Here is a 63,121-nt window from a genome sequence, read left to right as displayed (position 1 = left end):
TAAATACAGTGGTCAGTGGATAAACTAACTATGAGTTGAACATATTTGTCTGAAAGAGAACTAGTCACCAGTTATTGTTGCCCATGGTGTTGTCATGTCTAACCAGCAGTGGTGGAAAAAGTACTCTATTGTCATACTTGAGTAAAAGTAAAGATACCATAATAGAAAATGACTAAAGTAAAAGTGAAAGTCACCCAGTAAAATACTACTTGAGTAAAATTCTAAAAGTATGTGGTTTTTAATATACTTAAGTATCAAAAGTAAATGTAATTGCTAATATATACTTAAGTATTAAAGGTAAAAGTAAAAGTATAAATCATTTCAAATTCCTTATATAAAGCAAACACAATTGTCTTATAAAAAAAAACATTTACAGATAGCCAGGGGCACACTCCAACACTCAGACATAATTTACAAATTAAGGATCTGTGTTTAGTGATTCCACTGGATCAGAGTCTGTAGGGATGTACTCTTGATAAGTGCACAAATTGGACCCTTTTGATGTCCTGCTAAGCATTAAAATCTAACAAGTACTTTTGGGTGTCAGGGAAAATGTATGTAGTAAAAAGTACATTATTTTCTTTAGGAATGTAGTGAAGTAAAAGTTGTCAAAAATATAAATAGTAAAGTAAAGTACAGATACCCCCCCAAAATACTTGAGTAGTACTTTAAAGTATTTTTACTTAAGTACTTTACACCACTGCTAACCAGTTAGTTATTGTAGTCCTTGTGCCAATGAGCTCCCGAGTCTAGCTAGTGACGTCGTTTGGCGTCCACAATTAGCTAATTGTTAGCTAACTACTTGGCTACTGCATGGCCAGTGTGTGCCCAGTGCAATCCCTCCTCTGCGACAATGTTATTGGGGTGCGGGAATATTAGATACAGTTGAAGTCGGAAGTTTACATACACCTTCGCCAAATACATTTAAACTCAGTTTTTTTTTTACAATTCCTGACATTTAATCCTAGTAAAAATTCCCTGTCTTAGGTCAGTTAGGATCACCACTTTATTTTAAGAATGTGAAATGTCAGAATAATAGTAGAGAATTATTTCTTTCAGCTTTTATTTCTTTCATCACATTCCCAGTGGGTCAGAAGTTTACATACACTCAATTAGTATTTGGTAGCATTGCCTTTAAATTGTTTAACTTGGGTCAAAAGTTTCGGGTAGCCTTCCACAAGCTTCCCACAATAAGTTGGGTGAATTTTGGCCCATTCCTCCTGACAGAGCTGGTGTAACTGACTCAGGTTTGTAGGCCTCCTTGCTCGCACACGCTTTTTCAGTTGTGCCCACAAATGTTCTATAGTATTGAGGTCAGGGCTTTGTGATGGCCACTCCAATACCTTGACTTTGTTGTCCTTAAGCCATTGCCACAACTTTGGAAGTATGCTTGGGGTCATTGTCCATTTGGAAGACCCATTTGCGACCAAGCTTTAACTTCCTGACTGATGTCTTGAGATGTTGCTTCAATATATCCACATAATTTTCCTTCCTTGTGATGCCATCTATTTTGTGAAGTGTACCAGTCCCTCCTGCAGCAAAGCACCCCCACAGCACGATGCTGCCACCCCCGTGCTTCACGGTTGGGATGGTGTTCTTCGGCTTGCAAGCCACCCCCTTTTTCCTCCAAACATAACGATGGTCATTATGGCCAAACAGTTCTATTTTTGTTTCATCAGACCAGAGGACATTTCTCCAAAAAGTAAGATCTTTGTCCCCATGTGCAGTTGCAAACCATAGTCTGTCTTTTTTTATGGCGGTTTTGGAGCAGTGGCTTCTTCCTTGCTGAGCGGCCTTTCAGGTTATGTCGATATAGGACTTGTTTTACTGTGGATATAGATACTTTTGTACCTGTTTCCTCCAGCATCTTCACAAGGTCCTTTGCTATTGTTCTGGGATTGATTTGCACTTTTTGCACCAAAGTATGTTCATCTCTAGGAGACAGAATGCGTCTCCTTCCTGAGCGGTATGACGGCTGCGTGGTCCCATGGTGTTTATACTTGCATACTATTGTTTGTACAGATGAACGTGGTACCTTCAGGCGTTTGGAAATTGCTCCCAAGGATGAACCAGACTTGTGGAGGTCTACAATATTTTTTCTGAGGTCATGGCTGATTTCTTTTGATTTTCCCATGATGTCAAGCAAAGAGGCACTGAGTTTGAAGGTAGGCCTTGAAATACATCCACAGGTACACCTCCAATTGACTCAAATGATGTACATTAGCCTTTCAGAAGCTTCTAAAGCCATGACATCATTTTCTGGAATTTTCCAAGCTGTTTAAAGGCACAGTCAACTTAGTGTATGTAAACTTCTGACTCACTGGAATTGTGATACAGTGAATTATAAGTGAAATAATCTGTATGTAAACAATTGTTGGAAAAATTACTTGTGTCATGCACAAAGTAGATGTCCTAACCGACTTGCCAAAACTATAGTTTGTTAACAAGACATTTGTGGTTGAAATACGAGTTTTAATGACTCCAACCTAAGTGTATGTAAACTTCCGACTTCAACTGTATGTCTTTTAATTTTAAGATAACTGTCATTGAAGTTGGTGACTACTACTGGTTTTAAATCTGAGGCGAGAGAAATTGTCCGCCATGTTTTGTGTTTTGGTAACGGCTCGGAGTGATGTCACGCACCCAAGAAAGCTCAACCAATCACCGACAGATAATTATGGCCGCATTCCTCTGCCCAGGCATTGCTGACACATGCCCGATCTTACAACGTCTGGATAGGTATTTTATGTATCAGCTAATGCTGCGTTCAAAACAACTGGGAACTCTGAAAAATAGTCAAATCATGACGTCAGTGATCTTCAGGTCAGAAAGTTGGAGCTCTAGAAAGAGGCCCGAGTTGGAATTCCGAGTTGGATGACCGTTCAAATCGATTTTTCCGAGTTCCCAGTTGTTTTGAATGCGGCATAACTGCAACATATCAGTCGATGACATGGCACGCAACCATTGGTTGATGCATGCAACGTCTGAGCAGGGGAATATGACCAATAACTTTGCCTATGGCTTTACTAGGAAAGGACATTTTGCCAACAGTACACAAACCACAACCTCGTTTCGGCTGGATTAACCCAATCCTTGCCAGAACAAGTTTGCACTCGCTCAAAAATGTTTCTAATGCAACTTTAATTGGCAACTGAGTGTAAAGAGAAGATGATGAATGTAGCATTAATCATAATGTTTCTCTTTATATAAACAAAAAGATATGGGTCTGCAATTGTATTATCTTCAAGTAGCCTAGGCTTTAAAGGCCTAATAATGAAATAATAAATCAAAGACTAGAATTTTAATAGGCAAACAATTTTCTGACTTACTCCCTATTTAAACAAAACAAGTCATTGTTTATTCAACAATGCAAACATGGATATCATGCAGTCACTTTTTCCTACTGTCAAACACCATCCATTCTCTCATGTCTGCCTTCTCCACCCACCCACACACTCCCTGTTGTATTGCATTCTCTAGCCTATTTCTGCCCATTCCGGATGCTGTATTAAAGTATGTTCCTCAAGGAGTGTCCGTGTGTGTGTGTGTGTGTGTGTGTGTGTGTGAGAGAGTGTGTACTTGTGTGTGTGCAAGTAGTCTGTGTGGGCGGCTGCGAGATCAACCAGGGCTTTCCGCTGCAGAAGGGGGAGGTCTGGGGGAGGGAGAGGGAGGAAAGGGGGGCTCAAAACCGGCAGCGGGCATAGCTCACTCTCCAAGGGATTTGTGTCAATCAGTGACAGGCAGGGGATGGATGGATATAAAGGAGGTGGGATTGACTGAACACACTGTGGGTGTCCTCTGCCTCAGAAGACCAAGAAGTAGAAGAAGACCTCTCGAATCACCTTTATTTGCAAATACATTTACATGTATGACGAATTTGAAGATAGTCAATCTGATATTTTAAGAGGGCAATCATTATTTCGTATTCAAAACAAAATCTGAATTCTCTTGTCCAACTAACAGGCCTACTATTATTTGAATGTTAGGAAAGTGTAGGCCTAATAGAAAAAGTGTAGCCTATAGCTTAGTTTTCATTTAAATCTCTAGACTTTCATTTCACACACACATCTTTTGATATCTAGAAAAAAGTATTGCTCATTAGGCAGGATTAGGCGGCCGCCGATGGCGGCAGATTGACGAGGGCGGCATTTTCTGAGCTAAACTGGCCAAGACGCACCTCCAACAACAACACATAAAACCTCACCTCACTTCTGCCCAAAATCAATGACAATTTCTCTCAACCAGTGGCATATGAGCTTTTTAGGTGAGCGCTGATGCGCCATTTGATAAGCAGTGCCCACTTTGTCAAAGGCAAGGGTGCAAAATATTTTGTTTGTCCATTCCCAGCGCGCCTCTCCAGGGTGCTGTTGGAGAAAAGCATCTCTGCAGCACTCCACCAACATTCTGTCAAAAAAAATAAACTAACATTAATCATGTAGCAGATATAGGATATGGTAGACAGTATGTGGCCTTTTCTGTAGCCTACAGACTGGAGATAAAATGTATGACAATGTAATGAGACGAACATCATGCAGGTTTCTTCGATCAAATAGCCTAACGTAAATGGCACTCAATCAAATAAAAAATTAACTGTCATGTTAACAAACAACATATCCTAAAAACAGGACAGGTCAAAGTAAAATGGACAATATGGAATTGACAATCACAACTGTTGTCCATGAGTTTCTCACCATTGTCATGATCAGTGGTTTCAAGTTTGTATCTGTACATTTTTGACAAACTGATCATAGCGAAAAAGAAAATACTTCTGCATTTCCTGCTGTGTAAACACATTGGAAATAGGCTCATGATAACTCCTGATAAAGTTGGGTAGCTGATATTCAGAGCTTAAATAGCCAAATTGATTAGTCACAGGAATCAGGACTAATAAAGCCAATGCAATGACCTGTTTTACAAATGGTGGGCCTACCACATGGATGGGCATTCATAAAATTCCATTGCAGGTCAACATGGTAGTCTACACCCCAGTAAGCATGAGCCGACGTCTTTTGGACGTCTTTTTTTGGTCCTGTCCGGACATAGTTTTTTGGGTGTTTTACAAATGGTAGGCTTGCCACATAGATGGGCATTCATAAAATTCAATTTCAGACAACACTGTAGGCTACACCTCAATAAGCACGGACCGACGCCAACGTCTTTTGGGTGTCTTTTTTTGGTACAGTTCCGGTCCGGCATTGATTTCCACATCCATGGACATTGGTCTTTGGTCCGGTCTGGATAAAATCTGAACCAATCATAGATGTCTATGTTTGGTTCAGATTTTGTCCAGTATGGACAGCCTTGATTTGGCCCAAACATAGATGTCTATAAATTACTGATTTTCAACTTTCATTCAGAACCAAAAATGAGCCTGATTTCTGGGAAATACATGATTAAAAAATGTATATATATTTTTATATGTACTTTTTACCCCTTTTGCTCCCCAATTGGTAGTTACAGTCTTGCCCCATCGCTGCAACTCCCGTACGGACTCGGGAGAGGCGAAAGTCGAGAGCCATGCATCCTCCGAAACACGACCCCGCCAAGCTGCACTGCTTCTTGACACACTGCTCGCTTAACCCGGAAGCCAGCCGCACCAATGTGTCGGAGGAAACACTGTACAGCTGGCGACCAAAGTCAGCGTGCATGCGCCCGGCCCACCACAAGGAGTCGCTAGAGCGCAATGGGACAAGAACATCCTGGCCGGCCAAACCCTCCCCTAACCCGGACGACGCTGGGCCAATTGTGCGCCGCCTCATGGGTCTACCGGTCACGATACAGCCTGGGATTGAACCCGGGTCTGTAGTGACGCCTCTAGCACTGCAATGCAGTGCCTTAGATAGCTGCACCACTCGGGAGGCCGAAAATACATATTTTCAACGTCTGTAAAATATGTATTTTCAGCATCAGGAAAATAAGTATTTTCAACTTTCATTCAGAACTGAAAATGAACCTTATTTCAACGTCCGGAAAATATGTATTTTTCAAAGTCCGGAAAAGATGCCTTTTCATTGTCCTGAAAAATATGTATTTTAAACATATGGAAAATACCTTTTCACATTTCATTCAGAACCTAAATTGAACCTAACTTCAACATCTGGAAAATGTGTATTTTAAACGTCATTTTGCTTTTTTGGTCTCACCTATGGTGGCAGAACGGCAAGGACCGGCCCTGCTTATTTGGCTGACAGGGCACAGATAGAATGTGTGTCAGCATGCTTCAACGCCTACATGTTGACCCGAAGGAAGGCCATGATAGAGACAATGGGACTTTGTGCAAAGTCACAGCTGTGGTGAACATATACTCAACATAAACCATTTAACCAATTTGTCCCCAAGTTAAACCAATCAAAACAATCATGGCCAGTCATGTTGGAGCCTAAATGCCATTTATTACACAAAATGAAATGCAGATTGTGTTCAAATAATTTAAAGGGGGAATCTGCAGTTGCTACATCATTTTTTGGACTTTAATATGTACCCATTGATTCTTGAATAATATAATTTCATGAACGCCTCATGAGCTTAGTTCAACTATTGCTCCTCATCAGAACCAAAATTATAGGCCTAAGTTTGCCTTACTCAAATGTTTGTAAACAAAGTAAATGTAAACAAACAAACTAGAATTTTGATATCATTGATCGTCAGTCCTTGCATCCATAGGCCAGGGTGGGGATGACGCTTTATTATTGTTTCAACTGCCGATTGCCCCTTTCAGTTAGCCTATTTATAAAAACTGCAATGTTGTAGACCTACTGTAAAGCAAATTCACATTGATGCCTGTTGCGTCATCAGGGAAACCCCTATCTCATGCGTCACGCAGAGAATCTACCCAAACGATCGGAAACAGTCCTTCACCATTTGCCACCCACTTGATGATTCTGCCGCACCATTAGGCTATTACTGTATGTCCATGTTGTTTACGACTGTGCTGTAGATCAATAATATTTATTTGTGAAACAGCACCCAAATAACTTTTCTAGTACAATAAAGGGAGATTAATTAAATTGAAGGTTAGGCTAACAGCATAGGATATAGAAGCATACAGCTCACCTCACAAATTTCTGTGACTGACCAGGCAGAATGGTAGGCTATGTGGTCCTCAGTTTGTGTTGAATATGCTCATTTTAGAAAGATGCATCTTACTGCAAAGTGGGCAAATAAAAACAGAAAATGAAAGGGTTAATAAGCAAACCTCAGTCTTTCAAGCCCCCGCCTCCCACATCTCCAATTTGAAAGCCGCCTCTCTACTGGGAGAGGAAAGCTATTTTTCGGTCAGATGGCGTGCTGTAGTCCGCCCCCAGGTTTCTCTCACCCACACAACCAGCAAAAAGGCAGCCAGCAACCAATACGGTTCGCCGGGGGAGGATATCTGCCAACGAATTCAGACGAGTTATGATACGCTCAGGGATTTAGCTGGTGACAACAGCACTCAGAAGTGAGAAAGAAAACGATTGTACAGGGAAATAAAGCGATTATATAAATACATTTAAGACATTTACAACAGGCTGTGTACAATAGCTCTGTTGATCACGTTTTCGTAAAAAATTTAAAGTATTTATCTCACCTCTTACATTGATGGCAACTTAGTTAACGGGACTGGATGGGACTTAAACCAACAAAAAAATAGTCGTCGAAGGATGATACTTTCGATCAGGTAAAAAGTGAGATAACTGCTCATAGACCTTTATTTGAGATAATCTAGCCTATTACGAGGTTCAACAGATTGCGCGAAAACTGGATTCGGGTCAGTGCGCGCAGGTCCCCTCTGCCAATTCAGCCATCCGACGAGGTGAGAGTCGTTTACATTTTTTATGCTGAAGTATTACATTTCACATGCGTGTTTAGTTCCGTAGAAAGATGGATAGTCTGGTATTGCCTTGCGCTATGAATGTGCGCTTAATACTATTGTCATTGTTTTTTTTATTATTGTTTTCGTAACCGTCGATTTGTGCATTATATTAACTCACAAATTATGTCCTCATAAGAATAGACAAACTATTTTTAATTATCAGAGCTTGAAATAAACAAACAAAGTGCATTTCTAAACTGTACATTTTTCCAATGACAATGCCATGCGTAATTGGAGAACACATCCTGCATATTTGAGGTATAGAGGATTGGGCACCCACACGTGAAGTGTTGTCAAAAATGATCACCAATAATAATATACTATCAGGAAAAGTAGGCTCTTGTAGGCTAGTATAAGTCTCTCATTTGTAATTTTGGTAAAAAAATTGGTATGACTTAGTGTGTTATACAAGACATTTGATTGATATGGACTTTATTTGTTCTTATATGAGACATGCTGCAACATAACAGATAGGTGTCAAAAGATTTGACACATTTCTCAATAAATTGATTGCATTCAATGCGAACAGATATGCGTCTTGACGCACGTAGTACTGTGTATGTTTCAGAAATGGATAAAGACATGCATCAAGATGGTTGAGCATTAGTTAATATATTGCATTCAAGGCAAAACATTTGGTGATATAGCTGCAATGGGTAAATTGGTGAAAGACAGACAGACATATAGTGCCTTCAGAAAAGTATTCAAACCCCTTGACCTTTTCCACATTTTGTTGTGTTACAGTCTGAATTTAAAATGGATTACATTGAGATTGTGTGTCACTGATCTACACACAATACCCCATAATGTCAAAGTGGAATATGTTTTTAGAAATGTTAACGAATTAATTAAAAATGAAAAGCTGAAATGTCTTGAGTCAATAAAGCCCAGTTTCCATTGGCACTTTGAAGTCAACCCAAGTAGGGCTGGCCTTGGTGGCTAGCTCAAATTGCGTTTCCACTGCGTTTCCACAGACCCAACTCGAATTTGAGAATTCCATTCAAGACAGCTCGAATTTGGCCCTCATTTTAAGTGCAAGTGGAAACGGGGCTTAAGTATTCAACCCCTTTGTTATGGAAAGCCCCAAAAAATATTTGCTTAACAAGTCACATAATAAATTGCATGGTGCAATAATAGCAAAGACCTTTCCTGCAATGACCAAATCGCCCTCTAGTGGCCTCATGGGTGGAATGTTATTAATATTTTCCATAATTTCATAATTAATACAATTTTTTTAACGCCGGAAATGTCAAACGGTTTTGTTATATTTCAGTCTTCTGTGATGTATATAAAGTGTAATATTGGGATGCAAACTCGAAATGTAATACATTTCAACTCTATATCTGACATGGTACAGATGTCTTCTTTTTTTTAAGCCCATAACCATGTGTGTGAGATGTATACTTTTGTTTCAAAGTAGATTCATTTAAGACTACCAAGAAACACAGATTTTCAAGTCAATCCACATTTTTTTGACTGTCATTCTCTTCAGAATTCATTCTAAGAAGACTCTTAGTTTCTCGAACTGCAAGACCATTGTGTCCAATGGAGGTCAAAAATGCTTTTGGGTCGATTGACTTCAAATTTCATATACCGGGTCATGGCGGTCCCCCAGTGATAAATATGTAACATTTGGGAAGATTCAACATTTTTAACCCCTCGAAACCGCCCCTATGACCCCCAATGAAATTCAATGCACGGCCTCCTGTGGACAATCTTTAACAATGCTCCAAGTTTCAAGTCTTTATGTTAAAAATTGATCGTTCTACAGAGGATGGAAGACAGTGTTTTTGTGTAACTACAGTGAGAGAATGAAGGACCATGATGAGGATGAGTTAAGCCACTTCCTGTTGCCATAGAAAGCTGAACCGCAACACAGGGAATCCATATAAGGTCACGATGGGTTGTGTTGAAGGACGGTTAGCTAGCTCAGTTGCTGTCCACTGGGGCGTCATGGTTATTTAAGGGCTGTAGGTAATGCTTTTCTATGGAAGAAAGGCCTTGTTCAAATCAAATCAAATCAAATGTTATTTGCCACATGCGCCGAATACAACAGGTGTAGACATTACCGTGAAATGCTTACTTACAGCCCTTAACCGACAATGCATTTCTTTTTTAATAAAAAAATACAACAAGAACAACAAAAAAGTGTTGAGAAAAAAAGAGCAGAAGTTAAATAAAATAACAGTAGGGAGGCTATATACAGGGGGGTACCGGTGCAGAGTCAATGTGCGGGGGCACCGGCTAGTTGAGGTAATATGTATAAAAATATTTTTTTACCTTTATTTAACCAGGTAAGCCAGTTGAGAACAAGTTCTCATTTACAACTGCGACCTGGCCAAGATAAAGCAAAGCAGTGCAGAAAAAACAGCAACAACACAGAGTTACATATGGAATAAACAAAACGTACAGTCAATAACACAAAAGAAAATCTATATACAGTGTGTGCAAATGTAGAAAGTTATGGAGGTAAGGCAATAAATAGGCCATAGTGCAAAATAATTACAATTATAATTTAGTATTAACACTGGAGTGAAAGATGTGCAGAAGATGATGTGCAAATAGAGATACTGGGGTGCAAATTAGCAAAATAAATAAGAATGTAAATAACAATATCGGGATGAGCTAGTTGGGTGGGCTAATTACAGATGGGCTGTGTACAGGTGCAGTGATCGGTAAGCTGCTCTGACAACTGATGCTTAAAGATAGTGAGGGAGATAAGTGTCTCCAGCTTCAGAGATTTTTGCAGTTCGTTCCAGTCATTTGCAGCAGAGAACTGGAAGGAATGGCGACCAAAGGAGGTGTTGGCTTTGGGGATGACCAGTGAGATATACCTTCTGGAACGCATACTACGGATGGGTGTTGCTATGGTGACCAATGAGCTAAGATAAGGCGGGGATTTGCCTAGAAGGGATTTATAGATGACCTGGAGCCAGTGGGTTTGGCGTCGAATATGTAGTGAGGGCCAGCCAACGAGAGCGTACAGGTCACAATGGTGAGTAGTATATGGGCCTTTGGTGACAAAACGGATGGCACTGTGATAGACTACATCCAATTTGCTGAGTAGAGTGTTGGAAGCTATTTTGTAAATGACATCGCCGAAGTCAAGGATCGGTAGGATAGTCAGTTTTACGAGGGCATGTTTAGCAGCATGAGTGAAGGAGGCTTTGTTGCGAAATAGGAAGCCGATTCTAGATTTAACTTTGGATTGGAGATGCTTAATGTGAGTCTGGAAGGAGAGTTTACAATCTAACCAGACACCTAGGTATTTGTAGTTGTCCACATATTCTAAGTCAGAGCCGCAAGAGTAGTGATTCTAGTCGGGCAGGCGGGTGCAAGCATCGTTCGATTGAAGAGTATGCATTTAGTTTTACTAGCGTTTAAGAGCAGTTGGAGGCCACGGAAGGAGTGTTGTATGGCATTGAAGCTCGTTTGGAGGTTTGTTAACACAGTGTCCAATGAAGGACCAGATGTATACAAAATGGTGTTGTCTGCGTAGAGGTGGATCTGAGAGTCACCAGCAGCAAGAGCGACATCATTGATATACATAGAGAATAGAGTCGGCCTGAGAATTGAACCCTGTGGCACCCCCATAGAGACTGCCAGAGGTCCAGACATCAGGCCCTCCGATTTGACACACTGAACTCTATCTGAGAAGTAGTTGGTGAACCAGGCGAGGCAGTCATTTGAGAAACCAAGGCTATTTAGTCTGCTAATAAGAATGCGGTGATTGACAGAGTCAAAAGCCTTGGCCAGGTCAATGAAGACGGCTGCACAGTACTGTCTTTTATCGATCGCGGTTATTATATCGTTTAGGACCTTGAGCGTGGCTAGGTATACCCATGACCAGCTCGGAAACCAGATTGCATAACGGAGAAGGTACGGTGGGATTATAAATGGTCGGTGATCTGTTTGTTAACTTGGCTTTCAAATACTTTCGAAAAGCAGGGCAGGATGGATATAGGTCTGTAACAGTTTGGATCTAGAGTGTCACCCCCTTTGAAGAGGGGGATGACCGTGGCAGCTTTCCAATCTCTGGGGATCTCAGACGATACGAAAGACAGGTTGAACAGGCTGGTGATAGGGGTTGTGACAATTTCGGCGGCAAATTTTAGAAAGAAAGGGTCCAGATTGTCTAGCCCAGCTGATTTGTGGGGGTCCAGATTTTGCAGCTCTTTCAGAACATCAGCTATCTGAATTTGGGTGAAGGAGAAGCGGGGGGGCATGGGCAAGTTGCAGTGGAGGGTGCAGGGCTGGTGGCTGGGGTAGGGGTAGCCAGGTGGAAAGCATGGCCAGCCGTAGCAAAATGCTTGTTGAAATGTTCGATTATCGTAGATTTATCGGTAGTGACAGTGTACATTGTAGAATAATAGTGAAGACATCCAAACTATGAAATAACACATATGGAATCATGTAGTAACCAAAAATGTGTTAAACGAATCAAAATATATATATATATATATATATATATATATATATATATATATATATATATATATACAGTGGGGAGAACAAGTATTTGATACACTGCCGATTTTGCAGGTTTTCCTACTTACAAAGCATGTAGACATCTGTAATTTTTATCATAGGTACACTTCAACTGTGAGAGATGGAATCTAAAACAAAAATCCTGAAAATCACATTGCATGATTTTTAAGTAATTAATTTGCATTTTATTGCATGACATAAGTATTTGATACATCAGAAAAGCAGAACTTAATATTTGGTACAGAAACCTTTGTTTGCAATTACAGAGATCATACGTTTCCTGTAGGTCTTGACCAGGTTTGCACACACTGCAGCAGGGATTTTGGCCCACTCCTCCATACAGACCTTCTCCAGATCCTTCAGGTTTCGGGGCTGTCGCTGGGCAATACGGACTTTCAGCTCCCTCCAAAGATTTTCTATTGGGTTCAGGTCTGGAGACTGGCTAGCCCACTCCAGGACCTTGAGATGCTTCTTATGGAGCCACTCATTAGTTGCCCTGGCTGTGTGTTTCGGATCGTTGTCACGCTGGAAGACCCAGCCACGACCCATCTTCAATGCTCTTACTCAGGGAAGGAGGTTGTTGGCCAAGATCTCGCGATACATGGCCCCATCCATCCTCCCCTCAAAACGGTGCAGTCGTCCTGTCCCCTTTGCAGAAAAGCATCCCCAAAGAATGATGTTTCCACCTCCATGCTTCACGGTTGGGATGGTGTTCTTGGGGTTGTACTCATCCTTCTTCTTCCTCCAAACACGGCGAGTGGAGTTTAGACCAAAAAGCTCTATTTTTGTTTCATCAGACCACATGACCTTCTCCCATTCCTCCTCTGGATCATCCAGATGGTCATTGGCAAACTTCAGACGGGCCTGGACATGCGCTGGCTTGAGCAGGGGGACCTTGCGTGCGCTGCAGGATTTTAATCAATGACGGCGTAGTGTGTTACTAATGGTTTTCTTTGAGACTGTGGTCCCAGCTCTCTTCAGGTCATTGACCAGGTCCTGCCGTGTAGTTCTGGGCTGATCCCTCACCTTCCTCATGATCATTGATGCCCCACGAGGTGAGATCTTGCATGGAGCCCCAGACCGAGGGTGATTGACCGTCATCTTGAACTTCTTCCATTTTCTAATAATTGCGCCAACAGTTGTTGCCTTCTCACCAAGCTGCTTGCCTATTGTCCTGTAGCCCATCTCAGCCTTGTGCAGGTTTACCATTTTATCCCTGATGTCCTTACACAGCTCTCTGGTCTTGGCCATTGTGGAGAGGTTGGAGTCTGTTTGATTGAGTGTGTGGACAGGTGTCTTTTATACAGGTAACGAGTTCAAACAGGTGCAGTTAATACAGGTAATGAGTGGAGAACAGGAGGGCTTCTTATAGAAAAACTAACAGGTCTGTGAGAGCCGGAATTCTTACTGGTTGGTAGGTGATCAAATACTTATGTCATGCAATAAAATGCAAATTACTTAAAAATCATACAATGTGATTTTCTGGATTTTTGTTTTAGATTCCGTCTCTCACAGTTGAAGTGTACCTATGATAAAAATTACAGACGTCTACATGCTTTGTAAGTAGGAAAACCTGCAAAATTGGCAGTGTATCAAATACTTGTTCTCCCCACTGTATGGATATATATATATACTCCAATTTAGGTGAACTCCTTTTCTCTCTAAACCTTACATATTTTATTGCTAGGCAGGAAGTTAAGTGATGTGAGCAATAAACTGGTCCTCTGTAGCTCAGCTGGTAGAGCACGGCGCTTGTAACGCCAAGGTAGTGGGTTCGATCCCCGGGACCACCCATACACAAAAATGTATGCACGCATGACTGTAAGTCGCTTTGGATAAAAGCGTCTGCTAAATGGCATATTATTATTATATTATAAGTAGGAAAACCTGCAAAATCGGCAGTGTATCAAATATTTGTTCTCCCCACTGTATATGAGATTCTTCAAAATAGCCACCCTTTGCCTTGATGAAAGCTTTGCACACTCTTGGCATTCTCTCAATCAGCTTCATGAGGTAGTCACCAGCAATGCATTTCAATTAACAGGTGTGCCTTGTTAAAAGTTAATTTGTGGAGTTTCTTTCCTTCTTAATGTGTTTGAGCCAATCAGTTGTGTTGTGACAAGGTAGGGGTGGTATACAGAAGATAGCCCTATTTGGTAAAAGACCAAGTCCATATTATGTCAAGAACAGCTCAAATAAGCAAAGAGAAATGACAGTCCATCATTACTTTAAGACATGAAGGTCAGTCAATCCGGAAAATGTCAAGAACTCGCAAAAACCATCAAGCGCTATGATGAAACTGGCTCTCATGAGGACCGCCACAGGAAAGGAAGACCCAGAGTTACCTCTGCTGCAGAGGATAAGTTCATTAGAGTTACCAGCCTCAGAAATTGCAGCCCAAATAAATGCAGAGTTCAAGTAACAGACACATCTCAACATTAACTGTTCAGAGGAGACTGCGTGAATCAGGCCTTCATGGTCGAATTGCTGCAAAGAAACCACTACTAAAGGACACCAATAAGAAGAAGAGACTTGCTTGGGCCAAGAAACACATGCAATGAACAATAGAGTGGTGGAAATCTGTCCTTTGTTCTGATGAGTCCAAATGTGAGATTTCTGGTTCCAACCACCATGTCTATGTGAGACGCAGAGTACAGTGGCTTGCGAAAGTATTCACCCCCTTGGCATTTTTCCTATTTTGGTGCCTTACAACCTGGAATTAAATTGATTTTTGGCGGATTTGTATCATTTGATTTACACAACATTCCTACCACTTTGAAGATGCAAAATATTTTTTGGGGTGAAACAAAAAAGAAATAAGACAAAAAAACAGAACTTGAGCGTGCATAACTATTCAGAGTGAAGGAAAAGCAGTCAACAAGTCCTCAGCATATGTGGGAACTCCTTCAAGACTGTTGGAAAAGCATTCCTCATGAAGATGGTTGAGAGAATGCCAAGAGTGTGCAAAGCTGTCATCTAGGCAAAGGGTGGCTACTTGAAGAATCTCAAATATCAAATATTTTGATTTGTTTAACACTTTTTTGGTTACTACATGATTCCATATGTGTTATTTCATAGTTTTGATGTCTTCACTATTATTATACAATGTAGAAAATAGTAAAAATAAAGAAAAACCCTTGTGTGTCCAAACTTTTGACTGGTATTGTATGCTTCAATATCATGTCTGTGGTGGAAGAGAGGAGAAAGAGGTGGAGATGGGAAAGAGAAAGACAGATGAGAGTGGAGAGGAGAGAGGGAGATGGTGTTGGAGGGAGGGGAGAGAGAGTGAGGAGGGAGAGATGGATGAGAGGGAGTTAGGGAGGGAAACAAGCAGGGAGAGAGAGGAAGGAGGAAGGATTATCCCATATAGCTAACAAATGAATAAAGCATTCTGTACACACAACACTATACATCTGAACTATTTTCTCCTTCCATTGATTGATGAGACATTTATTAAACTTAAGTGGAGTCTTGAGTAACTCTCCTCCGGTCTGTTCCTTCTTTCCTGTCTCCAGTCCTACGCCATGTCTCTGCCGCGTATGCTGGGCGAGCTGCAGCTGTACCGTGTGCTGCAGAGGGCCAACCTGCTGGCCTACTACGACACCTTCATCCAGCAGGGTGGCGACGACTTGCAGCAGCTCTGTGAGGCTGCAGAGGACGAGTTCCTGGAGATCATGGCGCTGGTCGGCATGGCAACCAAGCCACTGCACGTGCGCCGTCTGCAGAAGGCCCTCCGCGACTGGGCAGCCAACCCGGCCCTCTTCAACCAGCCCCTGGCCAACGTGCCGCTGGGCGGCATCCCGCTGTTCAAGGTGGACGGGATTGGTGCCAGCGGGACCGCCGCCGGAGGACCCAGGAAGTCCCTGAGCAACGGGCAGCCGGGGTCGCCGTTCGACAGGGAATGCCTCACCCCTATGCACAGCGGGAGCCCCAGAAGCCCCTGCTCCCAGGCCTCACCACAGCGCCCGGACACTCACTACAGGGACAAGCTGTCCCCAATGAACCCCCACTGGCTCAGCCCAGAGCCGGACGGGAACAGTGCCTCGGCCTCAGCCTCAGGGATGGACGAGGAGCAGCCCAGCCCACCTCTGCTCCCCCCTCGTACACAAGGTCCCTCCACGCCCCCGGCCTCCTCCTCCCTCTCCCTGGTGGTCCTCTCAGCCTGGCCTGGGGGCCAGCTGGATGGGGAGACAGCACGGGCAGTGGGGGAGAGCGTTGACAGGCTCCTGAGGACCCTGCCCAGGTCGGACCCCAGAGAGGTGAAGACACTGCTTAGGATGAACAAGAAGATGGCCAAGACGGTGGGCCACATCTTCAAGATGGCACCCCAGGAGATGGTCAAGGAGGAGGAGATCCGCAAGTACAGCATCATCTACGGCCGCTTCGACTCCAAGAGGAGGGAGGGCAAGCAGCTCACACATCACGAGGTGAGGGCATCAGTGTTTACACTACTAGAGTTACAGTGAGGGAAAAAAGTATTTGATCCCCTGCTGATTTTGTACGTTTGCCCACTGACAAAGAAATGATCAGTCTATAATTTTAATGGTAGGTTTATTTGAACAGTGAGAGACAGAATAACAACAAAAAAATCCAGAAAAACACATTTCAAAAATGTTATAAATTGATTTAAATGTTAATGAGGGAAATAAGTATTTGACCCCCTCTCAATCAGAAAGATTTCTGGCACCCAGGTGTCTTTTATACAGGTAACGAGCTGAGATTAGGAGCACACTTTTAAAGGGAGTGCTCCTAATCTCAGCTTGTTACCTGTATAAAATACACCTGTCCACAGAAGCAATCAATCAATCAGATTCCAAACTCTCAACCATGGCCAAGACCAAAGAGCTCTCCAAGGATGTTAGGGACAAGATTGTAGACCTACACAGGGCTAGAATGGGCTACAAGACCATCGCCAAGCAGCTTGGTGAGAAGGTGACAACAGTTGGTGCGAGTATTTGCAAATGGAAGAAACACAAAAGAACTGTCAATCTCCCTCGGCCTGGGGCTCCATGCAAGATCTCACCTCGGGGAGTTGCAATGATCATGAGAACGGTGAGGAATCAGCCCAGAACTACACGGGAGGATCTTGTCAATGATCTCAAGGCAGCTGGGACCATAGTCACCAAGAAAACAATTGGTAACACACTACGCTGTGAAGGACTGAAATCCTGCAGCGCCCGCAAGGTCCCCCTGCTCAAGAAAGCACATATACAGGGCCGTCTGAAGATTGCCAATAAACATCTGAATGATTCAGAGGAGACCTGGGTGAAAGTGTTGTGGTCAGATGAGACCAAAATCGAGCTCTTTGGCATCAACTCAACTCGCCGTGTTTGGAGGAGGAGGAATGCTGCCTATGACCCCAAGAACACCATCCCCACCGTCAAACATGGAGGTGGAAACATTATGCTTTGGGGGTGTTTTTCTGCTAAGGGGACAGGACAACTTCACTGCATCAAAGAGACGATGGATGGGGCCATGTACCGTCAAATCTTGGGTGAAAACCTCCTTCCCTCAGTCAGGGCATTGAAAATGGGTTGTGGATGGGTATTCCAGCATGACAATGACCCAAAACACACAGCCAAGGCAACAAAGGAGTAGCTCAAGAAGAAGCACATTAAGGTCCTGGAGTGGCCTAGCCGGTCTCCAGACCTTAATCCCATAGAAAATCTGTGGAGGGAGCTGAAGGTTCGAGTTGCCAAACGTCAGCCTCGAAACCTTAATGACTTGGAGAAGATCTGCAAAGAGGAGTGGAACAAAATCCCTCCTGAGATGTGTGCAAACCTGGTGGCCAACTACAAGAAACGTCTGACCTCTGTGATTGCCAACAAGGGTTTTGCCACCAAGTACTAAGTCATGTTTTGCAGAGGGGTCAAATACTTATTTCCCTCATTAAAATGCAAATCAATGTATAACATTTCTGAAATGCGTTTTTCTGGATTTTTTTGTTGTTATTCTGTCTCTCACTGTTCAAATAAACCTACCATTAAAATTATAGACTGATCATGTCTTTGTCAGTGGGCAAACGTACAAAATCAGCAGGGGATCAAATACTTTTTTCCCTCACTGTATCTGTGGACTAGTATATGTGTGAGGCTTGAGCCTTCCCACTGGGCACATATGTTAGTTCAACGTCTAGTTTTGATTTGTGAAGTAACCTGAATTCAACGTGAAATCAAAAAAAAAAGTCACGTCATTGGATTTAGGTTAAAAGTTGGGTGAAAAAAACACGAAATTCCCTTACTTTGATGACTTTTTTCAAACCCAATCAGTTTTCCACTTTGCTTCAACGTCATCACATTGAATTGTTTTGTTCAAATGACCTGGAAACAACGTGGATTCAACCAGTTTTTGCCCAGTGGGTTGTCTTTTTTAAAATCATAGTGTTCATATCATTCTAATGTACACTCTTTCCCCTCTCACCTTATTTGATGTGCTCCTCATGTTCAGCTGATCATCAACGAAGCGGCCGCCCAGTTCTGTATGCGTGACAACGCTCTGCTTCTGCGACGGGTAGAGCTCTTCTCATTGGCTAGACAGGTGGCGAGAGAATGCGCCTACACCTCCACACTCAAGCATGCCAGGTAAGGGCACGAGCTTCCATAGTTTAGGGGCTTCCCCACCCCCGTCTGATGACCTTCCCACCCTCTCACCTTCTGTCTCTTCCGCCCTGGTCAAAAGTAGTGCACTACATACAGATGTAGGATCTTAATCTGATCACTCTTTTGTTGCTGAGAATTTTCCCGCACAGCAGAAAAAGTAAACTTTTAGTTTATTTGAGTTTTAAAAAGGCTTCTAAAGTTAGTAATTTCCAATTTCTGACTTGATCTGCCCCAATGAAAAATGAATCAACCCCTACATTTACATTTACATTTTTGTCATTTAGCAGACGCGCTTATCCAGAGCGACTTACAGTTAGTGAGTGCATACATTTTTCATACTGGCCCCCTGTGGGAATCGAACCCACAACCCTGGCGTTGCAAGCGCCATGCTCTACCAACTGAGCTACATTCATTAAAATCCACATAATAATTCACATTTCCTGTTGCTGCAGGATTATTTTTCTGCTGAAGCAAACTGTCTCAAATTAAGATCCTACATCTATAGGGAATAGGGTGCCATTTGGGACACAGACAAGGAAACCCAAATATAGAGAGACTTATGATATGAGAAATGAAAATATTTTATGTTCTGCTTTGCCTTGAAAATATATTATGTCCTGTTCTCAACCAGATATGAGCATAGAGAAACTACTATGTGGTTGCAGGCAGCATAGGGGCGAAGAGAGATGGATGTCTAGAACAGAGGGAAAGCTGGGAACTCCCACAGCACACATAGCTAAGCCTGTTTTTTCTGGATTTTTGTTGTTGTTATTCTGTCTCTCACTGTTCAAATAAACCTACCATTAAAATTATAGACTGATCATGTCTTTGTCAGTTGGCAAACATACAAAATCAGCAGGGGATCAAATACTTTTTTCCCTCACTGTAAGCTTTTTGTGCGTATGGAACATTTTTGGGATATTTTATTTCGGCTCATGATACATGTGACCAACACTTTACATGTTGCGTTTATATTTTTATTCAGTATATTTTAATTGGATATAGTGAGCTACTACTCGCTAATGAACAAACAGACAGTAGGACCAACTGAATCCTGGAGTTTGCACAAGAGGATTGCTCTTCTTTCACTTTCTTATTATCTATTTATCTTATTACAGAACAAATGCAGGAGACTGCAGCTTACCACCCCAAAAGAGAGTGAAACATGATGTGAGTGGGCAAAAATCTCTAAACCCCTAACAAGAAAGATTAAAACTATACCAAACTCTCTCTCACTCTGTTTAAATTAGTTAGTGAGTGTACAAAAGCTGTTTTGTCAATGTAATATTGGTACCATATTGAACCATACAGCATTGGTAGACAATGAATAAGCTGTAATTAGAATAAATCAATGAAATTGCAATAATTCATATACTGTAATTTATACCATGGCTACATTTTAATCAGTCCTATACTATATATAAATTTGTACCATTAGTACTTTTCAGTAGTAATTGCATTGTAACACACACAATATGACATTTTGGTGTGTGTTTCAGGTGATAGTGTCAGAGTGTGTGTCCTCCCTCCATGGTGTGGAGGGGTCAGAGGGCGTGTCCCAGAGGGCTGATGAGGACAGCTTATCAGGAGAGAGTCTGGACAGCTTAACACAAGGTACTACATACAGTGTCCAGATCCAAATATATTTTCTTTAACACTAGCATGTACAGTACCAGTCAAAAGTTTGGACACACCTACTCAAGGGTGTTTCTTAATTTTTACTATTTTCTACATTGTAGAATAATAGTGAAGACATCAAAACTATGAAATAACACATATGGAATCATGTAGTAACCCAAAAAGTGATTATTCAAAGTAGCCACCTTTTGCCTTGATGACAGCTTTGCACACTCTTGGCATTCTCTCAACCAGCATCATGAGGTAGTCACCTGGAATGCATTTCAATTAACAGGTGTGCCTTGTTAAAAGTTAATTTGTGGAATTTCTTTCCTTCTTAATGCGTTTGAGCCAATCAGTTGTGTTGTGACAAGGTAGCGGTGGTATACAGAATATAGCCCTATTTGGTAAAATACCAAGTCCATATTATGGCAAGAACATCTAAAATAATCAAAGAGAAATGATAGTCCATCATTACTTTAAGACATTAAGGTCAGTCAATCCGGAAAATTTCAAGAACTTTTAAAGTTTCTTCAAGTGCAGTCGCAAAAAACATCAATCGCTATGATGAAATTGTCTCTCATGAGGACCGCCACAGGAAAGGAAGACCCAGAGTTACCTCTGCTGCAGATGATAAATTCATTAGAGTTAACTGCACCTCAGATTGCAGCCCAAATAAATGCTTCACAGAGTTCAAGTAACAGACACATCTCAACATCAACTGTTCAGAGGAGACTGCGTGAATCAGGCCCTCATGGTCGAATTGCTGCAAAGAAACCACTACTAAAGGACACCAATAAGAAGAAGAGACTTGGTTGGGCCAAGAAACACGAGCAATGGACATTAGACCGGTGGAAATCTGTCCTTTGGTCTGATGAGTCCAAATTTGAGATTTGTGTTTAACACTTTTTTGGTTACTACATAACTCCATATGTGTTATTTCATAGTTTTGATGTCTTCACTATTATTCTACAATGTAGAAAATAGTAAAAATAAAGAAAAACCCTTGAATGAGTAGGTGTGTCTAAACTTTTGACTGGTACTGTATATACAGTAATTGTTGAACACATTTAGTGCTGATCTTGTACAGTAAGTGTCACTTAATCATATTTCATTCCCAGACATTCTTTATGTGTTTCTGTAAATGTCACAGAGCCCCACTGACTCCAAAGCACCATTGATAATGAAGCCCAAATAGTTTCTGTAGTGTCAGGTTATGTCCCAAATGGTACCCTATTCCCTATTACATCAGGAATAGGGTGCCATTCTTGACGCAGCCTCAATCTTGTCAAGACTGTCTTGTCATTCACACCTAACCCTGTCTGTCCTAATAGACGTAGGCTCACAGTGCAACCAATCTCCATCCCCCCGCCCCCCCACCGACACCGCCATCCCTGCCAACTGGAGTCGCCATCTCATGCAACAAACGCTCATGGATGAGGGGCTGCGATTGGCTACGATGGTGTCACATGACCGCGCTGGCAAGATCAGCCTTAGGTCTGAGGGGACATATACCACAGGTGACTTTCTGAACAATGGCTTACAAACATTCTCATTCTCATCTTTTTCAGGCCTAAAAAGTGGTGTTATGTTGAGACGAGTCCGTCCCACAACATTTGTTGTGTAGATTTGGCTACATGTCTCAATCTCAAATGAATAGGAAAGATAGGCATTGTCTCATTTCATCATTTTTAAACGGTGCCTATCATTCCCATTCATTTGAATTTGAGACATACAGCAGAATCGAGCTAAATCAACGCAACAAATGTTGTGGGACATTGACTTCTCCTGATATTAAACCACTTTCAAGGTCTGAAAACATTGGACAAACTTAGATTTTGAAGTGAATTATCACTTTAACATACTGTCCCTGTAGCCAGTATTGTTGTCTAGGGTGATGCCTCCCACTATCCAGAGCTGTTTCACTAGTTGGGACTGGAGAAGAGAGAAAGGAGAAAAATTAGTTGGGGGATAGAGAGGGGAGGCTGAGGAGGAACCTTTCAGCTACAATTTAGATTAGAAAACCATACTGAAAGTTGACATGGATGTCAGTACAGTCAAATTGCCATGAGGTCTTGTAGCATACGTTAATAATAGTGACACTTAAAATGATTGTACTTAACCCTTTCCCCTGTCACATCTTATCATGCATCATTACAATGTAAAGGTGAAGCCATTCAGATGTTAATAAAGCTACTGTGCCGTAGCACTGGGCTGTCACAGTAGGCAGGGTGGAGAAGATACAGGGAGATAGAGAGAGAGTGGGAGAGAAAGAGTGGGAGATAGAAAGAGAGAGAATAATGGTGGGGGGGGGGGGCAGAGGAAGGGCTGTGGAGGCGGTAGAAACGGAACCCCCCCTCACCAGCTGACGTCACATTGTGTTAGGCGTGTGGGCTGAAGGGCGGGATGGATTGAGAAAGGGGGCTAACGAGTGGGCGGTAATTGGAGTGGCGTTGCATTGACTCACCAGGCGACAGAGAACAAAAATAAAAACCTGTGGGCAGGGAAATGGCACAGGCTTTTTTTTTCTACCTCTTCCTCGACTTCTTAAGTAAAGGGGATAAACAACCAAAATGACATGTTTCATCTCTCTATGACGTCGGTCTCCCTCTCGCTTCCCCTCCGTCGTCCATTGTTCTTCTCACTCACCCTGGTTTCCTTCTCCTTTTCTGTCACACTCACTCAACGCAACACGACTTGTCTTCTCTGACTGTACTGACTCCATCTACAGTATTATCCTATTAGCCTATAAGTGGGTTCACATTCTGTCAGACAAAACCAATCTACTATACATTAATTGGTGTACAGTTGACTATATCAATCACTCAAAGGTTCAGGGGGAGTAATAATGTATTGTCATCATATTGTCTCAGTCGGCCATATAGGCTAACAGCCCTTATCGTTCCTCTTCCAGACTTTGAGGTCAAGGTGGAGAGGAGGAGCTCAGTAGCAGTGTGCAGCAGCAGCAGCCCTGGCAGCACCAAAGATGACTCGGACCGCAGGGGAAAGTAGTGAAACCAACCACTCATCATCCTGAGAACCCATCAACAACCCTGCCTCTCAGCTTCACTCAGATCCTGGAGGGTACAACTCAGCAGGCTTTCCATCCGTACTTAAACCATTGACACTTGGCAGTACTGGGGAGGGGAGGTGGAATTAATCATTCCAATCTAAATCAATTTTGCATCCCAGATGACCCTCAATTCACTACATAGTGCACTACATTTGATCAGAACCCTGGTAAAAAGCAGTGCATTATATAGGGAATATGGTGCTATTTGGGCTGAATCGGGTGGTTCAGGGAGAGGGAAAGCATCATAAACCTGCTAAATCTACGGCCCTCCAGTACTGAAATGGAGGGACAGGCACTCTACAACTTTACCTCTGTTTATAGTGTGCCCAAAACCTCCAAACAGCCCTGCGAGGCCATTAGCCACATGCATCCACAGGGCTACGGTAACACTTACACAACTGTAGGAGGTTTGTCACACACTGATGTGACAATGTCTCAGTTTGCCCACTTTGAACATAATCCCAATAATACCCTCATCCCCCACCCCGCCCCAGGACAATGGATGCAAAATGTTGATATCATGACTAACTTTTGGTGCTATTTTCGTTCTGTTGATACAAGGTTGTCACTGAGAAAGGACTTGTGATTAGGATAAGTATCTGTTATGACACTGTCGTTAAAGATTGGTTTTACAAAGTGTCACTAATTTGAGTGTTGACCGTTTGATAGTTAGATGATAAAGGGAAAATGTGTACAGAGAAGATAATCAGGTTCAAAGGCCTTTTTCTCCCAATACTGCAGCAACTGTCACTGACACCCACTGAGATGTTAATTTATAGGGGTGGGTTTGGATGTTAATATGTTAACACTATTGAGCCTTTATATTTGTTGGTGAACTCAACATTCTTTGATTTAACTTAATAAGGCTTAAACAAGCAACAATAATTTACAAGCACCAATAACAATTTGCATAACTCGAGGCAAGTTAACAATTGCAAGAATGGTCTTCTCCCAATGTTATTTTTTTAATACAGTATGTATGTCGTATCAAACACTAAATTCTTTAACTATGGAGTTTTTTTGGTAAGAATACATCGTCAGATGTTACTGGGTATGAATGTTTAAAAGAAAGGTGTTTGGATAGTTAGGAAATCAGGGAGAATCCAGGACATTACATTTTCTGCATCCGAAAAAGCCCCCTATTTCCTATATAATGCACTACTTTTGAACAAGGCCCACCTCTGGTCAAAGGTGGTGCACTATATAGGAAATAGGGTGCAATTTGGGATGGACACATTATTTCCATGAAGTACCTAAACTGTAACCTCCTGCCTCACAAGCATTAAACAACCTCCTCAATTTGTTATGATGAACAGCAGATTATTTATTTTGTTAAATCTCAATAAATGTTATTTTATTGTTGAAAAATTGTTGTGGCCCCATCTGTTGCACTCCTTGTGAGGAAATCCATCCACTCCATCTGTTGCACTCCTTGTGAGGAGCATAAGTGTCAAATGTACGATAAGGCTGAAGAATCCTGCGTCATTCGAATGCTCCAGTAATTCTAGAACGAATAGAAAAGCACTAGGTCCAAACAGTCATATTCCCACTATCCCCGCACTATCACCACCACCATCATCACCGCCCCTGCTCCGTCAAGTTGTTTGTTCCTTCCCGTTCAAAGCTAACATGACTGTATTTGTGATGTCACCTGCCTCAAATCCATGTGAGTCTGCCCCCCCCCCGCCCCCCGCCCCAAGCATCATAATGAGAGAGCAGACGAAATATAGCGAGATATAGCTGCCAACTTGGTGGCTCGTTGAGGAGTTCTGCTGTGTACTTTTGCATCGCTGCTCTGAATGTGAAAGACCCAGGTTGTATCCCTAATAGCACCCTACTACTTTTGACCAGGGCCCATTTGGGTAGTGCACTATATCAGATATATAATGCCATTTGACACATCCCAAACACAAATGACTGATCACTGTGACAACTATGGCAACATAATAAGCTTCATGTTCCAAAAAAGAAATACATCATCTTTTCAAACTATAAAAACTACATAAATACACGAAGAGACAATATCAAATGTATTATTTGAAGTTAATTGGCCAAATGTATTAATAAATTCAGCTCTACATTCAACAGAGAATCATGACAGACATTTTACCTACATAGCGTCCGTGTCGGATGAAAACCTCTTATCTCCAAAACAATAAACAGCCATACTTTACCATTAACGAACATACAATTAAGAAACTTCAGAAGCTATTTTGATAACATTTTCTTGGCTCTAGAGTCGTGAAATGTTCAGAGTACATTGAGGGGAGATACTGCTTTCAATGCATGCAAAATAAGAAAATTGGCAAAAATTGGCAAAAATTGAATATTTATTTATATACACTGCCTTTGGAAAGTATTCAGACCCCTTGACTTTTTCCACATTTTGTTACGTTACAGCCTTATTCTAAAATTGAGTAAATTGTTTCCCCCCCCTCATCAATCTACACACAATACCCCATCATTTTCTGCTAATTTATTTAAAATAAAAAACGGAAATATCACAGAGCGACTTACAAAAAACAGTACTAGTAATAACGAGATAACTGAGACAAATCCCATGATGTAGCCTACCGTATGTTGTTACTGCCCTCTAGTGCTATAAGAAAACAGTGGTACTTCATAAGCGGTATATGTAAATTCCTCAGTTTCATAGAAAACCGACTGTATAATCAATACATATACCGATCAATAACACATTTCTTGGGAAAACTGAAGCAAATCTCATAAATGGTCTAGGTGATGTGTTTTAACAACGTTATGGGGGAAACCACTACTCTAGGTGATGCAGAAACAATGTTATGGGGAATAGGGTTTTAGATTATGTGTGTGGAGATGTTATGGGGGAACCAGTGTTGTAGACGATGTGTATGTGTGGAGGTGGTGCAGGGAAGCAGTGTTCTACGTCAGTGGTTCCCAATCTTTTTCGGTTACTGTAACGCCAACAGTGTTTTGCTCTGCCCGGAGTACCCCTCATGTGCATTTTACCAGTAAGCCTATGGTCTCATGGGTCTTCTCAAGTACCCCCTGTGGATAGGTCAAGTATCCCCAGGGGTCCTAGTACCACTGGTTGGGAACTAATGTTCTAGGTGATGTGTGTGTGGAGGTGGCACATGAAGTCCCCCCTGGTGGTGGTGTGGCCGGGGAACACAGCATTGCAGAAGTCACACACCTGAGACTGCAGCGCCACCTCTGACATCAGCATCATCCCCCCGGTCTGGCTCAGAAACTCACTGTCCAGGAAGGAGCCACACGCCGAGGGCATCTGAGCAGCAGGGGGAGTGGAGAGAGGTTTGAGGGGAGGCACAGGGACGGGGGGAGGGAGAGGACAAACAGATGCTTAATGACATGACTAGTAAAAAATTTAAAAAATACAATTAATTCAAGGGGAGAAACCTACCCTGAACATTTGTCGGGTCTTATCATCACCCCGAAATCGACCTGCTTGCTTCGAGTCCCCAGAGACACTGGAGGGTGCCATCTCTACATTACCCCCAGGTAGGTCCAGAGGCCCGAGGGGGGTGGCTTTGAGGACCTCCTTCCTTTCTGTCCCTGGATGAGCGAAGTCCAGCCGTAGTCTGCCCAAATCCCCTGCCAGGAGATTAGCGAGTGACCCCACGGCCCCAGATGGGCCTATAATGTCATGGGGTGCAGCAGGGTTGTGTGTTGGGACCATTGATGCCTGGGTGCACTGGACTGGGATTGATGCCATTACGCTGGGGTCTCCGTCAGGAACAGGGGCTCCTCCTAAGGAAGGAACCAGCATTTATAAGTCTGTCAAACATCTTGAATGTCTTGTAAGTCGCTCTGGATAAGAGCGTCTGCTAAATGACTAAAATGTAAATGTAGCCTACTAGATTAATTGATATTGTATACAGTACCAGTCAAAAGTTTGGACACACCCACTCATTCAAGGATTTTTCTTTATTTTTACTATTTTCTGCATTGTAGAATAATAGTGAAGACATCAAAACTATGAAATAACACATATGGAATCAGGTAGTAACCAAAAACAGTGTTAAACAAATCAAAATATATTTTATATTTGAGATTCTTCAAATAGCCACCCTTTGCCTTGATGACAGCTTTGCACACTCTTGGCATTCTCTCAACCAGCTTCATGGAATGCATTTCAATTAACAGGTGTACCTTGTTAAAAGTTAATTTGTGGAATTTATTTCCTTCTTAATGTGTTTGAGCCAAATCAGTTATGTTGTGACAAGGTAGGGTTGGTATACAGAAGATAGCCCTGTTTAGTAAAAGACCAAGTCCATATTATGGCAAGAACAGCTCAAATAAGCAAAGAGAAACGACAGTCCATCATTACTTTAAGACATGAAGGTCTTTTGGCACTCATCGTAACACAATGATAAGAACCTGCAGAAGAGACATGGCATGAGATGTATATAACTTTTGGTAATATAACAAGGAGATGGGAGTGACCTTGCTGTGTCCTCAGTGTCTCTGTGAGTTGCTTGAGTAAAGAAGCCTGCTTCAGACACAGCAAGCGCAGTTGGAGGAACTCCCTGTACAGCTCTGTGTACGCCTCCTCCATCTCAGGAGCACAGGGATCTTTACAAAGCCATCTGAAAAGAGACCCGTACATTACAATGTACATGAAAAATTATGCTCCAGTCCGAAAAATAAAATGTTGAGGATGGTCTTCTGCTCCTGTCATTGTAACATGCTATAGCTTTGTAAAGCTATAGCATGTTATGCTATTGTCAGCAATGATTTATGTCTAGTTTCCCTCCCTCAAATTGAGTCTAAAGAAGGAAGTGATAAGAAAAAGGGAACCAAGTCGATGGGAGAGAATGGAGCCCTATCATACAAAACACATCTGTGGAGTTTCTTTATGCGCAAAGTCAAATACATAGACATTAGTGAACACTTTTAATAATACCTGGCTCTAAATGTATTTCAAACACCTTTGTTTTCAGACATAATTTGTATTTTTCAAGAGGCATATTCTATTCGATTTGTGACAAGAATTGTAAACTGTACATGCACTCTAACTTTCTACAAGGAACTCAAACACTTCATATAAAACAGAAAGCACTACTAACACATTCATAACACACCAGGAAAACACAGGCAATGTCATTACATGTGCATGTCTTGTACAGGCTTTCTATATGTTTAAAGTTCCATACATGTTGAAGTGTATAGGACTTTTGTGATGATCTATTAAGAGTTGTATTTGGAAACCTGCATATGCTATGTTCTGTCATTACATTTAAAATGGCCAACTGTAATTGTTGAAAACAAGCACATGTTCTCCTACCTTCAGACGTTTTCACTGATTGAATCTACTGTACACGAAGTTGAGATAAGGTCAACTCTGGGCTAATTTTGGTCCAGGCATTTTAAAGACGTGAACACCATGTTGAACACTCTTAAACTTACAAAGGTGAAGATTAATATAACTTACGACCTTGTATGATCTTTCCCAATGACACGACGGGATATCACTTTGAACACGCTTTCATATCTTCCATATATTGAGAAGAGGCAGAGAGGACTAGTCCAACCGTTGATTGTAGCCTACACGACGGGATATCACTTTGAACACGCTTTCATATCTTCCATATATTGAGAAGAGGCAGAGAGGACTTGTCCTACCATTGATTGTAGCCTACCTGTGAAACAAAATCATTACCGAAACAGGAACTGGAAATGTTGTTCTTACCTAATGCCATTATAACCGGGTCAACTGTTGAACTTTCAATAAGGAGTACAACAGAAAAGTTGAGTTGTTTCCGGGAAAAATTGCTGAGCTTTGGAGCAATACTTAACACTGTTGATCTCTTAGTTCGTGAATCAAGGATTTAAAGTTGACAGATTGATCAGCACAGATGCAGACAAAAGGTTATACATTTCATAGTGTCATATACACATGAAGTAGCACTCAATTTCTTAGGATTTTTTTGGTCCATGATTAGAACCTTTATATAGGTAAAACAAAAAATTAACCTGCATCTTTTGGTTGCAATATGGTTTCCAGTGGTATGCTTTTATGTAAAATAAAATAAGGTATATAATACATATCCTTACAGACTTGTGTTTTGACCGGACATACCCTTGATCATTTTACAACGCACCATACTTACAAAGTTAAGTAGTTAACTAATGAAGTGACGCTTACAAAATATCCCATTCTATCTCCACTCCACATACAGCCCCACAACAGGACATTTTGGAAAAGTGTGTTTCAAGTTAATTTTACAAGTACAGTGATATGCTTTTCTTGCAAACTCAAAACCCAACGAAGCAATAATCAATAACAATGTATAGCTAGAAAAAAAACACGAGACATAAGAATAAGAAATACGCAATAAAGTAAGTAAGCATACTACATACAGGAAATATTTAAAAAGTCAGTTCAAATACCATATTTACATGTGCAAGGATACTGGAGTGATGGAGGTAGATATGTATAGGGGTAAGGGGAGACTAGGCAAAAGGATAAGATAAATAGAGTAGCAGCAGCTTGTATGTGAGTGGGTGTGCAGGTGTGTAGTCAGTATAAATGTATGTGCATATTATGTGTGAGCAAGAAAATGATGGAGTGTGTGTTTGTGTGTGTGTTGGAGTGACAGTGTGTGTGAGTGTATAGGGCACCGAGTTTGCATGGAGACAGTGCAAAGATTTAAATAAAAGGTCAATAAAGATACAAGGCTAACTCAGATAGCTAACAAAATAGCTACACAGGCTATTTATCAGTCATATTGCTTGGGGATAGAAGCTGTTCAAGAGCCTGTTGGTGTCAGACTTGATGCAACGGTTCCTCTTGCTGTGCAGCAGCAGATAAAATAGTATATTGTGAGAGAGCTTGTGTGTGTACGTACGTGTGATGTCTCATGACTTGTGTGCACAGTGGAATGGATTAAGACATACAGCACAGTAACAGTCAAAGCCATCCATGCACTGACTCATTGATTCTCCACATGTTAACAATTGAACAGTTTGTATAATTCTATCCCTCTCTGTCCAAAGAAAATTAGATTAATGGTTTCTGATCCATTAGAATTTGTAGTCAGAGCAAATGAATAAATTTAACAAATAGTTTGGTTGCAGCTGCATGCTTTCTTCCTCTGGTCAGGGGCTGGGGTAGTCATGGAGAGCAGGACCATGTTGTGCAGCAGTAGAGAGGTCTCTGATTCTAGAAAGCACAGAGAAGAGGACGCAGCATAAGACAAGAATAATGCATACTATCTGAGATTCATGAGCATGACTGACAAGTGACACAATTGGAAATGAATTAATTAACATCCATGTCAAATTCAATAATTTACATTTTTACAGCTTGCCAGGCCGTAGCCCCAGCTGTGGAAGTATACGGTGTCAGTTATACTTCTAAATATCAATGATGTAGGAGTAGTTATCACTATTAAATAAAAACAATATTAACAAATAAAGTATATTTTCAGGTGTTATTTGTCTGATATTGAGAAATTACATGGCTACATTCTGGTATAGACTACTTCAAAGCATTCAACACCATTGTAACTACCCAAAATAATGTGCTAGTATAATAATGCTCTTTAAATGAATCCCCTAGAAGAGAGAGTGTAATAATTATGTAATTACAGTATAATAACTATTTACCATGTCATTTTGAGTAAATACCACATCAATAGCATAATGCTGTATAAAATGTGCACTATGAAAGTCAGGATGTGTTATGATAAAAACAGTGTACAGAGCCAAATGGCATTGTGAACCAAGCCCTGATAAATATGACATCAAGCAATCCCATGTGAATAAAATAGACCTGGGTTCAAATATAATTTGAAGTCTTTCAAACATTTTAGTGTTTCCTTCAGCCAGCCTTGAGTGCCAGTGGGGCGGGGTTTGCACTTTATCAAATATGCCTGTAAGTAAAACAGGTCAGACCTGTAAGGTGGGTGGACAACTGAAGCCACTGGAGGAGCCACTCTCGGCACTGGCTAGTGGTGAGGCTGCTGGGATTGAGCCGCCACAGGTAGCAGGCCTGGGGAAGTGGAGAAGTAGTACATCACTTACATTTTACATTTACATTTTAGTCATTTAGCAGACGCTCTTATCCAGAGCGACTTACAGTTAGTGAGTGCAGACATTTTTCATACTTAAGATAAGATGAAGAAATTGCATCATAAAAAAACTCCTTAAAAGGACATAAAAGCCAGTCTTGCTATTCTGTTACGAGAGTTCTGTCTTACCGAAGATTATAATGTATGTTTATTTTTTGTGCATTACCAAACACTGAGCATCAGCTAGAAGTGCCGATGGCTAGCTTTTTAAGAACATGGAGTTACACCTGAGTTGTGAGTTTGCTTCATGCTTGGGCCACACCTACTGAATATACAGTGGGGGAAAAAAGTATTTAGTCAGCCACCAATTGTGCAAGTTCTCCCACTTAAAAAGATGAGAGAGGCCTGTAATTTTCATCATAGATAGGTACACATCAACTATGACAGACAAATTGAGAAAAAAAATCCAGAAAATCACATTGTAGGATTTTTAATGAATTTATTTGCAAATTATGGTGGAAAATAAGTATTTGGTCAGACCACTGATAATCTCCCTCGATCTGGGGCTCCACGCAAGATCTCACCCCGTGGGGTCAAAATGATCACAAGAACGGTGAGCAAAAATCCCAGAACCACACGGGGGGACCTAGTGAATGACCTGCAGAGAGCTGGGACCAAAGTAACAAAGCCTACCATCAGTAACACACTACGCCGCCAGGGACTCAAATCCTGCAGTGCCAGACGTGTCCCCCTGCTTAAGCCAGTACATGTCCAGGCCCGTCTGAAGTTTGCTAGAGTTCATTTGGATGATCCAGAAGAGGATTGGCAGAATGTCATATGGTCAGATGAAACCAAAATATAACTTTTTGGTAAAAACTCAACTCGTCGTGTTTGGAGGACAAAGAATGCTGAGTTGCATCCAAAGAACACCATACCTACTGTGAAGCATGGGGGTGGAAACATCATGCTTTGGGGCTGTTTTTCTGCAAAGGGACCAGGACGACTGATCCGTGTAAAGGAAAGAATGAATGGGGCCATGTATCGTGAGATTTTGAGTGAAAACCTCCTTCCATCAGCAAGGGCATTGAAGATGAAACGTGGCTGGGTCTTTCAGCATGACAATGATCCCAAACACACCGCCCGGGCAACGAAGGAGTGGCTTCGTAAGAAGCATTTCAAGGTCCTGGAGTGGCCTAGCCAGTCTCCAGATCTCAACCCCATAGAAAATCTTTGGAGGGAGTTGAAAGTCCGTGTTGCCCAGCGACAGCCCCAAAACATCACTGCTCTAGAGGAGATCTGCATGGAGGAATGGGCCAAAATACCAGCAAGTCTGTGAAAACCTTGTGAAGACTTACAGAAAACGTTTGACCTGTGTCATTGCCAACAAAGGGTATATAACAAAGTATTGAGAAACTTTTGTTATTGACCAAATACTTATGTTCCATCATAATTTGCAAATAAATTCATAAAAAATTCTACAATGTGATTTTCTTGATTTTTTTCCTCATTTTGTCTGTCATAGTTGACGTGTACCTATGATGAAAATTACAGGCCTCTCTCATCTTTTTAAGTGGGAGAACTTGCACAATTGGTGGCTGACTAAATACTTTTTTCCCCCACTGTATCTTCTTTAGGAAAACAGCCCTAATGTTGGAAACAAACATCATTATGTTGTCATCCAGAGTCACATTTATTTATTTTCCAAGCTAAAGCACACAATATTTTACATACAGCAGGTTTTTAAAGGACCAAAGAGATTAGTCTGCTTCATGTTCTGTCTATCTCCTCATTTGAATTCCATGCTGTCACAGTCACTAGCCCATTCAAGCTTAACATCCTTGTCATTTATCGCCCTCCAGGTTCCCTTGGGGAGTTCATCAATGAGCTTGACGCCTTGATGAGTTCCTTTCCTGAGGATGGCTCACCCCTCACAGTTCTGGCTGACTTTAACCTCCCTACGTCTGCCTTTGACTAATTTCTCTCTGCCTCCTTCTTTCCACTCCTTTCCTCTTTTGACCTCACCCTCTCACCGTCCCTCCCTACTCACAAGGCAGGCAATACGCTTGACCTCATCTTTACTAGATGCTGTTCTTCTACTAATCTCACTGTAACTCCCCTCCAAGTCTCCGACCACTACTTTTTATCCTTTTCTCTCTCGCTCTCCTCCAACACTACTCACTCTGCCCCTACTCAGTTGGTAATGTGCCGTCGCAACCTTCGCTCTCGCTCTCCCGCTACTCTCTCCTCTTCCATCCTATCATCTCTTCCCTCTGCTAAATCCTTCTCCCTCCGATCTCCTGATTCGGCCTCAACCCTCCTCTCCTCCCTTTCTGCATCTTTTGACTCTCTATGTCCCCTATCCTCCCGGCCGGCTCGGTCCTCCCCTCCTGCTCCGTGGCTTGATGACTCATTGCGTGCTCACAGAAGAGGGCTCCGGGCAGGCGAGCGGAAATGGAGGAAAACTAGACTCCCTGCGGACCTGTCATCTTTTCACTCCCTTCTCTCTACATTCTCTTCCTCTGTTTCCGCTGCTAAAGCCACTTTCTACCACTCTGAATTTCAAGCCTCTGCCTCTAACCCTAGGAAGCTCTTTGTCACCTTCTACTCCCTGCTGAATACTCCTCCTCCTATCCCTCCCTCCTCCCTCTCTGTGGATGACTTCGTCAAACATTTTGAAAAGAAGGTAGACGACATCCGATCCTCATTTATTAAGTCAAATGACACCGCTGGTCCTGCTCACACTGCCCTACCCTATGCTTTGACTTCTTTCTCCTCTCTCTCTCCAGATGAAATCTTGCCACTTGTGACGGCCGGCCACCCAATAACCTGCCCGCTTGACCCTATCCCCTCCTCTCTTCTCCAGACCATTTCCGGAGACCTTCTCCCTTACCTCACCTCGCTCATCAACTCATCCTTGACCGCTGGCCATGTCCCTTCCATCTTCAAGAGAGCGAGAGTTGCACCCCTCCTCAAAAAACCTACCCTCGATCCCTCCGATGTCAACAACTACAGACCAGTATCCCTTCATTATTTTCTCTCCTGCTATCTCTCTCCGAATGACCTTCTTGATCCAAACCAGTCAGGTTTCAAGACTGGTCATTCAACTGAGACTGCTCTTCTCTGTGTCTTGGAGGCTCTCCGCACTACTAAAGCTAACTCTCTCTCCTCTGCTCTTATCCTTCTAGACCTATCCGCTGCCTTTGATACTGTGGACCATCAGATCCTCCTCTCCACCCTCTCCGAGTTGGGCATCTCCGGCGCTGCTCACTCTTGGATTGCGTCCTACCTGACAGGTCGCTCCTACCAGGTGGCGTGGCGAGAATCTGTCTGCGCACCACGTGCTCTCACCACTGGTGTCCCCCAGGGCTCAGTTCTAGGCCCTCTCCTAGTCACTTGGCTCTGTCATATCCTCACATGGTCTCTCCTATCATTGCTATGCAGACGACACACAATTCATTTTCTCCTTTGCCCCTTCTGATAACCAGGTGGCGAATCGCATCTCTGCATGTCTGGCAGACATATCAGTGTGGATGTCGGATCACCACCTCAAGCTGAACCTCGGCAAGACGGAGCTGCTCTTCCTCCCGGGGAAGGACTGCCCGCTCCATGATCTCGCAATCACGGTTGACAACTCCATTGAGTCCTCCTCCCAGAGTGCAAAGAACCTTGGCGTGACCCTGGACAACACCCTGTCGTTCTCCGCTAACATCAAAGCGGTGACCTGATCCTGCAGGTTCATGCTCTACAACATTCTCAGAGTACGACCCTACCTTACACAGCTAGCGGCACAGGTCCTAAGCCAGGCACTTGTCATCTCCCGTCTGGATTACTGCAACTCGCTGTTGGCTGGGCTCCCTGCCTGTGCCATTAAACCCCTACAACTTATCCAGAACGCTGCAGCCCGTCTGGTGTTCAACCTTCCCAAGTTCTCTCATGTCACCCCGCTCCTCCGCACACTCCACTGGATTCCAGTTGAGGCTCGCATCTACTACAAGACCATGGTGCTTGCCTACGGAACTGCTCTGGCACCCCAATGGTGGAATACCTGGAATAGTATAAAGTAATCCTTCTACCCCCTTCCCCACCCCCCACAAGGCTATCATAAATTGAATGCACCAATTTGTAAGTCGCTCTGGATAAGAGCGTCTGCTAAATGATGTAAATGTAATGTTTTCATTTTTGCCATGAAAAAAATATTGCGATACTGGTATAATCCCGGACCTACTATAAATGGCAGTCTTGAGATGGGATTATATTGGTGGGGAAGCTGACCTCTCTGATCTCTGTGTCAGTGAGCTGGCCCTGTCCTAGTGTGTCCAGAGCCTGATCCAAGTAAAACAGGTCCAGGGCTTTGGCCCTCAGTCGGCGCCGGAGCACGAACCCCGTGAACCAGGGGTTCAGCAAGAGGTGGGAGCACAGCAGCCTCAGAGTGGGAACAAGGGAATTAGAGGAGGACAGGAGAGAGAGGGAGAAGATAGGAAGGGGGTAAGGAAGGGAGGGAGTGTGGGGGAAAAGAGAGAGTAGGAAAGAAAGGGAGGTGGCGAGACAAAGAGAAAGATTGAGAAAGACACCAGTCAGATGAGTTATCCATGTGAATTGAATCCCCAAACAAATCACTAAGTCAAAAAAACATGAAGCAGATGTTTTGGTCTTATGTTTCACACAGACAAAACAAAACAATGTCTATACAGGTTTGACTCTCAACCTCCCAGTCTGCTCTCTCCTTCAAGTTTCAAAGAAAACAGAATTGCATAACAAAACGAAATGCTCTTTACAAGCAGAGGACCGCTCTGTAATATACACCTAAAATCCTTACCATGTGACCCGAAGCCATGCCTGATATTCCCAGTGGTTGTCCGGAGAACATGCACCTCACTGCATTGATGTCTTTCACGCTGGGGTGAGCCCCACGCTGCACAACAAACATTTGAATCAACCCTCGCATTCTGCAGACACACCCCAACTGGACCAGGCAGGACAGGTTAAACTGCATTCTCCAGACACACACAAAAATCTTTCATAACAGAAAAGGCCTCAACCAACCCCTGGTGTGGGAAGTCAACACACTATATTATCAGCATGATATGGGTGTGGACCTTTCCCTTTATTCATTAACACACAGTTTCTCACTGAACATCTATGTAATGATAATTAGTAAATGCAGAATTGCAATGCCGGGATCATCCTCAGATGTACGGTAAGAGAACTGTTCTATCAACATGCACTGACAGTCTTTGGCTATTCATTTCAAAATGGTGATGAATCATTACCTATATGTCTGGAACATAATAAATGCATGGCATCTCTCTGAAATGTCACTGTTCAATTAATAAACATGCTCAGAGTTCAAAGGGCTAAGTGAGGAACCTTGCTGATGAGGGTGAGCAGGTGGCTGCGGAGGGTCCACTCTTTTATGTGAGCTATCGACCAGGCCACGCCCTTCAGGATGTTCTCACGGTGTCGGCATCGCTGCTCGTGGTACAGCCTCTGGAAGTCCTGCTGCTGCTGCGGAGTCCACAGGTGATGAATCAGGAGCTGCCGAGGGAACAGGCACCTACCAATGAGAGGAGAGGACACATATCAGATTAGAGGTAAACCATCATTTACCATTCATTCAATAACCCAACAAAACATGGCATTTTGAAAGCATGCATGACTACCCTACAAATGACTACATTTGCACTCTTTTAAAATCAGTCTCTCTGGTGATTTATATTGTCAATATCAGGCTGGTTGATACAAAACAACTCACATAAGGCTGAAGACCAGAAAAATGACAAAAGGCAGGATAGAGATTATCACCAGGTGTTATGAGTTTCTAGGGTATCAAGTGATTATGAATATAAGGATGTACTTAGACATTTTTGATGGGGAGTTCATACAATATATTTAATATGGTAACATGGATAGTTATAACACAAGGACAGAGCTTTGCCTCTACCAACTTCCTAACTCCAGAACAAAGATCCACTCTCTCTATATATACACTCTGTTACAAGTCTCTCCACGAACATCTGGTAATTATCATGGGGTAAGGGAAAGCATAGGCCTAATGGACAAAAATGAATGGCAATTTATTGCCATTGGGCGAAACATATACACAATTGCAAATACCACTCAAATGGACGGCAAATGGGGCAAAACATATTGCAAATGGTATATGGCAAATGCCAGTGTAATAATTCAAAAATCCTAAGGGGGGTGAGCGCACACCACCATCAGAAAGTATATTGCAAATGGACAACAAAGTCAAATCTCAAGGGTGAAATTACCAATTACAGAAAGTGCGTTTTGGACCGTGTTTTGAAAAAAATTCAATTTTGTCTCAATTATACATTACTAAAGACCCGTATGGATATAGATTTGTCTTATTTTATGCGAGAGGTCCTCTTGCTCAGTTGTGCACCGGGGCCTCCCACTCCTCTTTCTATTCTGGTTAGAGCCAGTTTGCGCTGTTCTGTGAAGGGAGTAGTACACAGCGTTGTATGAGATCTTTAGTTTCTTGGCACTTTCTCACATGGAGTAGCCTTAATTTCTCAGAACAAGAATAGACTGACGAGTTTCAGAAGACAGTTCTTTGTTTCTGGCCATTTGGAGCCTATAATCGAACCCACAATTGCTGATTGTGGTGCTCGAGATACTCAACTAGTCTCAAGAAGGCCAGTTTTATTGCTTCTTTAATTAGCACAACAGTTTTCAGCTGTGCTAACATAATTGCAAAAGGGTTTTCTAATGCTCAATTAGCCTTTTAAAATGATCAACTTAGATTAGCAAACAACGTGCCATTGGAACACAGGACTGATGGTTGCTGATAATGGGCCTCTGTACGCCTATGTAGAAATTCCATTAAAAACCAGCCGTTTACAGCTACAATAGCCATTTACAACATTAACAATGTCTACACTGTATTTCTGATCAATTTGATGTTATTTTAATTGACAAAAAAATTGCTTTTCTTTCGAAAACAAGGACATTTCTAAGTGACCCCAAACTTTTGAATGGTAGTGTACATTGGCAATGGACACTGTCCAATTGCAGTATAACATGTTAAGACTGGCATGTATTATGTGTAATCGACTGTCCAATTATCAGAGTAATTTATTGCCAATGGAGAAAAAGTATGAGTCAAACAGACATAGTGTTTCCTCTCCTACACTCTTGGGTGTTAATTTCAGCCTGTCCATTTGGTGATGGTAAATCACTGCTTAAATATATTAGAAATGGACAGTGTCCATCATAACATGTTAAGACTGGCAATGTATTATGTGTAATGGACACTGTCCATTAGCAATATATTACAATAGGCATTTACCATCACGAATTGGACATGCTGTTACATTGCTGAAATGCCCAATTGTCTGGCTCGTTGAACTCGGGATGGTCTAGCAGTGATAGTGGTTCCTCTCCCTCGCTCGTTGGTGTTGATTTCAGCCTGTCCATTTGGTGATGGTAAATCATTGCTTAAACATATTGGAAATGGACAGTGTCCATTAGCAATATATTACAATGGGCATTTACCATCACGAATTGGACATGCAGTTAAAGGGTTTAAACTAATAAAGTCCCTACTGAGACACTCTACTGTACAAATACAATTCAAATGTGCTGTCCTTTGATTGTTTATGATGATTTTAAGCAATGAGATGGCTGACTTGATTGCTGTCCAATTGCAATATGTTACAATGGCATTTGCCATTTGATATATTACAAGTTCATACTTTCCGTTTAGGATATGAAGGGGACCATGTACTCTATTCATATTGATATCTGTTGAGCTACCGGTGACCCTGAACACATGGCAAAAGGCACTTTGCAAATTGCATGCACAGAAGCAAAGTTAGAGCCTAACCTGTAATCCAATGTTATCCTAAGGGAACAACTCGGATGGGTCAAACTACATGAACTGCCGAGCGCAGCTCGAAGAACTGTGTGAATTGTCCACCCCAACCTCCCCCCGATGACCCCAGCGTGTCTCTTCGTGACACAGAGGCCGTAATATGTTTGCCGTTCAGTGATAATTTTAGCCTGTCCATTTGGTGATGGTAACTCCCTGTTTAAACAAATGGGTAATGGACACTGTCCATTAGCAATATAACATATGGACAATGCCAATATATTATACTGCAATTGGACAGTCAGCCATCAAGTCAGCCATCAGTCAGTAAGATATCATACTGACACCAAACTCACTTTGTCCAACCCGTTTAGAAGCCAACCATCACATATGTCAGAGCCGGCCTAAAATTCATAGCGCCTTCTGTTAAAACCATTACAAAACGTAAAACACGCAGTTACATTCGAGCTGCGGGTCCAGTTCATTATGTGCAGGCCTAGCTGAGGCGAACCTGAATTCCAGTTTCTGCAAGTTGCTCTGCTGTAGAGTTTGAATAGGGTGGTCATAAACTGGCTCCACAATGTGTCTGCTTCACATAATGTACAGTACCAATCAAATGTTTGGACACACCTACTCATTCAAAGGTTTTTCTTTATTTTTACTATTTTCTACATTGTAGAATAATAGTGAAGACATCAAAACTATGAAATAACACCTATGGAATCATGTAGTAACCCAAAAAGTGTTAAACAAATCAACATATATTTTATATTTATGATTCTTCAAAGTAGCCACCCTTTGCCTTGATGACAGCTTTGCAAACTCTTGGCATTCTCTCAACCAGCTTCATGAGGTAGTCACCTGGAATGCATTCCAATTAACAGGTGTGGCTTGTTAAAAGTTAATTTGTGAAATTTATTTCCTTCTTAATGCATTTGAGCCAATCAGTTGTGTTGTGACAAGGTAGGGGTGGTATACAGAAGATATCCCTACATCTCAACATCAACTGTTCAGAGGAGATTGTGTGAATCAGGCCCTCATGGTCGCATTGCTGCAAAGAAACCACTACTAAAGGACACCAATATGAAGAACAGACTTGCTTGGGCCAAGAAACACGAACAATGGACATTAAACCTGTGGAAATCTGTCGTTTGGTCTGAGGAGTCCAAATTTGAGATTTTTGGTTCCATCCGCCGTGTCTTTGTGAGACGCAGAGTAGGTGAACGGATGATCTTTGCATGTGTGGTTCCCACCGTGAAGCATGGAGGAGGTGTGATGGTGCTTTGCTGGTGACACTGTCTGATTTATTTAGAATTGAAGGCACAGTTAACCAGCATGGCTACCACAGCATTCTGCAGCGATACGCCATCCCATCTGGTTTGCGCTTAGTGGGACTATAATTTGTTTTTCAACAGGACAATGACCCAACACACCTCCAGGCTGTGTAAGGGTTATTTGACCAAGAAGGAGAGTGATGGAGTGCTGCATCAGATGATCTGGCCTCCCCAATCACCCGACCTCAACCCAATTGAGATGGTTTGGGATGAGTTGGACCGGAGAGTGAAGGAAAAGCAGCCAACAAGTGCTCAGCATATGTGGGAACTCCTTCAAGATTGTTGGAAAAGCATTCCAGGTGAAGCTGGTTGAGAGAATGCCAAGAGTGTGCAAAGCTGTCATCAAGGCAAAGGGTGGCTACTTTGAAGAACAATTTTTTTTTAAACAATTTTTTGGTTACTACATGATACATGAAATGTGTTATTTCATAGTTTTGATGTCTTCACTATTATTCTACAATGTAGAAAATACTAAAAATATAGAAAAACCCTTGCATGAGTAGGTGTGTCCAAACTTTTTGACTGGTAATGTATGGGTGCATCCCAAATGGCACCCTATTCCCTATTTAGTTCACTACTTTTGACCATACAAAATGTTTGGCTGCCAGGGTGGAAGTGTGACTCACTGACCAGAATGATGGTCTCCATCTCGCGGTAGGGCAGGTCTTTGAGTGAAACATCTTGAGTGAGCATTTTCATCCTTATCTTCCTTGTTTCCCTCACATCGTGTACCATTAGCCAAAATCCTACAACACAAAAACACCTAATTGCAAAACTTGTTAAAATGCTTCATGGTATTGCCTCAAAGAAAGACAACACAAATACACTTAATACAATATAGCGGGATAAGTGCTATCCAAATCCAACAGGAAAATGTTACAGCTGTAGACTGGCTTTGGAGAAGTTGCACCAGGATTTGTAATAGAAAACGTATTTATCGGGGGTGCAAGACCTATTTTTACTTCAGCACCATCTAGCGCCTCCCTGGAGCTGCCCATGAGAAGTAGACAGTTAGGCATTAGAGGGTGTTGTTGTGGTTAGGGGGTACTTACCTTTCACAAAGGTGGTGTAAAGGATGTAGAGGCGGGGGAATCGGTGCTCAAGGAATTTCTCATACCTCTCGTTGGCTCTCTGAAATATGCCTAGTCTGCCCTTAGATGACGAATAGTGCCTGCGGGATAATATGCTGTAGAAGAGAGGGGATATCAGATTCAGCAACACAAAAACATTAGATTTAGCTTGTTTCATTGTATTTTTGTATGTATCTCAGTTCATGTTTTGTAGTTGCATGGGGTAGCTCTTATTGTAACTAGGATCTGTCATGGGCAATTTTGAATGTTTACAGAATAACACGCAGTATTGCTCATGACAGATTATAGTTACAATCGGAGCTAGGAGACAGGGAGAGAGTTTAGGTTGGGACACCACAGAAGCCTTCAGAGTTAATTGAACAGGTTTCTATATAGGCCGAAAACAAATGGAGACAGTTAATCCCAATAACCTCTGGATGCAGCATTTGTGCAATCACTTTTGATAGCCTACTGTGACTTAGCCTACTGTCCCCTAAGCAAGGTAAGAACATGAACACTTTGAATGTGGTGTTATGTTGTGAAACATGATTACTTTGCTGACATATACACTCACCTAACAGTTTATTAGGTACACCGCCCCGTTCATGAAATTTTTTATCACTCCTACAAAGTGAGTCACGTAACTGTGGCTTGCTATATAAAGCAGACAGACAGGCATCGAGGCATCCAGTTACTTTTCGATTGAACGTTTCGAATAGGCAAAACAAGTGACCTAAGCTACTTTGAACGTGGTAAGATCATCAGTGCGGCTTTTCACGCAGGAGTGTCTAGGGTTTACTGAGAATGGTAAAAAAAATTAAATAAAAAAATACAGTCAGCGCGGCAGTCCTGTGGGCGAAAACAGCTCGTTGAGAGGTCCAAGGAGAATAACAAGAATCGTGCAAGCTAACAGGTGGGCCACAAACATACAAATAACGGCGCAGTACAACAGTGGTGTGCAGAACGGCATCTCAGAACGCACAACTTGTCGATTGTCACGGATGGGCTATTGCAGCAGACGACCACACTAGGTTCCACTCCTATCAGCTAACAACAAGAAGTGACTCCAGTGGGCACGCGATCACCAACACTGGACAATTGAGGAGTGGAAAAACATTGTCTGGTCCGACGAATCCCAGTTCCTGTTGAGTCAGGATTTGGCGTAAGCAGCATCAGTCCATGGACCCATCCTGCCTGGTGTTAACGGTACAGGCTGATGTAGTGGTGTGGGGAATGTTTTCCTGGCAGATGTTAGGTCCCTTGATACCAACTGAGCAACGATTGAATGCCACTGCGTATATGCCAAACCCAATAGAGCATCTTTGGGATGAGATGGAATGGGCTGTTCGCAGCATGAATGTCCCGCCATCAAGTCAGCATTGACCAACATCCTGTGGAACGTTTCCGACACCTTGTAGAATCCATGCCCCGAAGAATTCAGGCTGTTCTTGAGGCAAAGGGGGATCCGACCCGATACTAAATGGGTGTACCTAATAAACTGGCCGGTGACTGTATGTGATCTTTGTTCTCTCGCGTGCACCCGACCCCGACATAAATGGCCTGTATCACAAAATGTTCTGGGATGCAAAGTAACGTTACAGGAAGCAAATGTATTTTCTTTCATTGAAACGGTTTTAGATTAGAGTAGGCAGCATGCCAATTATACCTTTTTTATTTTGTGCTTGCAACATGAGAATGACTGAACCAGTAGTATCTGGACAGAGGAGGAGACGATTAATATGACTAGTCCCCTCTCTAGCCCAGAAAGCTACCATACATTTTCCCACTAGACCAGGGGTGTCAAACTCATTTTAGCTCAGGGGCCACATGGAGGAAAATCTATTCCCAAGTGGGCCGGACCGGAAAAATCATGGTATATATAACTTAAAAACAACAACTTCAGATTGTTTTCTTTGTTTTAATACGATCAACATACAACATAAAGCTGGAGCCTGAGGACAGTGTGTCCAAAATAGTACAAGCACAACATCATTTTTAATCATAAAACACATCAAGTTTATTTGAAAATTCTAAAGAAAAAGAACACACAAACACACAATGCCTCAGTGATTAACAGAACTGTTTCACAGATCACAGAACTATATCAGGGTGTCATTTCTCAGGCAGAAATGTAGATAAAAATAATAAAATCCTGTTCCCCAAACAAGTGCAAGAACCACAGAGTCAAGAATAGGTTAAATATACAAATAAAATAAAAACAATTAAAAACAATAGCACATCAACATAAAAACATATAAACATACATCTGAAAGCGTTGCTCAAACTCCCGTAACAGTCCAGTTATTTTATCTTTGAACCGCTTCATGTCTGCCACATGTTGGGTCGCGCACACATTTTTCAGACAGGGGAAGTGAGCTGCATCACCACCGGCAAGTTGCGTCTCCCACAATGACAGCTTCAACTTGAAAGAACGTATGCTGTCATAATACTGCGTGACAACTTTGTTGCGCCCTTGCAGCTGTTTGTTCAAGTTATTCAGGTGCTCTGTAACATCCACCATAAATGCAAGGTCCGGCATCCATTCTGCGGAATGAAATTCTAACACTGGTTTGCCCTTTTCTTCCATGAACTGTTCAATTTCTTCTCGTAAATCAAAGAAACGCCTCAGCACAGCACCTCGGCTTAACCATCTTACCTCAGTGTGGTATGGCAGGCCATAGATGTGGTCTTTCTCTCTGAGAAGGCTGTCAAACTGACGGTGATTCAGGCTTCTGGATCGGATGAAATTAACAGTTTGGATGACCACCTTCATGACGTTATCCATCTTTAATGACTTGCAACACAAAGCCTCCTGGTGCAAAATACAGTGAAAAGTCAAAAAATCACATCCTCCATTTGCAGATTGCACTTTCTCTCTGAACTTTGTCACAACGCCTGCTTTTTTTCCCGATCATTGAGGGCGCACCATCTGTAGCCAGGCTGACAGCGCGGGACCAGTCCACTCCGACCCTGTCCAGCGCGCTGACGAGTGCGGTAAAAATATCAGCTGCTGTCGTTGTATCTGTCATCGACACCAACTCCACGAACTCCTCGGTGACGGTCAATGTGTCATCAACTCCGCGGATGAAAAAATGGCCAGTTGTGCAACATCTGTAATGTCCGTGCTTTCATCAATTGCAACCGAAAACGCAATAAATGACTTTACTTTTGCTTCAACTGGCTGTCCAAATCCACTGAAAGATCGGAAATCCTGTCTGCAACTGTGTTTCTTGTCAGGCTGATATTTGCAAAAGCCTGCCGCTTTTCAGGGCACACAATCTCCGCTGCCTTCATCATGCATGTTTTTACAAATTCACCCTCACTAAATGGTTTTGAAGCCACTGCGATTTCATTAGCAATGAGGTAGCTAGCTTTCACTGCAGCGTCACTGATGTCTCGGCTGTGAGTAAACACAGACTGCTGTTTCTTCAGACCCGCCAACAGTTCATTCACCTTCTCTCATCTCCGCTGTCCTTGAAAGTTGTCATATTTGTCGGCATGAAGACTCACATAGTGGCGACGAAGGTTATATTCTTTCAGCACTGCAACATGCTCTGAACACACCAAACATACAGCTTTCCCATTCAATTCCGTGATTAAATAGGATTACCATTTTTCTTGGAACACTCTGCACTCTGCGTCCACTTTTCTCTTTTTTGACAGAGACATTTTGGGGCAATGAGGGTGCCAAAGCACATAATGTTAAAAGTAGAAGCCGTAATAAATATCGCGGGCAAAACAAAGTAGCTCATTGGCTGCATGTGCTTGACCTACTTGCTCTGCCCCGGTATAAACAGTTTGCTTGCTTAACACAATTGCTATTGCGCCATCCAGTGGACGCAATTGGAACAGCAGTTTATTTTATTGAAAAATTGCAGCGCATTTTTATACTAAAAAAAAAAAATCATCTCGCGGGCCGGATTAAACCCGTTTGCGGGCCTGATCCGGCCCGCGGGCCGTACGTTTGACACCCCTGCACTAGACAGTGTAATATTCATATGTGTCAGCATACTGAATTGTAATTGGATGCATTATACTGTCATATCATACTGTGCTATGATTGGTTAAGACCACCCAGGTGGTGAGGTCATTCTAAAGATGATCATGGCCAGAGACACATGGACATGCCAGTTATAGCTAGTTAATAAAGAGCTACGTTTATAAATATCCTGTCGTCCTGCATTTTATTATTTTGTACAAAGCATACAAAACAAGACAGACAGCTCTGTATGCGTTATAATATCAAAATACATTCGTTACACACCAAATATGTAATTTCGCTGAACTGCTTTTGTCGGTCATTCAGTCCTTCTTGGGCTAGTCATCCTCTGAAGCAGTACCTGGACAGAGGAAGAGATTATGAATATGTAGCCTAGGCAGCGGATAGTTAGTGCAGATCTAGCGCCAGCACTATCGGCTGCCTAGGATAATGAATATGACGAGTCCCCTCTCTAGCTCAGAAGCTACCATATATATTTTTGCCATTAGACAGCAAGCACTGCAATCGTTATGTCAAAATACGTTCGTTACTCACCAAATATGGAGTTTCGCTGAGCAACGATCGTAATTTACTGCCGTCCAGCCCGGTATGTACTTCCAATAAAAAGGTGAAAATAAAAATGTACAAGCAACCGAAAAATGTATTGTCTGGAAAGAAACTATTGTTTTTGAACAAGTGCACATACATCAAATCCACTACTGGCACGCGCAGAATAGGTAGATTTGGCGCATGCGCACTTGGTCCAAAACAATTATTTCCAGACAATATATTTTTTCGGTTGCTTGTAAACTTTTATTTAAAACTTTTTTGGAAGTACATACCGGGCTGGACGGCAGTAAATTACGATAGTTGCTCAGCGAAACTCCATATTTGGTGAGTAACGAACGTATTTTGACATAACGCATGCAGTGCTGTCTAATGGCAAAATATATATGGTAGCTTCTGGGCTAGGGATGGGACTCATCATATTCATTTGCCTAGGCAGCCGATAGTGCAGGTCTAGCGCCCATGCACTAACTATCCGCTGCCTAGGCTACATATTCATCGTCTCCTCCTCTGCCCAGATACTGGTTCAGAGGATGACTAGCCCTAGGTGTACCTAATGAATGACCGACAAAGAATTTCGAGTAGGCTACTAGCCATCTTTCAATAATATTCAGATAATGTTCGAGTTATTCAGTACCTTAGACTTGAGTAGGCTAACATTGGGGTGTATGTGGAGACCCCTTTGAATGGATAACTGCATCGTATTATCGTTGTTACACAGCATTGGACCTTTCTCTTGTACAGCGCCATGGTGGGATTTGCAGGGTGAGTTAATGAAACTGTTGCCGTGCGTGCAAGTGCAAGAGACCAGGGATCAAATACCACTTCCATTGGCTGGAACGATTACCATAATGTGTGTAATAGTTTATATAGTTGTGTATACTACACTCAAAAATCTTAATAATATGATTGACTTGTGAACTCTAAAATTAAATAGTTTTGTAGCTACAACATGTAATCTCAGCATGTAGGCCACATTTATCTAAAACTTACACTTAATTAACTTGATACAATTGAGATGCCATGGATGGATCCATTGTTGGGACACTAAATAGCCAGCAGATCTTGCACATCAGGCTGAGCAGGGCAGTCTGCCAGATGAGTAGGCCTACACTTGCCCACTGGTGGTGCTCGAACAAGACTAGTTATAGGTGAAGACCTGGGTTCAGAGTGAGTGATTGTAAAGTTAAATACAAGTTCAGAGTGAGGCATTTACATATTACAGTTAAAGTAGGATATTCATATGATACCTGACACTGCTTTATTAAAATGATATGGGATGAAACAGTTATTTGCACCATTAGATCAGCCTACAGCTGGTGCCACAATACAATGATGGCTTTCTCATGCAGTTGATCTCAACTAGACACTGGTGGAGGACATGGTTCAGAGAGTGTCACCTCGATTGAGCCACAGTGCATCCAGGGGACAGCCTGTCCCTCAAGTTTATCGGCCATGCGATATCTCTCTCTTGGATCTATATTGGTCCATGTCTGAGCATCACAGGGGAAGATTTGTAGTGGCTAGTTCCGAGAACGTTCTAGTGGGTATCTCGTGTTGTGGTTGGACAAGTTACAGTGCACACCAAACTCTCGCAGCAACCAACATCTATCTTCTAATATTATAGAGAAAGTGAGAGCGAAGCAATGTGTATTTTGAGGATATTACCTAGTTTTGTACTATAATCAATCACTTCATCATGATGGTTTTCTCATCAGTGTATGGCTTTTGACTAATTTATTATGTTAGTGTTGATCAGGTGTTATGCAACTGAAGTAATTATATGAGTGCAAAACTGCAAATGGATAAATGCAGATTCTATTAATAAAGTTGCAAGTGAGTTTTGGAAATGGATATGTTTGCAAAGATATTTGCAAATTAATTAAATAGAAAAGTATTTATTACTGAATGCTGGATTCAACACACCACACTATGTGCATAGAAAGCATTACTCAAATTAGCCTCATCACTGATGACTTCTCTACTCAATTCTATATGAATCAAGGCTGCAATCTCCAAGAGTGACCTTGACAGTTCTAGCATCAAGCATAAATTATGCCAGTCAAATGGAAGATGGTCATTGTACAAAGATAAAAGCTGAACAACATTATTCATATAGGCTTTATGCACTGGAGTTCTCCACAGGCCTTTCTAGTACAGTTGCCATCCAAATGTTAGTGATTACCAAGCACAGAGTGTGCTAATACAGAGTGCGCTAATCCACAGGGGGTCCTCGCCGCCAACACACGCCGTCACTTCACTTCTAAGTGGCATTATTGATTTCATGTGATGAAGCTCTATTTTTAAAGCCAGACCAAGGCTAATATTGGAAACATTCTTATGAAACCCACCCACCCGCGTGCCCCGGCCTTACCCCCTTAACACTCCTCCGTCCTCCCAAGCATCTAGGAAGATAAAATGCGAGCCCCCCCTGAGGAACGGGTTGTCCATGACTCCATGGTCACGCAAGGGATGTGTGAGGGGATACCCCCCTCCAAATTGTCAGAATTATTTCAAGATCTGTTTCTTTCAAGATTTGTTTATGCTCTCTTTGGTTACTTACCACTATACCCCCCATGCACACTTATAAATGGTTTTACTGTAATGCTTTAAGCCTTTACACACTAAACCTGTGAGTCATGCTGCTTCGAGTCCTTATTAAAAACTCCAATGGCATATTCTGTAGGATATCCAAGGTACAGCTGACACCTGTTGATTTATATTTTCTAGCTGAACTGTCAAAGTTAGTTTAGTTGAGAAGACATTCAGCAACTATGGTATGCATTTGTAACAGTTTCGCTTCCGTCTCTCCTTGCCCCAACCTGGGCTCGAACACATCAGTAACAGTCTCCCACGAAGCAACGTTACTATCGCTCCGCTAACTAGCTAGCTATTTTGCACCAATTACATATTCACCAAATATTTATTTTTCAAGCAATCTTCTCATCTTCAGTTTGGTCTACTTTGTATTGTTTGTTTAACATTTTGGATTTTGACTAGGTCAAGAGCCTGGGGAAATGTTACACAAGGAGATGCAGCCAAGTCCTAATTTGTATAGGAACGCTAGGTCAGGTGTAATGTAAATGAAAGTAGGCGTTACCTTATGTGTGATCCCCAGCCAAAACGTGAATCAGTTAGAAGAGGAACTTCAGTTCCTTTATTGCAGAACCTGTGTTTATACTAATGCCGTGTCATTTCTAACTTACACTTTGTTGACAGCGACTGAGCATCTGGTCTACAGCAGCTGGGGGAGTCGCTGATGGGTCAGATCCATTAATCACAGTCTAATGTGACGATTTTCTTTTTACTGAGGTTGCATCTCAAATGGCACCCTATTCCTTATTTAGTGAACTACTTTTGACCAGGGTCCATATGGAATAAGGTGCCATTTGGGACGTATGTTGAAGCTCTGTCCTTCCTCACTGACTTGCATATTCATTAACTACAGTGAGCTCCAAAAGTATTGGGGCAGTGACACATTTGTTGTTGTTTTGTCTCTGTACTCCAGCACTTTGGATTTGAAATGATACAATGACTATGATGTTAAAGTGCAGACTGTCAACTTTAATTTGAGGATATTTTAATTCATATCAGGTTATCCGTTTTTAGAAATTAGAGCACGTGTTGTACATAGTCCCCCCATTTTAGGGGACCAAAAGTATTGGGACAAATTCACAGTGTATTAAAGTAGTCAAAAGTGTAATATTTGGTCCCATATTCCTAGCACACAATGATTACATCAAGCTTGTGACTCTACAAACTTGTTTGCTGTATGTTTTGGTTGTGTTTCAGATTATTTTGTGCCCAATAGAAATGAATGGTAAATAATGTATTGTGTCATTTTGGAGTAACTTTTATTGTAAATAAGAATAGAATATGTTTTTAAACACTTGTACAATAATGTGGATGCTACCATGATGATGGATAGTCCTGAATGAATCGTGAATAATGATGAGTGAAAAAGTTACAGACGCACAAATATCATACCCCCCCCAAAATGCTAACCTCCCCTGATATTGTAATGGTGAGAGGTTAGCATGTCTTGGGGGTATGATATTTATGCAGAGAATTTAACAACCTGACAGATGTAGTCTCAATTATGGACTTTCATCCTAGAGTACAATGTATATTTTTATCCATATGATTTACTGTCATAGGCAGCTATGGGTATGATATACATTCCGCTGGGCTTGCATAAAGTGATTCTTGGACATATACCGTGTTTTCTGTCTGTGCATGTGTGACTAAATCTATGCAGACACATCAGATATGTGTGACTCAGTAAATCTATGCAGACACATCATACATAATAATAATAAATAATAATATGCCATTTAGCAGACGCTTTTATCCAAAGCGACTTACAGTCATGCGTGCATACATTTTTTGTGTATGGGTGGTCCCGGGGATCGAACCCACTACCTTGGCGTTACAAGCGCCGTGCTCTACCAGCTGAGCTACAGAGGACCAAAAGTATTGGTGTGTGTGTCTCTTATTCAGACTGTGAGTGCTGACTGTGCATAATCTCCTACTGGGGAGGCAGGTAGCTTAGTGGTTAAGAGCGTTGTGCCAGTAACTGAAAGGTCGCTGGTTCTAATCCCCGAGCCGACTAGGTGAAAAATCTGTCGATGTGACCTTGAGCAAGGCACTTAACCATAATTGCTCCTGTAAGTCTCTCTGGATAAGAGCGTCTGCTAAATGACTAAAATGTAGACTGTAAGAAGTTCCCCCTTTCACAGTTTCAAGTGTCAATACAGGTTACTGTCTTGAAGTTATAATAGAACATCCAGGGTAAGCTTTGGAGTAGCTACAGTAATTGAGTGTGGAGATGCACGAATGACTGTCATTTTTAAAGATGTGAGATTAAAACTAAGAGTGTGACAAAACACATACAGTGCATTCAGAAAGTATTCAGACCCCTTCCCTTTTCCACATTTTGTTACGTTACAGCCTTATTCTAAAATTGATTAAATTATTGTTTTTCGTCAACAATCTACACACAGTAAACCATAATGACAAAGCAAAAACAGGTTTTTAGAAATGTTTGCAAATTTATTAAAAATAAAAAACAGAAATACCTTATTTACATAAGTATTCAGACCCTTTGCTATAAGACTCGAAATTGAGCTCAGGTGCATCCTGTTTCCATTGATCATCCTTGAGATGTTTCTACAACTTGATTGGAGTCCACCTGTGGTAAATTCAATTAATTGGACATGATTTGGAAAGGCACAGACCTATCTATATAAGGTCCCACAGTTGACAGTGCATGTCCGAGCAAAAACCAAGCCATGAGGTCGAAGGAATTGTCCGTAGAGCTCAGAGACAGGATTGTGTCGAGGCACGGATCTGGGGTAGGGTACCTAAACATTTCTGCAGCATTGAAGGTCCCCAAGAACACAGTGGCCTCCATCATTCCTAAATGGAAGAAGTTTGGAACCACCAAAACACTTCCTAGAGCTGGCCGCCCGGCCAAACTGAGCAGTCGGGGGAGAAGGGCCTTGGTCAGTGAGGTGACCAAGAACCCGATGGTCACTCTGACAGAGCTCAAGAGTTCCTCTGTGGAGATGGGAGAACCTTCCAGAAGGACAACATTTTTACATTTACATTTTAGTCATTTAGCAGACGCTCTTATCCAGAGCGACTTACAGGAGCAATTAGGGTTAAGTGCCTTGCTCAAGGGCACATTTACGTCATTTAGCAGACGCTCTTATCCAGAGCGACTACAAATTGGTGCATTCACCCTATAGCCAGTGGGGGGGTAGAAGGATTACTTTATCCTATCCCAGGTGTTCCTTAAAGAGGTGGGGTTTCAAATGTCTCCGGAAGGTGGTGAGTGACTCCGCTGTCCTGGCGTCGTGAGGGAGCTTGTTCCACCATTGGGGTGCCAGAGCAGCGAACAGCTTTGACTGGGCTGAGCGGGAACTATGCTTCCGCAGAGGAAGGGAGCCAGCAGGCCAGAGGTGGATGAACGCAATGCCCTCGCCTGGGTGTAGGGACTGATCAGAGCCTGAAGGTACGGAGGTGCCGTTCCCCTCACTGCTCCATAGGCAAGCACCATGGTCTTGTAACGGATGCGAGCTTCAACTGGAAGCCAGTGGAGTGTGCGGAGGAGGGGGTGACGTGAGAGAACTTGGGAAGGTTGAACACCAGACGGGCTGCGGCATTCTGGATGAGTTGTAGGGGTTTAATGGCACAGGCAGGGAGCCCAGCCAACAGCGAGTTGCAGTAATCCAGACGGGAGATGACAAGTGCCTGGATTAGGACCTGTGCCGCTTCCTGTGTAAGGCAGGGTCGTACTCTCCGAATGTTGTAGAGCATGAACCTGCAGGATCGGGTCACCGCCTTGATGTTGGCGGAGAACGACAGGGTGTTATCCAGGGTCACGCCAAGGCTCTTCGCACTCTGGGAGGAGGACACAACGGAGTTGTCAACCGTGATGGCGAGATCATGGAACGGACAGTCCTTCCCCGGGAGGAAGAGCAGCTCCGTCAACCATCTCTGCAGCGCTCTACCAATCAGGCCTTTATGGTAGAGTGGCCAGACGGAAGCCATTCCTCAATAAAAGGCACATGACAGCTCGCCAAAAGGCACCTAAAGGACTCTCAGACCATGAGAAACAAGATTCTCTGGTCTGATGAAACCAAGATTGAACTCTTTGGCCTGAATGCCAAGCATCACGTCTGGAGGAAACCTGGCATCATCCCTATGGTGATGCATGGTGGTGGCAGCATCATGCTGTGGGCATGTTTTTTAGCGGCAGGGACTGGGAGACTAGTCAGGATCGAGGCAAAGATGAACGGAGCAAAGTACAGAAAGATCCTTGATGAAAACCTGTTCCAGAGCACTCAGGACCTCAGACTGGGGTGAAGGTTCACCTTCCAACAGGACAATGACTCTAAGTACACAGCCAAGACAACTCAGGAGTGGCTTCGGGACAAGTCTCTGAATGTCCTTGAGTGGCCCAGCCAGAGCCCGGACTTGAACCCGATCGAACATCTCTGGAGAGACCTGAAAATAGCTGTGCAGCGATGCTCCCCATCCAACCTGACAGAGCTTGAGAGGATCTGCAGAGAAGAATGGGAGAAACTCCCCAAATACAGGTGTGCCAAGCTTGCAGCGTCATACCCAAGAAGACTCAAGGCTGTAATCGCTGCCAAAGGTGCTTCAACAAAGTACTGAGTAAAGGGTCTGAATACTTATGTAAATGTGATATTTCTGTTTTGTATTTTTAATAAATTAGCAAAAAATGATGGGGTATTGTGTGCAGATTGATGGGAGAAACACTATTTCATCAATTTTAGAAAAAGTCTGTAACGTAACAAAATGTGGAAAAAGTCAAGGGGTCTGAATACTTTCCGAATGCATAAAAAAGTGAAGGAAGCTAGGAGCCACCACTGCAAAACAAGTGAATGGTAAAGAAGTGGTGTTTATGTGTTCAACAAACTCGTAGCTGTCTTCTTCCCCTCACAAAGTAGGTTTTGTCTCTTTTTTCATGTGAGTCTTTTCCAGGGCCGTTTCTAGCATTTTGGGGGTCGGTCGCGGTATGCGTAGAAACGGCACTGGTCTTTTCCATTACTCTCTTTCACAAAGCCAGTCCTCCGTATGAACTCAGCCTGTCATTATTGAAACACATCCCAAAACACTGAGTGGGCGCAAGAGTCAAAGACAAAAGTGAATGGGAGTGACCCATTTTAAATCCATTTTATTCATGTCTTCCCTCCACAACCGTCATCCACTGCAATAGTTCCTCTGTCGAACAACATGCCTTATTCTCCACTCACACAGTGGGAAACAGTTCCCACAAAAAAAAACTGTCAAACACGTCCATTCAGTGGAGATAAAATCTTCTGGTGATGCAGGATTTCCCATGCCCACACTTTCAAATATGTCTCCATTACAGGGTGAGGAACAAAAAATTTATAAAAAAGAGAGAAGGAAAATATGATTATTTTGTTGGGGGTTTTCGTCTGTTTTCGTCAGCGGTAGGATTGTGTACAGCAGTTGGCGTTGGCTTGATGATGCTATGGGCTTCTCGGTATACTATATAATTGAGTTCCTCAATAAGCCTGTGTGTTATCCTACTACACTGTAGTTACCTTCAACTTTATCAAGCACAGCTAGAAGGAGATAGTTATAGTCACACAGTTACAGTGAGGGAAAAAAAGTATTTGATCCCCTGCTGATTTTGTACGTTTGCCCACTGACAAAGAAATGATCAGTCTATAATTTTAATGGTAGGTTTATTTGAACAGTGAGAGACAAAATAACAACAAAAAAATCCAGAAAAACGCATGTCAAAAATGTTATAAATTGATTTGCATTTTAATGAGGTAAATAAGTATTTGACCCCCCCCCCTCAATCAGAAAGATTTCTGGCTCCCAGGTGTCTTTTATACAGGTAACGAGCTGAGATTAGGAGCACACTCTCAAAGGGAGGGCTCCTAATCTCAATTTGTTACCTGTATAAAAGACACCTGTCCACAGAAGCAATCAATCAATCAGATTCCAAACTCTCCACCATGGCCAAGACCAAAGAGCTCTCCAAGGATGTCAGGGACAAGATTGTAGACCTACACAAGGCTGGAATGGGCTACAAGTCCATCGCCAAGCAGCTTGGTGAGAAGGTGACAACAGTTGGTGCGATTATTCGCAAATGGAAGAAACACAAAAGAACTGTCAATCTCCCTCGGCCTGGGGCTCCATGCAAGATCTCACCTCGTGGAGTTGCAATGATCATGAGAACGGTGAGGAATCAGCCCAGAACTACACGGGAGGATCTTGTCAATGATCTCAAGGCAGCTGGGACCATAGTCACCAAGAAAACAATTGGTAACACACTACGCCGTGAAGGACTGAAATCCTGCAGCGCCCGCAAGGTCCCCCTGCTCAAGAAAGCACATATACATGCCCGTCTGAAGTTTGCCAATGAACATCTGAATGATTCAGAGGAGAACTGGGTGAAAGTGTTTTGGTCAGATGAGACCAAAATGGAGCTCTTTGGCATCAACTCAACTCGCCGTGTTTGGAGGAGGAGGAATGCTGCCTATGACCCCAAGAACACCATCCCCACCGTCAAACATGGAGGTGGAAACATTGTGCTTTGGGGGTGTTTTTCTGCTAAGGGGACAGGACAACTTCACCGCATCAAAGGGACAATGGACGGGGCCATGTACCGTCAAATCTTGGGTGAGAACCTCCTTCCCTCAGCCAGGGCATTGAAAATGAAAATGGGTAGTGGATGGGTATTCCAGCATGACGATGACCCAAAACACACAGCCAAGGCAACAAAGGAGTGGCTCAAGAAGAAGCACATTAAGGTCCTGGAGTAGCCTAGCCAGTCTCCAGACCTTAATCCCATAGAAAATCTGTGGAGGGAACTGAAGGTTCGAGTTGCCAAACGTCAGCCTCGAAACCTTAATGACTTGGAGAAGATCTGCAAAGAGGAGTGGAACAAAATCCCTCCTGGTGGCCAACTACAAGACACGTCTGACCTCTGTGATTGCCAACAAGGGTTTTGCCACCAAGTACTAAGTCATGTTTTGCAGAGGGGTCAAATGCTTATTTCCCTCATTAAAATGCAAATCGATTTATACAATTTTTGACATGCGTTTTTCTGTTTTTTTGTTGTTGTTATTCTGTCTCTCACTGTTCAAATAAACCTACCATTAAAATTATAGACTGATCATTTCTTTGTCAGTGGGCAAACGTACAAAATCAGCAGGGGATCAAATACTTTTTTCCCTCACTGTAGGGGCTTGTACAGTGGCTTGCGAAAGTATTCACCACCCTTGGCATTTTTCCTATTTTGTTGCCTTACAACCTGGAATTAAAATAGATTTTCTTGGGGGGGGGTTGTACCATTTGATTTACCACTTTGAAGATGCAAAATATTTTTTTTGCTGAAACAAACAAGAAATAAGACAAAAAAAAAAAAACAGAACCTGAGCATGCATAACTATTCACATGATGCTGGATGGTGTTCTTGGGGTGATGAGAGGTGTTGGGTTTGCGCCAGACATAGCGTTTTCCTTGATGGCCAAAATGCTCAATTTTTGTCTCGTCTGACCAGAGTACCTTCTTCCATATGTTTGGGGAGTCTCCCACATGCCTTTTGGCGAACACCAAACGTGTTTGCTTATTTTTTTCTTTAAGCTATGGCTTTTTTCTGGTCACTCTTCAGTAAAGCCCAGCTCTATGGAGTGTACAGCTTAAAGTGGTCCTATGGACAGACACTCCAATCTCCGCTGTGGAGCTTTGCAGCTCCTTCAGGGTTATCTTTGGTCTCTTTGTTGCCTCTCTGATTAATGCCCTCCTTGCCTGGTCCGTGAGTTTTGGTGGGCGGCCCTCTCTTGGCAGGTTTGTTGTGGTGCCATATTCTTTCCATTTTTTAAATAATGGATTTAAAGGTGCTCTGTGGGATGTTCAAACTTTCTGATATTTTTTTATACCCCAACCCTGATCTGTACTTCTCCACAACTTTGTCCCTGACCTGTTTGGAGAGCTCCTTGGTCTTCATGGTGCCGCTTGCTTGGTGGTGCCCCTTGCTTAGTGGTGTTGCAGACTCTGGGGCCTTTCAGAACAGGTGTATATATACTGAGATCATGTGGCACTTATATTGCACACAGGTGGACTTTATTTAACTAATTATGTAACTTCTGAAGGAAATTGGTTGCGCCAGATCTTATTTAGGGGCTTCATAGCAAAGGGGGTGAATATATATATGTATTTTGGCCCATTCCTCCATGCAGATCTCCTCTAGAGCAGTGATGTTTTGGGGCTGTCGCTGGGCAACACAGACTTTCAACTCCCTCCAAAGATTTTCTATGGGGTTGAGATCTGGAGACTGGCTAGGCCACTCCAGGACCTTGAAATGCTTCTTACGAAGCCACTCCTTCGTTGCCGCCCGGGCGGTGTGTTTGGGATCATTGTCATGCTGAAAGACCCAGCCACGTTTCATCTTCAATGCCCTTGCTGATGGAAGGAGGTTTTCACTCAAAATCTCACGATACATGGCCCCATTCATTCTTTCCTTTACACGGATCAGTCGTCCTGGTCCCTTTGCAGAAAAACAGCCCCAAAGCATGATGTTTCCACCCCCATGCTTCACAGTAGGTATGGTGTTCTTTGGATGCAACTCAGCATTCTTTGTCCTCCAAACACGACGAGTTGAGTTTTTACCAAAAAGTTCTATTTTGGTTTCATCTGACCATATGACATTCTCCCAATCCTCTTCTGGATCATCCAAATGCACTCTAGCAAACTTCAGACGGGCCTGGACATGTACTGGCTTAAGCAGGGGGACACGTCTGGCACTGCAGGATTTGAGTCCCTGGCGGCGTAGTGTGTTACTGATGGTAGGCTTTGTTACTTTGGTCCCAGCTCTCTGCGGGTCATTCACTAGGTCCCCCCGTGTGGTTCTGGGATTTTTGCTCACCGTTCTTGTGATCATTTTGACCCCAAGGGTTGAGATCTTGCGTGGAGCCCCAGATCGAGGGAGATTATCAGTGGTCTTGTATGTCTTACATTTCCTAATAATTGCTCCCACAGTTGATTTCTTCAAACCAAGCTGCTTACCTATTGCAGATTCAGTCTTCCCAGCCTGGTGCAGGTCTACAATTTTGTTTCTGGTGTCCTTTGACAGCTCTTTGGTATTGGCCATAGTGGAGTTTGGAGTGTGACTGTTTGAGGTTGTGGACAGGTGTCTTTTATACTGATAACAAGTTCAAACAGGTGCCATTAATACAGGTAACGAGTGGAGGACAGAGGAGCCTCTTAAAGAAGAAGTTACAGGTCTGTGAGAGCCAGAAATCTTGCTTGTTTGTAGGTGACCAAATACTTATTTTCCACCATAATTTGCAAATAAATTCATTAAAAATCCTACAATGTGATTTTCTGGATTTTTTTTCTTCTACATTTGTCTGTCATAGTTGACGTGTACCTATGATGGAAATTACAGGCCTCTCTCATCTTTTTAAGTGGGAGAACTTGCACAATTGGTGGCTGACTAAATACTTTTTTTCCCCACTGTATATGCACGTACCACTTTTCCGTTATTATTTCTTTGTAATTTTTTTGAAACAAGTTATTTTTTTCATTTCACTTCACCAATTTCGACTATTTTGTGTATGTCCATTGCATGAAATCCAAATAAAAATCCATTTAAATTACAGGTTGTAATGCAACAAAATAGGAAAGACGCCAAGGGGGATGAATACTTTTGCAAGGCACTGTACATACTATACTATTCTAATGCTCTTTACCATCATACTAATCTCCATATACTGCAGCTACAGTATACTGTTAACTACTCTTTATGACAATAAAATATACACTGCTCAAAAAAATAAAGGGAACACTAAAATAACACATCCTAGATCTGAATGAATTAAATAATCTTATTAAATACTTTTTTCTTTACATAGTTGAATGTGCTGACAACAAAATCACACAAAAATTATCAATGGAAATCAAATGTATCAACCCATGGAGGTCTGGATTTGGAGTCACACTCAAAATTAAAGTGGAAAACCACACTACAGGCTGATCCAACTTTGATGTAATGTCCTTAAAACAAGTCAAAATGAGGCTCAGTAGTGTGTGTGTGGCCTCCACGTGCCTGTATGACCTCCCTACAACGCCTGGGCATGCTCCTGATGAGGTGGCGGATGGTCTCCTGAGGGATCTCCTCACAGACCTGGACTAAAGCATCCTCCAACTCCTGGACAGTCTGTGGTGCAACGTGGCGTTGGTGGATGGAGCGAGACATGATGTCCCAGATGTGCTCAATTGGATTCAGGTCTGGGGAACGGGCGGGCCATTCCATAGCATCAATGCCTTCCTCTTACAGGAACTGCTGACACACTCCAGCCACATGAGGTCTAGCATTGTCTTGCATTAGGAGGAACCCAGGGCTAACCGCACCAGCATATGGTCTCACAAGGGGTCTGAGGATCTCATCTCGGTACCTAATGGCAGTCAGGCTACCTCTGGCGAGCACATGGAGAAATGCCACCCCACACCATGACTGACCCACCGCCAAACCGGTCATGCTGGAGGATGTTGCAGGCAGCAGAACGTTCTCCACGGCGTCTCCAGACTCTGTCACGTCTGTCACATGTGCTCAGTGTGAACCTGCTTTCATCTGTGAAGAGCACAGGGCACCAATGGCGAATTTGCCAATCTTGGTGTTCTCTGGCAAATGCCAAACGTCCTGCACGGTGTTGGGCTGTAAGCACAACCCCCACCTGTGGACGTCGGGCCCTCATACCACCCTCATGGAGTCTGTTTCTGACCGTTTGAGCAGACACATGCACATTTGTGGCCTGCTGGAGGTCATTTTGCAGGGCTCTGGCAGTGCTCCCCCTGCTCCTCCTTGCACAAAGGCGGAGGTAGCGGTCCTGCTGCTGGGTTGTTGCCCTCCTACGGCCTCCTCCACGTCTCCTGATGTAGTGGCCTGTCTCCTGGTAGCGCCTCCATGCTCTGGACACTACGCTGACAGACACAGCAAACCTTCTTGCCACAGCTCGCATTGATGTGCCATCCTGGATGAGCTGCACTACCTGAGCCACTTGTGTGGGTTGTAGACTCCATCTCATGCTACCACTAGAGTGAAAGCACCGCCAGCATTCAAAAGTGACCAAAACATCAGCCAGGAAGCATAGGAACTGAGAAGTGGTCTGTGATCACCACCTGCAAAACCAGTCCTTTATTGGGGGTGTCTTGCTAATTGCCTATAATTTCCACCTGTTTTCTATTCCATTTGCACAACAGCATGTGAAATGTATTGTCAATCAGTGTTGCTTCCTAAGTGGACAGTTTGATTTCACAGAAGTGTGATTGACTTGGAGTTACATTGTGTTGTTTAAGTGTTCCCTTTATTTTTTTGAGCAGTGTATTACCCAAGGCCTATTTTCCCCAATAACTCCACACCACCCCTGGTAGAGGCCATGGGAAGTACAAACACCTGTCATATCGTATGATTAAATCATACTGCACTGAGGGCGATGAATATAGAAAGGCTAATAAATCTAACAGACAAGTGAACAGTCAATAGGTACCTGGACACTGAACACTTGACATAGCATTATATTGATATATTGGCACCGCTGTCCACTGTGTCACAGACAGGGGTCTTCTGTAGCAGGATGCTATGTGACCCTTGCTAATGGTTTATTTCCCAAACGTGAATGCTGGCTGCAAGAGTTGAGCTGGAGCCATTGTCTGCAGTCTGCCAGGCTATATTTTGCAGACGCAGCAATGCTCTCCAATCAGAACCCAGGCTATGGTGTTGTTGTGGCGGACATCGTTTCAGAAATAGCGAGCGGTACAGTGGAGGTGGCATCCCCCCAATGGAGTGCTATATATTTTGTCCTCTACGGCGGGCAGTGACCATACCTAAAAGGGCGCCGCGCCGACTCCCTGTCCTTGTTCTCCAGCAGTATTACGTAACACTTAGGGTGTGTTCCAAATGGCACCCTATTCCCTATGTAGTGCACTACTTTTGGTCAGAGCCCTGTGGGTAGTAGTGAACCACATTGGGAATAGGGTGCCATTTGGAAAGGGAATAGGGTACCATTTGGAACGTACTGTTTGTAATGTATCCGACTCAGTGAAGGACATCCTCCTGAAACTTCACAGTGGTGAGAGGGACATTTCTTTGTTATGCTGCTCCCCTTTCTTCACATTGTGCTAGAGCTAGCATGTTAATGTCTGTTTAAGACCGGGGGCCCATGCATGTGTTCTCAGGTTGCCAGCTCATATGGATGACGTGTGGTACCTGCTTGCTTAGTTAATGTTTTGTTACATGTGATGTAAGTGTCCACATATGAGAGCTTTCTCACCCTCATGCCTTGGCATAATTTTGGGAACAATTGTGCATTTATGTACATAAGGAATCTAAAACGACCCCCATAGTAGTTCCACATTAAGGCAAAACTAAATTACGAATTAAATTCATTGATGGTAGTGTGCTAACTATTTAGAACAGTGTTACGATGCTTAGCAAGTTAAAATACCAACTTTATACCAAATAATTATTGGAATACAAGTCAAATAGTTATAGCCTATAACTAAGGTCTGGGGTTTCCTAGACAGGTTATATGATGGGATAAACTGCTTTCCCCAATTATAACTCCAGTCATTACTAACTTATATAACCTACCAGTCAACCTCAGGCATGGTGCCCAAATGGTTTGTGGTAGTGTGTTGAAGTTTTGAGGGGAATGAAAGCATCGCCTGATGGTTTCCCACCTGGACCAGTGTGTTCCTTCTTACCTGTAAAGATGTAAAACATCTAATAAAATATTCCTGATCTTTCTAATGTCTCTCAGATATAGGACAGACAATTCAGCACAAACTTCCTTTTGATTTTTTGGGGGACTATCTGTTGTTCCATGTAGTGAATCTGTTATTCAATGCGTTTGCATGGGCTAATAGCAGTAAGGCCAAATTACATTTTTCATCAAATAATTCTTTGACATTAATTTTTTTTATACTTCAAGGGGTTTTAAAATTCCAAATCAAATAGCTAAATGATCCTTGGTATGACCTTCTTAAAACAATTATATTTAGCTTTGTAGATCCCATGGTTCACAAATCAATACAGATTAATAAGAGAATATACAGTGGATTTTGCTGAACACACTGGACGCCGACTAGAATGTGGGGTAGGGTGGTATTGCTGTGAACAACTTCCAGGCGGACGGCCAGGGACTGTCATCTGCCAGAGAAACCCAAGCTGTCCTGTCACTCTTGTTTTATAATTGTAACATTCTCATGTTCTCCCAGCGAGCAGACAGTTTTCCAATACAGTGTGTGTCTTGTGTGTGTGTGTACATGTGTGTAGGTTTTTTGTGTGTGTGTACACGTGTGTGTGTGTGTGTGTGTGTGTGTGTGTGTGTGTGTGTGCAGGCTCTGCGGTTGAGGGATGAGATTGGTGGGGTGTAATATATTTTTGAAGATTATAAATCTGCAGTGTCTTACTGTCAGGCTGGGACACCATCAGTGGGACACCATCATTACACCACGTTTTTTGGGCTGCACAATTTCTCCTTCCCCCAAACCATGAACACATTAATTTTCCTCTTCTAAGGACAGAAACATGGTCAAATAATGATGAAAAGGCTAAAACCATTAGTAAAATGAACACACTGGTCAATCCCTTGCTTCTAACCCTACTGTCTCTCTCACACTCTCATTATGCACCTGTTGTATTGTGTTCCTTGGTGTGACAAACTTTGCTAGTGCATGCAAATAAAAGCAAGGAAATGTAATGTTCATGTTGACAACGTCCCATTCAGCCCTGTATGATAGACCTTCAAGGTCAGGGGGAAGGGTGTGACTGGAGTTAAGGTCAGTGTATAGCAGGGAGGGGTGTTTGTCTGTTTTAGGAAGGGGGTGTGACGACCCTCCCACTCTGTCTGCCGTATTCTCTCTTTGCTCTTGTTTCCTTATTAGGATGCCGGTGGGCGGAGTTGGGAGGGTCGTCAGCTACATGGGAAACACCTGGGTGTGTCCCAGCATAAATGGACCTCTTCCACATTCATTGAGGAGACTCTCTCCAGGCAGATACTTTGATTTTGGTTGTGGTATTTTTGTGGATTTTTGGTTGTTTGCTTTGGCACCTTTCAACACCTTTCCATATTACATTTATGCATGCATAACACTCACTTACACTACTGATTACACACACCAT

At 42.7% G+C, this 63,121-nt stretch overlaps 3 protein-coding genes across 7 annotated transcripts; 1 reads left to right on the top strand and 2 right to left on the bottom strand.

Moving 5' to 3' along the window:
- Window positions 1-7,362: 7,362 nt before the first annotated feature.
- LOC121575120 (NGFI-A-binding protein 2-like) lies at window positions 7,363-25,267 on the top strand. The gene is made up of 7 exons (XM_041887993.1): window positions 7,363-7,792; window positions 15,856-16,767; window positions 18,788-18,921; window positions 20,058-20,109; window positions 20,439-20,553; window positions 21,891-22,076; window positions 23,471-25,267. The coding sequence occupies exons 2-7, from the start codon at window positions 15,865-15,867 to the stop codon at window positions 23,566-23,568; spliced, it is 1,488 nt and encodes a 495-aa protein (XP_041743927.1). The 5' UTR covers window positions 7,363-7,792; window positions 15,856-15,864; the 3' UTR covers window positions 23,569-25,267.
- Window positions 25,268-26,618: 1,351 nt separating this feature from the next.
- LOC121575121 lies at window positions 26,619-30,172 on the bottom strand. 5 transcript variants are annotated; one of them, XM_041887998.2, is made up of 4 exons: window positions 29,319-30,172; window positions 28,073-28,215; window positions 27,030-27,376; window positions 26,619-26,894 (listed from the first exon to the last, which is right to left on the bottom strand). In XM_041887998.2, exons 2-4 carry the CDS (start codon window positions 28,182-28,184, stop codon window positions 26,715-26,717), a joined length of 639 nt encoding a protein of 212 aa, XP_041743932.1. In that variant the 5' UTR covers window positions 28,185-28,215; window positions 29,319-30,172; the 3' UTR covers window positions 26,619-26,714. The 5 variants fall into 5 exon arrangements, with proteins under 5 accessions (XP_041743932.1, XP_041743930.1, XP_041743929.1 ...); XM_041887996.2 differs by lacking the exon at window positions 29,319-30,172 and adding an exon at window positions 28,914-29,307; XM_041887995.2 differs by lacking the exon at window positions 29,319-30,172 and adding an exon at window positions 29,061-29,307.
- Window positions 30,171-36,475, bottom strand: LOC121575996 (LETM1 domain-containing protein 1-like). Its single transcript, XM_041889296.1, has 4 exons — window positions 36,466-36,475; window positions 35,914-36,257; window positions 31,526-31,622; window positions 30,171-30,791 (listed from the first exon to the last, which is right to left on the bottom strand). Exons 1-4 carry the CDS (start codon window positions 36,473-36,475, stop codon window positions 30,685-30,687), a joined length of 558 nt encoding a protein of 185 aa, XP_041745230.1. The 3' UTR covers window positions 30,171-30,684.
- Between the last annotated feature and the right edge of the window lie 26,646 nt (window positions 36,476-63,121).

This window comes from Coregonus clupeaformis, chromosome 10, assembly GCF_020615455.1.
Source record: "Coregonus clupeaformis isolate EN_2021a chromosome 10, ASM2061545v1, whole genome shotgun sequence".
Lineage (NCBI taxonomy): Eukaryota > Metazoa > Chordata > Actinopteri > Salmoniformes > Salmonidae > Coregonus > Coregonus clupeaformis.
This window is presented reverse-complemented; position numbering and strand designations above follow the sequence as displayed.

Coding starts and splice junctions, on each gene's coding strand:
- LOC121575120 (XM_041887993.1), top strand. CDS start 15,865: ATGTCTCTGCCGCGTATGCTGGGCGAGCTGCAGCTGTACCGTGTGCTG. Junction 16,768..18,787: donor AGCAGCTCACACATCACGAG/GTGAGGGCATCA, acceptor CCTCATGTTCAG/CTGATCATCAACGAAGCGGC. Junction 20,554..21,890: donor TCTGGACAGCTTAACACAAG/GTACTACATACA, acceptor CTGTCCTAATAG/ACGTAGGCTCACAGTGCAAC.
- LOC121575121 (XM_041887994.2), bottom strand. CDS start 28,247: ATGTACATTGTAATGTACGGGTCTCTTTTCAGATGGCTTTGTAAAGAT. Junction 27,377..28,072: donor GACACTGAGGACACAGCAAG/GTCACTCCCATC, acceptor TTCCTTCCTTAG/GAGGAGCCCCTGTTCCTGAC. Junction 26,895..27,029: donor AGACCCGACAAATGTTCAGG/GTAGGTTTCTCC, acceptor CCTGCTGCTCAG/ATGCCCTCGGCGTGTGGCTC.
- LOC121575996 (XM_041889296.1), bottom strand. Junction 31,623..35,913: donor CTGACACAGAGATCAGAGAG/GTCAGCTTCCCC, acceptor CCACTTCCCCAG/GCCTGCTACCTGTGGCGGCT. Junction 30,792..31,525: donor GTTGTCCACCCACCTTACAG/GTCTGACCTGTT, acceptor TGTGCTTTCTAG/AATCAGAGACCTCTCTACTG.